General features: G+C 38.2%; 6 protein-coding genes across 6 annotated transcripts; 4 read left to right on the top strand and 2 right to left on the bottom strand.

The window, feature by feature from the left end:
• Nucleotides 1–2391: 2391 nt before the first annotated feature.
• Nucleotides 2392–4038, top strand: LOC135943718 (putative ankyrin repeat protein RF_0381). The gene has a single exon (XM_065490379.1). It carries the CDS (start codon nucleotides 2392–2394, stop codon nucleotides 4036–4038), a length of 1647 nt encoding a protein of 548 aa, XP_065346451.1.
• A 5516-nt stretch (nucleotides 4039–9554) lies between these two features.
• Nucleotides 9555–11327, top strand: LOC135943719 (putative ankyrin repeat protein RF_0381). Its single transcript, XM_065490380.1, has one exon. The coding sequence runs from the start codon at nucleotides 9555–9557 to the stop codon at nucleotides 11325–11327; it is 1773 nt and encodes a 590-aa protein (XP_065346452.1).
• Nucleotides 11328–16714: 5387 nt separating this feature from the next.
• Nucleotides 16715–18487, top strand: LOC135943720 (putative ankyrin repeat protein RF_0381). Its single transcript, XM_065490381.1, has one exon. The coding sequence runs from the start codon at nucleotides 16715–16717 to the stop codon at nucleotides 18485–18487; it is 1773 nt and encodes a 590-aa protein (XP_065346453.1).
• Nucleotides 18488–19298: 811 nt separating this feature from the next.
• LOC135943721 (putative ankyrin repeat protein RF_0381) lies at nucleotides 19299–23099 on the bottom strand. The gene is made up of 3 exons (XM_065490383.1): nucleotides 22385–23099; nucleotides 21617–21721; nucleotides 19299–21091 (listed from the first exon to the last, which is right to left on the bottom strand). The coding sequence occupies exons 1-3, from the start codon at nucleotides 23097–23099 to the stop codon at nucleotides 19299–19301; spliced, it is 2613 nt and encodes an 870-aa protein (XP_065346455.1).
• Nucleotides 23100–25075: 1976 nt separating this feature from the next.
• LOC135943722 (bromodomain-containing protein 4-like) lies at nucleotides 25076–29085 on the top strand. The gene is made up of 4 exons (XM_065490384.1): nucleotides 25076–25144; nucleotides 25241–25459; nucleotides 25615–26034; nucleotides 29002–29085. The coding sequence occupies exons 1-4, from the start codon at nucleotides 25076–25078 to the stop codon at nucleotides 29083–29085; spliced, it is 792 nt and encodes a 263-aa protein (XP_065346456.1).
• A 5011-nt stretch (nucleotides 29086–34096) lies between these two features.
• Nucleotides 34097–35836, bottom strand: LOC135943723 (putative ankyrin repeat protein RF_0381). The gene has a single exon (XM_065490385.1). It carries the CDS (start codon nucleotides 35834–35836, stop codon nucleotides 34097–34099), a length of 1740 nt encoding a protein of 579 aa, XP_065346457.1.
• Between the last annotated feature and the right edge of the window lie 36253 nt (nucleotides 35837–72089).

Consider the following 72089-nt stretch of genomic DNA (forward strand, 5'->3'; position numbering starts at 1 on the left):
TATATTGAAATTTGGCAACTATCGATATTATATGAACACACCAATGTTTTTATTTACTACATAGTCTATTCTTTTGATACTAATAATAAATCGGATATTTGCTCGAGAAAGACAAGAACAAATTACTTATTTAGGGACCTCTAGAGGCCTCAATTGGTTCGATTTTATTTTATTCGAAATCCGATTGAATATTATTCCCCACAAACATAGCATTTAGTGAGTTTAAACCATCAGCCAGCATTGGCTCATTGCGAACTATTTTTTGGCGTCGTCAAAGGCATCTGCGTTGGAGGGGAAGGTAAAAGCGGTGGCGAACAAGCGAGCAGGAACGCGACTCTGGATGTTGAATGCAGATGAGCGGCGAGAGGAAAATGAAAATTAATTAATGAAATTCCTGCGGCGCAGCGCTTGTGAAAGGGAAATTTATTTTAGGAGCAACTATTTCGTTTTTGACACATGTAGACATTATTTAACACTTTGTCGACCTTACTTATTGGAATTGATCAAGAAAAGACCAAAATCAAAACATTTGCCTTCACAACAAGCAAATTTAAAATTTATTAATTTTAAGCATCAGGGAACCAGTAGTTAAAAGTACTCATTATGGCGATTGCCAACAACAAGCAAATCAAAGAAACAACGCCCAATAGAAAAAAGAGCACGCTGACGCAAAAACATGGCATGGATATTTTTATGGGTTCTTTTCTGTGCAGGTCTTCTTCATCATCTTCCGAGTCATCGCTTCCCTCTTGCTGCAAAAAATAATTTTGAAAAGAGTGAATATAAAAAAAAGATAGACAAACCCACCGAAAGCGTTGAATCTGTGTCTGCATCGTTTCCATGTAATAGCCGTCTTTCATTTCTAATCACTCGCAAGAAACGTTTCTGCTCTCGTCTGAATAAGAAAAAAAGAGAAATCAATACGAATTTCATTCGAGTGAGGAGAGAATATAATCTCACCTATTACGTCGATTCATTCCATGTTCCCTAGTTGACCCGTCATTGATCACGCCACAGAAAATCAGCTCGAAGATTACAACTATGACGGCGATTGGGACGAACAAAATATAGCTGGCGATCCAGAGGGTGTCCAGAAGATCGTCAGAAAACATATTTGAAAAGGATTCGAGTAGTTTGCAGAGAAGATGGAAATCGAACTGCTCAGAGGCTCAAATGGAATTGAACTGCCTCACACAACTGATTGAGACGCTAAGATTATGTATATTAAACGCTGAGTGGGGACCAGTATTATTGTTAGACAAATAAAAACAATTGCACGGCCCCCAGTAATGCGCCAATGATAAATGGGGAACTGAAAAAAACCTTTCGTTCAATGGGAATTAAAAATTGATAGGAGGAGATTTCAATTATTTTTTATTGAATAAAAAATCTTTTATAGAGCTCTGTGTATTTAGTTGATTCCATTGGTTTTTCGTAGTCATTTATTGATTTTACCTTCGATTTTATACATATTTACAAGCTGCTGGAAATGTTTTAAATTTTTAATTGTGAATTATTTAATTCGCTAGCTACACTTTAAATATATCCGGCGCGTACTTTTATATCACTCCAATCACAAAGATATGCTACGCAAATATGCAACTATATATAAATCAAATAAGTATATGCTCTTTAAAATATAATAAAAATTATCTACATAACAGTTATTAATTTTATAAGATATTCATAAAAATTCAATAAGGTTTGCATAATATTTTAAAATTAAAAGAAATACGAAACAATCATTATAGTAAATAATGAATACCTAAAAAAATGTTATTATTTTTAATAAATATATATGTAATTTTTAAATTTGTTATGAATAAATTTAATTTAAATTAAAAAACCGAGCCGATAAACTGCCGCCTATTATGTATTTTTTGTCTTCCTTTTTGTGATCTCCATTATTTGCTACGCGCCAAACGGTAAAAAATCAGCCAACTGCCAAAAACGCCAGACACAACATAAAAACTAAAAATGAAACCGTCTGCTAGCCAAAGAGCCCACCGCTTCAAGCATTCGTGTTTTGCGACCAAGAGAAAGAATTTATTTTAATTAACTGGGATTGTCTGGTTTGTTTAAAAGAAGATAACATTTTTGTTCTCCTGACGATCACTGACTTTGATCGAGTTTAAGCTCAAAGTTGATGTTTTTGTTTGCCAAACATTGGAATCGTCACTGCATTTACACAAAACTACTGCTTATTCTTTTATTGTCATTCAACCGAGAGGGACCATAGAGTTAACGCTTTCCTAGCAATTGGTAGCATTTAAGTTGGAAGGAAGCAAAATGTCCAGACTCTTTGTAAGTAAAATATATCTTTCAATCGATAAAAGGTCACAGGATAAATTGATACATTTTTTTCAGCAGAGAATGAATTCATTCATCGCCATGAAAGATAACGAACGCTTCAACGAGAAGACAGAGTTGGGCGCCACTCCGTTGATGCTCGCGGCCAAAAACAAAGACCTGAAAAGCTGCGTGGCGCTCGTGGAAAAAGGCCAAGACCCCGAAGCGACCACAGATTTGGGCCTATCGCTTTTTCACTTCGCGGCCGTGAATAAGAGACACGGACTGGAAATTGTTTCGCACTTCCTTCGCCAAGGACTCGATTTATCAGAAGCAAAGGACGTAGATGGTGAGGAGCCAGTCCTTTACGCCATCAGGGCAGGAGACTTTAGCCTCGCCAGGAATATTTTGAAGCTTCAGAATGGGGAAACAAACCTGTTGCTCTTCTTTGTTGCCCAAAACAATTTAAAAATCGTCAAAATTATTCACGCAGACGACCCTGAATTGATCAAAAAGCAAGACGCAAAAGGCAATAGTGCCCTCCACCTTGCGGCCCAGTTTGCGGACCTGAAAATGTGTGAGTGTATCGTCAAACAAGGCGTCGACGTAAGATCTGTGAACGCACTCAAAATGACTGCACTGCACTGCGCTGTGCTGAACGTTAATTATGGGAGAGAAATTGTCAGGTACTTTGTCGTCCGCTTGAAATTGTCCGTTTACGCCAAAAACAGTTTGAGCGAGACGCCCCTGCACCTTGCCCTTTCGACTGGAAACTTTGAATTGGCGCAGCAGTTGTTGGAATTTGGAGTCAAAGTAAAGAGGTGCGGCAAGAACCTTTTGCACTACTGCGTCAAAAGAAATAAGCTAAAAAGCGCAAGGTTCGTGCAAAGTAGGAACAAATCTCTGATAAACCATCGTGACTCCAATGGCGAAAACGCTCTTCACATCGCAGCTGAGTCCGCGGACCTGGCAATGTGCCACTGGCTAATTGAAGAGGGCGTCGACGCCAAGACTTTGGTCCGAGTGAGGAAATCCTCGGCTCTCCATTACGTCGGCTGCAACATATTCTACGGAAAACAACTCGTCGCTTTCTTCGTAAGCTTGGGGTTGGATTTGAACAAAATGGACAAGTTTCTCTACACCCCTCTTCACGTCGCTCTGATTAACCAAAATATTGAGGTCGCTGAGGAGATGGTAAAATTCGGTGCCGACTTTAGAGTAAAATCTGGCCACTTCAATCTGCTGCACTATTCTGTAATTGGCAATGAATTAAAAAGCGTCCAATTTTTGCATTCCAAGGACCCAGAACTGGTGAAGGAGCTGACACTATTGAGGGAAAACGCTCTTCACTTGGCCGCGAAGCATGCGGACAGAGAAATGTGCAAATTTCTGTGCGAAGAGGCGGGCGTCAATCCTTTCAGCTCGAATGAGATGAACAACAATGTGTTGCACCTCGCCGCGGCCAACGAAAAACACGGGGCGGAACTCGTAGAGTACTTTGCCACCGAGAAAGGGGTGGACGTGCACCAGAGAAATGTATCTCTCGAGACCCCCCTACATCATGCTCTTGACCGAGAAAATCTGGCCGTCGCTGAGGCGTTGCTCCGGGCAGGCGCCAGCATTAATGTCTTATTGGCTCATGACAGCCTCCTGCACTTTTGCGTTAGTAGAAACAAATTGCAAAGCGTTAGATTTGTCCTCGAGAAGAATAAAGACATGATCAACGCAATTGCGGCAATTACGGAATGACCGCTTTGCACGTTGCGGCAAAGTTGGGTCACCTCGATTTATGCGAGTTTTTGGTCGAGCAGGGAATTGACTTGAACGCAGAAGATGCGTTTAACAACAAGGCGCTAACCTACGTTCCGTTTTATTAATTGTTATAAACTTAGGAAATACTTTTCTCTACTTCTGGTGTATGTGGAAATATTAAACAGACAAACCATTGTAATTGAGGGAAAATAAATAAATAAATTTAAAAATACAATTTCTTTTATTTTAAATTTAAACAAACAATAACACCAAGTAACAGGAAAACAGCTCTTTAAAATAAAAAATACGTGGCCAACTGGTTTTGATTATATTTAAATCCAAAACCACAATTCCTCGAATCAATTTTACTCTCACTACATCTGCCTCTGAAATTTCATTCATTTTTCATCATCTCGCTGCTCAGTTTCTGCTCCATTCAACATCCAAAGTCACATGACCGATTTTACCTTCCCCTCCAACGCTAAGGAGAGTAAAAAACCTTAACAAACAAAGCTCGCAAGGTTCCAGCGCTGGCTTACTGAACTTAACACGTTTGGGTAAAATATTCATTTTGGGAATTTCAGTCAAATTTTCGGGTAGAATAAATTGAGGCCTCCCAGCCCTTAGCTAACTAATGTTCATATCTTTCACGAGAAAATATTCGATTTATTTTTAGTAACCCTTTAAGATATGTCCTAAAATATATAAAAATGCAACACAATCGTTCAAAGAATATTCATGGATGCCAATTGCTTTATAAATAAATCTACTTTTGTTTGTGTATCAATTTTAAAATAAAAAAGCGGTTTATAATCTCAAGGCTTGTTTGCCATTTTATGCGAGTTTATGTATGCCATTAATTGGGGAAACTCTTGGTTTTGAAATTAAATCGGATTTCAAGTAAGGAGACAGCCATTACCATTTGAAAAGCACGGTAACTTTCCGGCTAATTTGCTTCTTAGGTCAATTTAGGCTTTAAATTCAAAGCGTCTATGCTAGCCACCGAGCCCACCGCATTCGTATTTTTTGCGACAAAGAGAAAGACAATTTTATGTAAAAAATTTGGGATTGTGCATATATGTTTTATTCGAGTTTTTTAGATAGCTAATGGTAACGCAGCCCTAAGTTATGATATTCCTGTTGATCTGTTCCGGAAAACAGAGAACAGAGATCGTTTAAACGAGAGTCAATCAAACAGCGCTGCTTTTGTGATCAAACGTCGCTTCTGGCGATATTGGTTGCTGCGTATATTAAAGGAGAGAGCAAGGGGCGGACGGCATGCAGCTGCTGGCGGAGAAAGCTGAGGGCCCTGAATGATCTGCGCTTAATAATAATAAAGAATGAAAATGAATCGCAATAGATGAATGAATGAAACATTTGTTGCGGCGACGTGGAAAATAAGTCAATTATATTGCGGCAGATATTTGTTAATTTTTTTTTAAATAAAAATTTATGATTGAAAATTAACTATGTTATTTTGTTTTTAATAACATAAAAATTAACATCAATAGGGTTTTTTTAAAATCTACGTGATGCCTCATTCCTTCCAACTGGATATTAAAAAAATTATTTTCCTTCACGAATTCAGAATTCAGAAAAATAGTTGTCTCCCATTCCCCATTGTTAAATTATCTCAGTTGTTTAATTGGCAAGTAAGAGCTGAAACATGTAAAAAAAAACAATAAAAATTTCAATCTTCAACTAACGAGAACAATTCCGGTATTTCATCATTCCTATGAGTACAAACTCATGAAAGTTTTCACATTTTTATCACCAATATATAAATTCTCTATAGGCGTAGATAAGAAAAAATATACATTTTGTTTAAACTTGTAACTATGTAAATGATCGACTAAAGTTTAAATTTAAGAATTTTGGGAAAAAAATAACGAAATTATTTATCTTTGGTAAATAAATACATAAACTGCTTTAGTTAAAACAACACAAATTTTTAAATATTTTTTCAGCAGTGTATTCCCCCGCTTGTACGTTATGAAGAGATCGCAAACTTTCCATTTCCACGAGGCCGGCCGCACAAGAAACTCTGCAGAACTCATTCTTCCAACACAGGAGAAACGCTTGTCACAGTTCTCTAAAGATATGGAGCCTTTGAAAATATTCAGCCGTTGTGAGTGGTGGCATCAGACGCGAACTGCATTTACGACATTCAACATGGAACCGTTAGTTATTTAAGGTGAGTTTTTCCTCATTAACACTACCTAATGAATCAGTGTTAAAATTTTATGATTAATTTTAAATCAAATAATCGTCTTATAAAAATTTAATAGCATCTAAAAAATTAACATTTGAGTTTTAAGTTGATTTATTTAAAAATTATTATAAATTTGAAAAAAATTAATGATGTTAAAAATTACATGGCATTAGTTTGTTATTACCATTATTATTTTTTTCAGAAGACAGCAGACTCGTACTATGTTGGAGATAACCTTTGTTCCATGTGCATGCGCGTTTTGCTTTTAAAAGTAGATACTCGGTTGGAAGTCGATTTAAATCTTCTACTAGAAAAGAACAAACAATTCGAACTTCAAAAATCATGTAAAGTTGTAGATTTGCACCATATGATGGCAATTATTTTATTTCTTGTTCTATAGGTTTTATGACAGATGTGACTCCCCATTCATGGACTTGGCCGACATAGACCGATTCATGCAGAAGACGATGAGCGAAAAAGCAGGCGCCACGGAAAAGAGCTCGTCCGGTTCTTCGCACTCCTAAACGTCGACGTGAACGGAGAAATGGAAAAAGGAGAGACGCCCCTGCACGGCGCCCTCTTCGCGGAAAACGTGGACGTCGCCAAAACTCTGCTTCTCGTCTTGGTGCAAAATTAAATAAAAGCAAAAATAACATTTTGATCTTCTGCGTCATGGCCAACAAATAGAAAGCGCCCAGTTTGTGCACATGAGGAACAAGAATCTGATTAAGTTCTCAAGTTTTGCTTGCTTCTCCGTCACCAGCATCGTGGAAAGTGAAATTCGCCTGGCTTTTGGATTGGAATCTGTATCGGAAAAAATATGATTTGTAACACTTTAAAATTTATGTTCAATAAAAAACTTACAAACACACCACGTCAAATATAAATATCATAGCTTTTTATTTTTGAAATGGAAATGGAAGTAGATTTTATTTATATTGAAATTTGGCAACTATCAATATTATACGAACACACCAATGTTTTTATTTACTACATAGTCTATTCTTTTGATACTAATAATAAATCGAATATATTTGCTCGTGAAAAACAAGAACAAATTACTTATTTGGGACCTCTAGAGGCCTCAATTGGCTCGAATTTATTTTATTCTCAATCCGATTGAATATTATTCACCATAAACATAGCGTTTAGTGAGTTTAAACCATCAGCCAGCGCTGGCTCATTGCGAACTATTTTTTTGGCGTCGTCAAAGGCATCTGCGTTGGAGGGGAAGGTAAAAGCGGCAGCTGGCAAACGAGCAGGCACGCGACTCTGGATGTTGAATGGAGATAAACGGCGAGAGGAAAATGAAAATTAAATAATGGAATTCCTGCGGTGCAGCGCTTGTGATAGGGAAATTTATTTTAGGAGCAACTATTTCGTTTTTGACACATGTAGACATTATTTAACACTTTGTCGACCTTACTTATTGGAATTGATCAAGAAAAGACCAAAATCAAAACATTTGCCTTCACAACAAGCAAATTTAAAATTTATTAATTTAAGCATCAGGGAACCAGTAGTTAAAAGTACTCATTATGGCGATTGCCAACAACAAGCAAATCAAAGAAACAACGCCCAATAGAAAAAAGAGCACGCTGACGCAGAAACATGGCATGGATATTTTTATGGGTTCTTTTCTGTGCAGGTCTTCTTCATCATCTTCCGAGTCATCGCTTTCCTCTTGCTGCAAAAAATAATTTTGAGAAGAGTGAATATAAAAAATTAGACAAACCCACCGAAAGTGTTGAATCTGTGTCTGAATCGTTTCCATGTAATAGCCGTCTTTCATTTCTAATCACTCGCAAGAAACGTTTCTGCTCTCGTCTGAATAAGAAAAGAGAAATCAATTTGAATTTCATTCGAGTGAGGAGAGAATATAATCTCACTTATTACGTCGATTCATTCCATGTTCCCTAGTTGACCCGTCATTGATCACGCCACGGAAAATCAGCTCGAAGATTACAACTATGAGGGCGATTGGGACGAACAATATATAACTGGCGATCCAGAGGTTATTTAGAAGATCGGCCGAAAACATCTTTGAATAATAATCGAGTAGTTTGCAGAGAATACGGAAATCGAACTGCTCAGAGGCACAAATGGAATCGAACTGCCTCACTAAACTGATTGAGAAGCTAAGATTATGTATAATAAACGCTAAGTGGGGACCAGTATTATTGTTAGACAAATAAAAACAATTGCACGGCCCCCAGTAATGCGCCAATGATCGATGGGGAACTGAAAAAATCCTTTCGTTCATTGGGAATTAAAAGTTGATAGGAGGAGATTTCATTTATTTTTTATTGAATAAAAATCTTTTATAGAGCTCTGTGTATTTATTTGATTCCATTGGTTTTTCTTAGTCATTTATTGATTTTACCTTCGATTTTATACATATTTACAAGCTGCTGTGATTTAAAATTTTTATTATGAATTATTTAATTCGCTAGCTACACTATAAATATATCCGGCGCGCACTTTCATATTATATTAATCAAACCACAGTGATGTGCTTTGCAAATATGCAACTATACATAAATAAAATTAAGTATAAATACTATTTTAAAATATAATAAAAATTATCTCCATAATAGTTATTAAATTTTTAAAAATTCAATAGGGTTTGCATAATAATTTAAAATTAAAAGAAATACGAAACAATTATTATAGTTAATAAATATCTAAATAATGTTATTATTTTTAATAATTATATTCACAATTTTTAATTTTGTCAGAAATAAAAATTTATTTAAATTAAAAATTCAAGCCAATGAACTGCCGCCTTTTATGTGTCTTCCTTTTTGTGATCTCCATATATGCTACGCGCCTAATGGTAAAAAATCAGCAAACTGCCAAACACGCCAGACACAACATGAACTAAAAATGAAACCGTCTGCTAGCCAAAGAGCCCACCGCTTCAAGCATTCGTGTTTTGCGACCAAGAGAAAGAATTTATTTAAATTAACTGGGATTGTCTAGTTTGTTTAAAAGAAGATAACATTTTTGTTCTCCTGACGATCACTGACTTTGATCGCGTTTAAGCTCAAAGTTGATGTTTTTGTTTGCCAAACATTCGTTTCTTCACTGCATTTACACAAAAACGACTGCTTATTCTTTTATAGTCATTCAACCGAGAGGGACCATAGAGTTAACGCTTTCCTAGCCATTGGTAGCATTTAAGTTGGAAGGAAGCAAAATGTCCAGACTCTTTGTAAGTAAAATATATCTTTCAATCGATAAAAGGTCACAGAATAAATTGATACATTTTTTTCAGCAGAGAATGAATTCATTCATCGCCATGAAAGATAACGAACGCTTCAACGAGAAGACAGAGTTGGGCGCCACTCCGTTGATGCTCGCGGCCAAAAACAAAGACCTGAAAAGCTGCGTGGCGCTCGTGGAAAAAGGCCAAGACCCGGAAGCGACCACAGATTTGGGCGTATCGCTTCTTCACTTCGCGGCCGTGAATAAGAGGCATGGACTGGAAATTATTTCGCACTTCCTGGGCCATGGACTCGATTTATCAGAAGCAAAGGACGTTGACGGCGAGGAGCCAGTCCTTTACGCCATCAGGACAGGAGACTTTAGCCTCGCCAGGAATATTTTGAAGCTTCATAATGGGGAAACAAACCTGTTGCTCTTCTTTGTTGCCCAAAACAATTTAAAAATCGTCAAAATTATTCACGCAGACGACCCTGAATTGATCAAACATCAAGATGCAAAAGGTAATAGTGCCCTCCACCTTGCGGCCGAGTTTGCGGACCTGAAAATGTGTGAGTGGATCGTCAAACAAGGCGTCGACGTAAGATCTGTGAACGCACTCAAAATGACTGCACTGCACTGCGCTATGCTGAACGTTAATTATGGGAGAGAAATTGTCAGGTACTTGGTCGTCCGTTTCAAATTGGCCATTTACGCCAAAAACAGTTTGAGCGAGACGCCCCTGCACCTGGCCCTTTCGACTGGAAACCTTGAATTGGCGCAGCAGTTACTGAACTTTGGAGTCAAAGTAAAGAGGTGCGGCAAGAACCTTTTGCACTACTGCGTCAAAAGAAATAAGCTAAAAGGCGCAAGGTTTGTGCAAAGTAGGAACAAATCTCTGATAAAACATCGCGACTCCAATGGCGAAAACGCTCTTCACATCGCAGCTGAGTCCGCGGACATGGCAATGTGCCACTGGCTAATTGAGCAGGGCGTCGACGCCAAGACTTTGGTCCGAGTGAGGAAATCCTCGGCTCTCCATTACGTCGGCTGCAACATATTCTACGGAAAACAACTCGTCGCTTTCTTCGTCGGCTTGGGGTTGGATTTGAACAAAATGGACAAGTTTCTCTACACCCCTCTTCACGTCGCTCTGATTAACCAAAATATTGAGGTCGCTGAGGAGATGGTCAAATTCGGTGCCGACTTTAGAGTAAAATCTGGCCACTTCAATCTGCTGCACTATTCTGTAATTGGCAATGAATTAAAAAGCGTCCAATTTTTGCATTCCAAGGACCCAGAACTGGTGAAGGAGCTGACACTATTGAGGGAAAACGCTCTTCACCTGGCCGCGAAGCACGCGGACAGAGAAATGTGCAAATTTCTGTGCGAAGAGGCGGGCGTCAATCCTTTCAGCTCGAATGAGATGAACAACAATGTGTTGCACCTCGCCGCGGCCAACGAAAAACACGGGGCGGAACTCGTAGAGTACTTTGCCACCGAGAAAGGGGTGGACGTGCATCAAAGAAATGTATCTCTCGAGACCCCTCTGCACCATGCTCTTGACCGAGAAAATCTGGGCGTCGCTGAGGCGTTGCTCCGGGCAGGCGCCAGCATTAATGCCTTATTGGCTCATGACAGCCTCCTGCACTTTTGCGTTAGTAGAAACAAATTGCAAAGCGTTAGGTTTGTCCTCGAGAAGAATAAAGACATGATCAACGCAATTGGCAATTACGGAATGACCGCTTTGCACGTTGCGGCAAAGTTGGGTCACCTCGATTTATGCGAGTTTTTGGTGGAGCAGGGAATTGACTTGAACGCAGAAGATGCGTTTAACAACATGGCGCTAACCTACGTCCCGTTTTATTAATAAGAAACTTAGGAACTACTTTTCTCTACTTCTGGTGTATGTGGAAATATGAAACAGACAAACCATTGTAATCGAGGGAAAATAAATAAATAAATTTAAAAATACAATTTATTTTATTTTAAATTTAAACAAACAATAACACCAAGTAACAGGAAAACAGCTCTTTAAAATAAAAAATACGTTGCCAACTGGTTTTGATTATATTTAAATCCAAAACCACAATTCCTCGAATCAATTTTACTCTCACTATATCTGCCCCTGAAATTTCATTCGTTTTTCATCATCTCGCTGCTCAGTTTCTGCTCCATTCAACATCCAAAGTCACATGACCGATTTTACCTTCCCCTCCAACGCTAAGGAGAGTAAAAAACCTTAACAAACAAAGCTCGCAAGGTTCCAGCGCTGGCTTACTGAACTTAACACGTTTGGGTAAAATATTCATTTTGGGAATTTCAGTCAAATTTTCGGGTAGAATAAATTGAGGCCTCCCAGCCCTTAGCTAACTAATGTTCATATCTTTTACGAGAAAATATTCGATTTATTTTTAGTAACCCTTTAAGATATGTCCTAAAATATATAAAAATGCAACACAATCGTTCAAAGAATATTCATGGATGCCAATTGCTATATAAATAAATCTACTTTTGTTTGTGTATCAATTTTAAAATAAAAAAGCGGTTTATAATCTCAAGGCTTGTTTGCCATTTTATGCGAGTTTATGTATGCCATTAATTGGGGAAACTCTTGGTTTTGAAATTAAATCGGATTTCAAGTAAGGAGACAGCCATTACCATTTGAAAAGCACGGTAACTTTCCGGCTAATTTGCTTCTTAGGTCAATTTAGCGGCTTTAAATTCAAAGCGTCTATGCTAGCCACCGAGCCCACCGCATTCGTATTTTTTGCGACAAGGAGAAAGACAATTTTATGTAAAATATTTGGGATGTGCATATATGTTTTATTCGAGTTTTTTAGATAGCTAATGGTAACGCAGCCCTAAGTTATGATATTCCTGTTGATCTGTTCCGGAAAACAGAGAACAGAGATCGTTTAAACGAGAGTCAATTAAACAGCGCTGCTTTTGTGATCAAACGTCGCTTCTGGCGATATTGGTTGCTGCGTATATTAAAGGAGAGAGCAAGGGGCGGACGGCATGCAGCTGCTGGCGGAGAGAGCTGAGGGCTTTGAATGATCTGCGCTTAATAATAATAAAGAATGAAAATGAATCGCAACAGATGAATGAATGAAACATTTGTTGCGGCGACGTGGAAAATAGGTCAATTGATATTGCGGCTGATATTTGTTATTTTTTTTTAAAAACAAAAATTTATGATTGAAAATTAACTATTTTATTTTGTTTTTAATAACATAAAAATTAACTTCAATAGGGTTTTTTTTAAATCTACGTGATGCCTCATTCCTTCCAACAGGATATTAAAAAAATTCTTTTCCTTCACGAATTCAGAATTCAGAAAAATAGTTGTGTCTCCCATTCCCCATTGTTAAATTGTCTCAGTTGTTTAATTGGCAAGTAAGAGCTGAAACATGTAAAAAAAAACAATAAAAATTTCAATCTTCAACTAACGAGAACAATTCCGGTATTTCATCATCCCTTCGAGTACAAACTAATGAAAGTTTTCACATTTTTTTATCACCAATATATAAATATTTCTCTATAGGCGTAGATAAGAAAAAATATACATTTTGTTTAAACTTGTAACTATGTAAATGATCGACTAAAGTTTAAATTTAAGAATTTTGGAAAAAAATAACGAAATTATTTATCTTTGGTAAATAAGTACATAAACTGCTTTAGTTGAAACAACACAAATTTTTAAATATTTTTTCAGCAGTGTATTCCCCCGCTTGTACGTTATGAAGAGATCGCAAACTTTCCATTTCCACGAGGCCGGCCGCACAAGAAACTCTGCAGAACTTATTCTTCCAACACAGGAGAAACGCTTACTACACTGTTCTATAAAGCCATGGAGCCTACAAAAATATTCAGTCGGTGTGAGTGGTGGCACCAGGCGCTGACTGCATTTACCACATTTAACAGGAAACCATTATTAGTTTAAGGTGAGTTTTTCCTCATTAACACTACCTAATGAATCAGTGATAAAATTTTATGATTAATTTTAAATCAAATAATCGTCTTATAAAAATTTAATAGCATCTAAAAAATTAACATTTGAGTTTTAAGTTGATTTTTTTAAAAATTATTATAAATTTGAAAAAAATTAATGATGTTAAAAATTACATGGCATTAGTTTTTATTACAATTATTATTTTTTCAGAAGACAGCAGAATCGCATGTTGGAGACCATAAAAACTAGAAAATATCAATGACGTGTGTGTGTGCTCAAAGTTTGCCTCTACATAACAAAGCAATGTGTTTGCGAACAGAACAGAACAGAATACAATTTGAACTTCAAAAAACATGTAAAGTTCTAAATTTGCACCATATGATGGCAATTATTTTATTTCTTGTTCTATAGGTCTTATGACAGGTGTGACTCTCCATTCATGGACTTGACCAAAATATACCGATTCATGCAGAAGACGATGAGCGAAAAAGCAGGCGCCACGGAAAAGAGCTCGTCCGGTTTTTCGCACTCCTAAACGTCGACGTGAACGGAGGAATGGAAAAAGGAGAGACGCCCCTGCACGGCGCCCTCTTCTCGGAAAACGTGGACGTCGCCAAAACTCTGCTTCGTCTCGGTGCCAAATTAAATAAAAGCAAAAATAACATTTTCGATCTTCTGCGTCATGGCCAACAAATAGAAAAGCGCCCAGTTTGTGCACAGCAAGAACAAGAATCTGGTTAAGTTCTCAATATTTGCTTGCTTCTCCGTCACCAGCATTATGGAAAGTGAAATTCGCCTGGCTTTTGGATTGGAATCTGTATCGGAAAAATATGATTTGTGGCACTTTAAAAATTATGTCCAACAAAAAACTTACAAACACACCATGTTAAATATAAACATCATAGCTTTTAATTTTTGAAATGGAAGTAGATTTTATTTATATTGAAATTTGGCAACTATCGATATTATATGAACACAAATGTTTTTATTTACTACATAGTCTATTCTTTTGATACTAATAATAAATCGAATATTTGCTCGAGAAAGACAAGAACAAATTACTTATTTAGGGACCTCTAGAGGCCTCAATTGGTTCGATTTTATTTTATTCGAAATCCGATTGAATAGTATTCCCCACAAACGTTAAGTTTAGTGAGTTACAGCCATCGGCCAGCGCTGGCTCATTGCGAACTATTTTTGTGGCGTCAGAGGCATCTGCGTTGGAGGGGAAGGTAAAAGCGGCAGCTGGCAAACGAGCAGGCACGCGACTCTGGATGTTGAATGCAGATGAGCGGCGAGAGGAAAATTAAAATTAATTAATGAAATTCCTGCGGCGCATCGCTTGTGAAAGGGAAATTTATTTTAGGAGCAACTATTTCGTTTTTGACACATGTAGACATTTTTTAACACTTTGTCGACCTTACTTATTGGAATTGATCAAGAAAAGACCAAAATCAAAACATTTGCCTTCACAACAAGCAAATTTAAAATTTATTAATTTAAGCATCAGGGAACCAGTAGTTAAAAGTACTCATTATGGCGATTGCCAACAACAAGCAAATCAAAGAAACAACGCCCAATAGAAAAAAGAGCACGCTGACGCAGAAACATGGCATGGATATTTTTATGGGTTCTTTTCTGTGCAGGTCTTCTTCATCATCTTCCGAGTCATCGCTTTCCTCTTGCTGCAAAAAATAATTTTGAAAATAGTGAATATAAAAAAAATAGACAAACCCCACCGAAAGTGTTGAATCTGTGTCTGAATCGTTTCCATGTAATAGCCGTCTTTCATTTCTAATCACTCGCAAGAAACGTTTCTGCTCTCTTCTGAATAAGAAAAAAAGAGAAATCAATACGAATTTCATTCTAGTGAGGAGTAACTTTAATCTCACCTATTACGTCGATTCATTCCATGTTCCCTAGTTGACCCGTCATTGATCACGCCACGGAAAATCAGCTCGAAGATTACAACTATGACGGCGATTGGGACGAACAAGATATAACTGGCGATCCAGAGGTTGTTTAGAAGATCGTCAGAAAACATCTTTGAAAAGGATTCAAGTAGTTTGCAGAGAATACGGAAATCGAACTACTCAGAGGCTCAAGTGGAATTGAAGTGGCTCACTAAACTGATTGAGAAGCTAAGAATATGTATACTAAACGCTAAGTGGGGACCAGTATTATTGTTACGCAAATAAAGACAATCGCTCGGCCCCCAGTAATGCGCCAATGATAAATGGGGAACTGAAAAAACCTTTTCGTTCATTGGGAATTAAAAATTGGTAGGAGTTTTCATTTATTTTTTATTAAATAAAAAATCTTTCATAGAGCTCTGTGTATTTATTTGATTCCATTGGTTTTTCATAGTCATTTATTGATTTTACCTTCGATTTTATACATATTTACAAGCTGCTGTGTTTTAAGTTGTTATTGTAAATTATTTAATTCGCTAGCTACACTTAAAATATATCCGGCGCGCACTTTTATATCAATCCAATCACAAAGATATGCTATGCAAATATGCAACTATATATAAATCAAATAAGTATATGCTATTTAAAATATAATAAAAATTATCTACATAACAGTTATTAATTTTATAAGATATTCATAAAAATTCAATAAGGTTTGCATAATAATTTAAAATTAAAAGAAATACGAAACAATCATTGTAGTAAATAAATATCTAAAAAATGTTATTATTTTAATAATTAATTATATTCGTAATTCTTAAATTTGTTTTAAATAAAAATTAAAAAACCGAGCCAATGAACTGCTGCCTATTATATATTTTTTGTCTTTCCTTTTGTGATCTCCATATATGCTAAGCGCCAAATGGTAAAAAATCAGCAAACTGCCAAAAACGCCAGACAGAACATATACTAAAAATGAAACCGTCTGCTAGCCAAAGAGCCCACCGCTTCAAGCATTCGTGTTTTGCGACCAAGAGAAAGAATTTATTAAAATTAACTGGGATTGTCTAGTTTGTTTCAAAGTAGATACTATTTTTGTTCTCCTGACGATCACTGACTTTGATCGCGTTTAAGCTCAAAGTTGATGTTTTTGTTTGCCAAACATTCGTTTCTTCACTGCATTTACACAAAATTACTGCTTATTCTTTTATTGTCATTCAAACGAGAGGTACCATAGAGTTAACGCTTTCCTAGCCATTGGTAGCATTTCAGTTGGAAGGAAGCAAAATGTCCAGACTAATTGTAAGTTAAAATATATCTTTCAATCGATAAAAGGTCACAGAATAAATCGAAATATTTTTTCAGCAGAAAATGAATTCATTCATCGCCATGAAAGAAAACGAACGCTTCAACGAGAAGACAGAGTTGGGCGCCACTCTGTTGATGCTCGCGGCCAAAAACAAAGACCTGAAAAGCTGCCTGACACTCGTGGAAAAAGGCCAAAATCCGGAAGCGACTACAGATTTTGGCGTATCGCTTCTTCACTTCGCGGCCGTGAATAAGAGACACGGACTGGAAATTATTTCGCACTTCCTGAGCCAAGGACTCGATTTATCGGAAGCAAAGGACGTTGACGGCGAGGAGCCAGTCCTTTACGCCATCAGGACAGGAGATTTTAGCCTCGCCAGGAATATTTTGAAGCTTCAAAATGGGGAAACTAACCTGTTGCTCTTCTTTGTTGCCCGAAACAATTTAAAAATCGTCAAAATTATTCACGCAGACAACCCTGAATTGATCAAAAAGCAAGACGCAAAAGGCAATAGTGCCCTCCACCTTGCGGCCGAGTTTGCGGACCTGAAAATGTGTGAGTGGATTATCAAGAAAGGCGTCGACGTAAGATCTGTGAACGCACTCAAAATGACTGCACTGCACTGCGCTGTGCTGAACGTTAATTATGGGAGAGAAATTGTCAGGTACTTGGTCGTCCGCTTGAAATTGTCCGTTTACGCCAAAAACAGTTCGAGCGAGACGCCCCTGCACCTGGCCCTTTCGACTGGAAACTTTGAATTGGCGCAGCAGTTGCTGGACTTTGGAGTCAAAGTAAAGAGGTGCAGCAAGAACCTTTTGCACTACTGCGTCAAAAGAAATAAGCTCAAAAGCGCAAGGTTTGTGCAAAGTAGGAACAAATCTCTGATAAAACATCGTGACTCCAATGGCGAAAACGCTCTTCACATCGCAGCTGAGTCCGCGGACATGGCAATGTGCCACTGGCTAATTGAAGAGGGCGTCGACGCCAAGACTTTGGTCCGAGTTAGGAAATCCTCGGCTCTCCATTACGTCGGCTGCAACATATTCTACGGAAAACAACTCGTCGCTTTCTTCGTAGGCTTGGGGTTGGATTTGAACAAAATGGACAAGTTTCTCTACACCCCTCTTCACGTCGCGCTGATTAACCAAAATATTGAGGTCGCTGAGGAGATGGTCAAATTCGGTGCCGACTTTAGAGTAAAATCTGGCCACTTCAACCTGCTGCACTATTCTGTAATTGGCAATGAATTAAAAAGCGTCCAATTTTTGCATTCCAAGGACCCAGAACTGGTCACGCAGTTAACGCTTTTGGGAGAAAACGCTCTTCACCTGGCAGCGAAGCACGCGGACAGAGAAATGTGCCAGTTTCTGTGCGAAGAGGCGGGCGTCAATCCTTTCAGCTCGAACGAGATGAACAACAATGTGTTGCACCTCGCCGCGGCCAACGAAAAACACGGGGCGGAACTCGTAGAGTACTTTGCCACCGAGAAAGGGGTGGACGTGCATCAAAGAAACGTATTTCTCGAGACCCCTCTGCACCATGCTCTTGACAGAGAAAATCTGGGCGTCGCTGAGGCGTTGCTCCGGGCAGGCTCCAGCATTAATGCCTTATTGGCTCATGACAGCCTCCTGCACTTTTGCGTTAGTAGAAACAAATTGCAAAGCGTTAGGTTTGTCCTCGAGAAGAATAAAGACATGATCAACGCAATTGGCAATTACGGAATGACCGCTTTGCACGTTGCGGCAAAGTTGGGTCACCTCGATTTATGCGAGTTTTTGGTCGAGCAGGGAATTGACTTGAACGCAGAAGATGCGTTTAACAACACGGCGCTAACCTACGTCCCGTTTTATTAATAAGAAACTTAGGAACTACTTTTCTCTACTTCTGGTGTATGTGGAAATATTAAACAGACAAACCATTGTAATTGAGGGAAAATAAATAAATTTAAAAATACAATTTCTTTTATTTTAAATTTAAACAAACAATAACACCAAGTAACAGGAAAACAGCTCTTTAAAATAAAAAATACGTGGCCAACTGGTTTTGATTATATTTAAATCCAAAACCACAATTCCTCGAATCAATTTTACTCTCACTACCTCTGCCTCTGAAATTTCATTCATTTTTCATCATCTCGCTGCTCAGTTTCTGCTCCATTCAACATCCAAAGTCACATGACCGATTTTACCTTCCCCTCCAACGCTAAGGAGAGTAAAAAACCTTAACAAACAAAGCTCGCAAGGTTCCAGCGCTGGCTTACTGAACTTAACACGTTTGGGTAAAATATTCATTTTGGGAATTTCAGTCAAATTTTCGGGTAGAATAAATTGAGGCCTCCCAGCCCTTAGCTAACTAATGTTCATATCTTTTACGAGAAAATATTCGATTTATTTTTAGTAACCTTTTAAGATATGTCCTAAAATAGATAAAAATGCAACACAATCGTTCAAAGAATATTCATGGATGCCAATTGCTATATAAATAAATCTCCTTTTGTTTGTGTATCAATTTTAAAATAAAAAAGTGGTTTATAATATCAAGGCTTGTTTGCCATTTTTTATTTCGCCTTATTATTAAAATGCTACGATATTTCATTTTTCATCCGATTAATTGAATATGGATGTAGATACTGATTCCAATCCAAGAGCCAGGAGAATTTCACTTTCAACGATGCTGGTGACGGAGCCTATATATTCCAGTGAGAAATGTGCAAAACTCGAGATCGGCGTGTTCCAAGGCCAGTTGGAGCGCGGTATCTCCTCCAGAGCATTTTTCCGTTACAAGTTCTGGCCTCTCTCCAAACACGAATTTGGCGCTGGCGAGTTTCTTTCTGCGGATGCAAAAGTGCAGAAGGTTGTCATTATCGATTTTGACATTTATATCAGCGCCGAATTTAAGAAGCTCCTCGGCGACTTTGATGTTTTCTTCGCGCAGAGCAGTGTGCAGGGGCGTTTCCTTATTCTTGTTGCGACCATTAATGTCCACACTCTTGGAAACAAAAAAGCTGACGAGGCATTGTCCGTGCTTTTCGTTGCAGGCGACGAAATGTAGAACGGAATTTTCCAATTCCTCGCTCAAGAATCGCGCATTAAAGTGGACATTGCAAAGCCACTGGCACATACTCAGATCGGCGTTGGCTGCCGCGAGGTGAAGAGCGTTTTCACCAGCACCTTTTCCCTTCACTTGCATCTGATTTCGGTCCTTTGAATGCACAAATATGGCACTGTACAGAAGGTTTCTTGAAATGCAGAACTGCAACATGTTCAATCCATAAAACTTAACATCTAAATCAGCGCCATTGCTAATCAATTCGTCGGCGACGTCCAGGTTTTCGTTTTGAAGCGCATATTGGAGAGGAGTTTCCCCTGATTTGTTCCTTTTATCGAGATCAACTTTCAAGCCGACGAAGTAACGGACGAGCTCCACCCCGTGCGCCTTGTTTTTTGCCACGTGGTGGAAGACGGTGGATCTCAATTCTGAGGCGCACAAATCCTTAGGCTTGATTTTATTTTTGCTGACGATCCACTTGCACATTTCCTTGTTCGAAAACTCTGCTGCAATGTGGAGTAAATTGCACCCTGCAAAATCGATCCTTTTCATAAGATGCGAATACCTGTTGGAAATAAATTTGGCACTTTCGATTTTGTTGATCTTCACGCAGTACATCAAAATATTCGGATCACACTTCTTAACCCTCACACCTGCATCCAACAAGTCACGAGCGACATTGACATTTTCCACGGAAAGTGCTGCGTGCATTGGTGTTTCTCCAGACTCATTTTTGGCGTACTTATTCAACTTTTTACTCAAGAAAAACTCAACCATTTCTCCTGCGTAGCTGTTTTGCGTATTTCGCGCAGCGAAGTGCAAAGCTGTCGACTTGTCTTTGCTCAAGGCCCTGACGTCGACTCCAGCCTCGCAAACAAGCCACTCGACCATTTCCGGACCCGCAAATTCGGCTGCGATGTGGAGGGCCAATCTACCCTTGGAGTCGAATTCCTTAACCAGCTCGCCGTCGTGTTGATGGACAATCTTGCTGAACTTCAAGTTATTTTTTGTGACGAAGTAATGGAGTATATTCGATAAGTTGTTTCTGAGAATCAGCAGTTCCTTTGCTCGCTCAAAGTCGGCCAGTCTAACCGCATAGTGGATCGGTTCTTCGCCATCAGCATCTTTTTTCTTCAAATCGAGCCCTGCTTCAAACGTGAAATAACGGATTATATCCATTCCATCAGATTTGTTCATTGCAGCAATGTGAAGCAGGGTTACTCCGAATTCTGTTGTTGCATCAGCCCTTTCGCCTGATTTTTCTACAAATTCAAGGAAGTACATGAAGTCACTGTCCCTTGCTGCAAGCATCAAAGGCGTCAGGCCGGTTGTCGTTTTTTCTAGGAAACGACTCGTTTCTTGGACGCTCATGAATGACGAAGACATTTTCCACCTCAAAATCTTGTACTCTGTGGGAAGAAGTTCATAAAATTCGTTAAAAAGATGTGTATATAAAAATCTCGATGTTTATAGTAACAATTGAAGAGTTAGGATTTTTTAAAGAAATAATTTACATACCTTTACTGTGGGAAAAGGAAGCTGAATTCCCTGAATATTCAGAATAAAAGAGTTATTTGTTCGTCCCAAGATTTGATCTGGAATTACAAATAAGAATTCAGTCAAATGCCAAACATTTAGAATGCAACAAAGAATTTGAGGAATTATGGAGAGTCATAAAATCATTAATTAACATATTAAAAAATTAGAATATTGCGGTTCATAATAAATTAAACATCTCAGCAAATAAATCAGTAAATTTCTTACCCCAAATTAATGGGAAGGACAATTTAACGAGACGAATGCAATATTTAATTTACTCCAGGAATTCTCACTGGCAAGGTCACCGTACTGGAATTAATGATCGATTTATTGATATTTTGAATAAGACTCACTGCGCGATAAGGTGAATTAAAATCTAATAATATTCTACTTACGTGTGTGCGAGAGCGAAGCACCAAATTTGACTGGCCTTGTGAGCGAGCACGATTGCTGCTTATCGTTCGGCTGGTAGACAAGGAATAATCGTTTTATCACTAAACCTGCAGTACGCATGGGCGCACAGGTTTACTCAGGGTAAAGGTTAACGTCGCCAGGTGGCAGGCACTAAAATACCGCCTGTTTCCGTGATAATTCAAAATTCAAAGAAAACGGACTCCGCTGCCTTTATAATCGAAGCAATAATACTTCTCAGCCGTTGAGGGGAATTCAAACGATTCAAAGTGCTCTTCAGTGTGGAATTTTCTCAACAAATAACATTTAACAAAATGACCTAATACCTTTTTAACAAAGATATGTGTATTGCCAAGTCAATCTTTATTTCTGAAAAGACAATGCAGAGCTGTTAAAAGTTGTTTAATAATTGGTTATGTCCTATCAGTCGTTTAATTTTGTGGTGTAATACGAATATTCCAAATTTATGAGTCTATTAGATGCTTTTTTGCTCGTAACAATTAATTTTTAGAAATGAAAATAAGGTCTATTGAACTCTTCTGATATCATTGAAAAAAATTCAAATAACATCGAAACTTCAACTTGCCAATAAAAACAGAAATAAAGCCCTTAATTTTAATGGTTCCTTGCATGATCTTATTTCTCGCATCGTGCAATTTACAAATAAGTCCCAAAGAAGACAAATGCTTCCTCATTTCTTTTTCGCTGTTTGGTGGCAAACACATGAGCGCCACTAGCATAGGATTACTGACCACTCCCTTTTTCTGGCCCTCCCTGATCAGAAAAAGTTGCGTTTCTTTGGTTAACGTCCACTCCTTTGTAGACGAAAAATGGGACGAGTGATTTTCCGAATTGCTTGTTGAGCGAGGCGAAGTGCAGAACGGAATTTCGGAAGTGAGAAGCTATATCTCGCACGTCGAATCCGAGTTTGCACAGCAAGCTGCACATTTCCAGGTCTCCAAAGGTGGCCGCCAGGTGCATGGCGTTCGTGCCTTGGGGCGACAAGATCTCTTTAACCATTTGTTTATTTTTCCTGTGCAAATATCGGACGGCCTTCATGTTGTTGCAAATCAAAAACAGGTGGACGAGGTTGAATCCGCCGACCTTGATCTCCAAATCGGCGCCGAGGTCCAGCATTGTCTCAGCCAAAGCCAGGTTTCCGGCCCTGAGGGCGTGCACGATGGGAGTTTTGCCTGATTCGTCCCTTTCGTTCAAATCTAAACCCATGTTGACGAAGAAGGGGGTGAGTTTGGAGCCATGTGCTGCGTTGTAGCCGACCTTGTGGAGCACCGTGGACTCCGGGCTCTCGGCGCTGACGCCCACACGCACCAGCCACGTGCACATTTTCTCGTCGGCGCACGCGGCAGCCACGTGAAGGGCGGTTTGCCCTTTAGAATCGACGTAGTTTTTAAGCAGATTCTTGTCCCTGCGATGCACAAACTGGGCGCTTTTCAATTTGTTGGTCATGACGCAGAATATCAAAATGTTATTTTGACTTTTATTTAATTTGGCGCCGAGACGAAGCAGAGAGTCTGCTCTATCGCTGCATGAATCGGTCTATGTCGGCCAAGCCCATGAACGGAGTGTTCCATCTGTCATAAAACCGATAGAACAAGAAATAAAATCAATATGGTACAGGATTAAAACTGTATACAGGATTTTAGGAGTTCAAATTATTTGTTGTTCTTTTCTACTAGAAGATCTGTGGTTTTTAAATCGACTTTCTCGCCAAGTGTCTAGAGAGTTATAATGAGTAAAAGCAAAACCACTATGCATTGAACAAAGGTTATCGACTTTGTTTGATTGTTCGTCGCAAATATTGACTCTTTAGAGGCTAATGTTTCACTGGAATATCAAAATCGGAAACATAATAGATACCGAAAGTAACGAACTGTGAACTTTCAATTAAAAATATAATTATTGGTTGTAAACCAGCACACTTAGTTTTGTTTTGTGGAGTCAAACCTTGAGCACCCACATCATTGATATATTTATTTTAGTTGACAATTTTTGTACATAATAGTGTAAATTCAAAAAATAGCCTAATGAATAAGAAATATTTTGTCCAGTTTTGTGTCTCAGAGAAATAAAAGTAGAGCTCTAAAATCAAAAGTAATCTTCGTCATTTAAATAATTACTTAATTAAGTAATCACTTAATTTTACTTGCTCAGATTTTAACATCAATCGTTGTCATGCCAAACATTTGCCTTCACAACCGGCAAATTTTTCTAGTAAAAAAATCTTAATTTAGACATCAGGGAACAAGTAGTTAAAAGTACTCATTATGGCGATAGCCAAAAACAAGCAAATCAAACCAAAAATACCCAATAGAAAAAGGACCGCGCTAAAGCAAAAACGTGGCTTCATTCCACATCGCTTAAATTAAAATTAATCTACAGAAAATAAAATTTTAGATAAGTTGTTAATTTTTTTACAATTTTAAATCTATTACTCACGCAGTTTTAATATTTTTAAATAACATCTAACTCTGATTAACATATTATTCTCAAGTCAGTTAGCAGGTAAAAACTAATTTATTTTGAAATTACTTCACGAGATGTAGCTGCACCTGCCGGCGCAAACCCTTCAAAAAAGGTGGGAGGAAAGTGTATTAACATCATGTTTGCGCCTTCAGAATATTCTCTTTCTCTCGACCCTCCGCATAGAAACATCCCTCCATCCGTGTTCTTCTCTGGTGTAAGTTTTATTTTTTGTTCTTTTAATATTTCCTTCGATTAAAAGTGTGTCACAGCCTTGAAATTTAAATTCCTAATTAGCCCAGCCGTATTTTACCCTGCGGAGCGGCTTGGAATTATGCTTTTATAACTACTGGCTGGCCTGAAGATCAATAAGCCAGTGCAATTCCCTTTATATTATTGTATTTTGGTTACTTTGAAAGAAGGCTGACGCGCGGACATATCTGAGTGAATACGAAAAAGATGGTTATGTGTCTATTATATGGTAATCTTGGTTTAAAAATGTATTCTACTCATTTACATTAGATCTTTATAAAATAATATGTCAGGATGAATTTTAGAATTGTAAATTATTCCAAAAACGTAACAGTTTGTTTTTCGTGGCTCACATTGTAGATGAAAATCTATTGGAACCTTTGTAGAAAAAGAGAAGGAATTTTAGGTATTCACAGTGGAAAGCATGAACAGCAGAGTTTCTTTTATTAAATTATTTATTTTTATCGAGGGAATTTAAGACTAAAATGTTTTTGTAAGAAGAAATTTTATACCGCCGTCATTCACGGAATATTCCTCTATAATAAAATTGCGTTCAATAATTATTTTTTGCTGCCAAGGGTGAAGTTTTTCCAATGGAAATTCTCTGAAAATGAAAATTAAATCAACAGGCGTAATTTTAAATCTCAAAATTTTATTTTAATTTAATTCTTAAATTGAGCAGAATTTCTAGTGCTGCCTGCTGATACACAATGTCTAAGCAGTCAGAGTCAAGTGGCCGGGCAAGAAAAACGCGCTCCTTTAAGCAGGAGAGCAAAGAGGTAAGCATTTAATAAAATAATTTAAAAACTCTTTCTCTAGTATTTCCTTAAAAAACACTATCAATTTAAGCGTTGCTAATTAATTATTTTTCTCAGCCGGCTGACACTGAGTTGAAAAGACCATCTCCCCCTATAAGCAGCCCGACTTATGAGGTTGAAGATGGACAGGTCAACCTGCCATATTTGCCAAAGCAAAAACCACTTTGTCGACCTTATGTGTTGGAATTGATCAAGAAAGAAATCGAAAAACGTTGGAATAAAGACTACATGGAGCCGTTCCAAGAGCCCGTGAATGAGATAACTCTCGATTTACCGGTTAGTTGCTATGATTTACTTTTTCAATCGCCCTCTTAAAACTTTTTTCCTTGTAAAACCTCATTATGATTTAAGGAGGAGCAAAATTTAATTTTAAAAATAAATCAAAAGTGATGATATTAACAAAAATTCCTCGATGTGCTGCTTTTTTGCAGGATTATTATTTTAAAATCAAGCACCCAATGGACATGGGCACTGTGTTGAAACGCCTGCAACACAAGTATTATGCAGATCCCAGCGAGTGCTACAACGACATGAAGCTGGTGGTCGAAAACTGCATGATTTTCAACGACCCGGATTCTTATGTAGTTGGCCAGGCAAAGATACTCTCTTCAGAGATTGAAGAAATAGAGCGAACGTTGCCACACCACCGTAAATACACAGCATGGGTTGATTCGGAAGGAAACATACTAAATGAAGGCTCTTCAAGGAGCAGGAAACGCTCCGAATCCGCGCCACCGCACGGCTCAGACAAAACTTCTCAATTGGAACCGGAGGAGGAAATGTCTGCCAGTCAATCGGATTTGTATTCGTGGGTCACGTTTGCTAAAGAAAGATGGGCTTCTTATGAACGGGTGTGGAGGTTAAAGCGCCTGAAGAAATTTGGAAAAGAAAAAGTTGAACAAATGGAACGAGAGGCTCGGGAGCAATGGAAACAAGAATCGGAGCTATTGGAGAAAATGAGGTAGCTCGCAGATTTCTTCTTAAAATTCAACTAAATCTCCATTATTTTCAGATTGGAATTCAATGCGAGACAGGCAGCTCAACAAAAGCCACCCACGCCAGATTACATGGATATTGAATAAATAATATACGACCCTAGCGCGAAGAGGAATTGCTTTTTAGAATTAAGATATCATTAATATAAAAATAACATATATGACGAACAAATAAAATTTTTCCAGAAGAGTTAATAAATTTACAATTTATTCTTTTACAAGGAAAACCTATTCTTTTCATTTAAATAATCCTTGTTGACATAGCTTTTTGAATCAGTTTAATAATAATTATTATTTTACAACTTCCACTGCCTCCAATACACATAGAGAGAGCAATACACACACGAAATTTCACTGTCAACAAAAGTCCAGCTTGACAAGTGCCTCTTATTGTTGCTGAAAAATAAAATATTTTGTAACAATTTCGAACCTTCGAAAAGGTAAAAAAATATTTTACCTTTTGTGTCTGTTCACATAACTTTGGAGATGTCTTTCTTTGTCAGTTTATATTTGCAGCTGATTGAGGCGATGAGGAGGATAATTACAGCAACCACTGGCAAAAATATGAAGAGCGAGGAATCGAAAAGGACGTAACGTACTTTGAACATTTTAAGCGAGTAATGCGTGCGGCTCTTCAGTGATGGAAATACTTTGATGTCCACTGATCGTGAGTGCGTAGGTGAATGAATTGATCGGTTGTCACTCTTTTAAGCTGATAAAGCTTTTGAAAACACTGAGAATAATAATAGTTTGTAGAACATTAGACTTTGATCTGTCTGCTCAAACAAATTTACAAGAAAAATCGATAAAGCTAATTTAGTTGGGTTTGATGTAATTATTTTGGATTTATGCATATTCGTTTTATTCGCGTTTATTAGATAGCTGCTGGCAAAGCAGCCCTAATTTATGAGATTCCTGTTGGTCTGTTACGGAAAACAGAGATCGCGTGTAAACGCATACATATTTTCCCCTTAAACACCACAAAGACATCCAAATGAAATCTTAGAGAAGAGGGAATCTCTCCCTCTAAAAAGATGAACCCCTAAAATAAACAGAAAAAATGAATTGAAAGCAATTCTAGGTAAGAGCAGGTTTTCTTTTATGCGCGTGCAAGAGGCGAAATCAATTTTGCATGCGATGGAAAAGAATAATTTTGTGTCGCGCCTCTCTCTTCAGTGCCTATAAATATGCTTGAGAAATTATTTTCCTTCGCAAGTGCCTATTTCACCGTTTTTATTTTATCCTTCTGTCCGATTTTATAACTATCCGACCCGGAAATTCCACTCTGCCGACACGCAAGAAGCAACGCCGTGTCAACAGAAACAGAGAAAATGGCACAAATAAAGGGTTACTTACAATTAGAACTTTAGTAAAATAAATATTTGGATTACGAAATAAAGTATACAAAATGATTTGGAGGAATATCGATGGAAAAATTCTGTAGCGGATGAGAGAGCATTAAAAATTATATTTTTATCGACAAGAAATTTAAAAAAAATCCAATTGCATGGTAATTGAAAAGAAATCATTCGCATTTATTTTATTTGGATGAAATTTCGCTGTTTAGTTTGATTTCTAGTTCCTGACAAGCATAATATATGGCTTTGATCCAGAAATTAAAAATTAAAAAAATCAGCCTTCGAAAATAATAATTATAAAAAAATAAACATAAAGAATATTGAACTAACTCTGAAACGCGTGTAAAATTTTAATTTCCACAAACCGCGCATATCGCATTAAAATAATCATAAAATTACCTTTGCTGCTGCGGGGAATTGCTGAATTTTTATTGCGACTTTAAAAATTATGATGCAACTTTTGAGTTCAAATTTAAGATTTTTGGAAAAAAATTAACAAAAAATTATTTATAAAAATACATAAACTGCTATTCTTGAACCAACACAAATTTGTAAATAATATTTCAGCACTAATATATTCTCCCGTTTATGTTATGTAGAGAACAAACTCCAAATGTTGAACTTTCCATTTCCATGTGGTTTACCACAGGCAGCTATAAAACAGAACGGAGAGCTAAAACAGAAGTCATTCACCAACAATCTCGCGACAGCTCTACCATGCTGGACACAATCCAACTTCGACTCGTTTACTGGACAACCTACTGGCATTATTCGTATTGCGCATTTACTTTATTCAAGAAAGCAAAATATTTATAATTATCCAGGTGAGTCCAACTCATTCCTTACTGTTAAAGTGGTCGTTGATTTCTTTAAAATTATTGCATAAAGTATTAATAATGTTAATGTAACATAAAGGCTTGCGGATTTCCCATAAAAATTCTTTGAACAATTTATTTAAAAATTTCATAAAATATTTATTAAAAAGAATCTAATATAAACATAAAATAAATATCTTTTAATCGCTTTATTTTAACATAAATTTAATTAAAACGCAGCTCGATTTCCGTCTTCTGTGCAACCACTCGATTATTATTCCTCTATGTCTTCTCACGAGCTTCTGAACACCCTCTGGATCGCCAGCTACATTTTGTTCGCCCCCATTGTCCTCATGGTCGTAATCATCTTGCTGATTTTCTTTGGCTTGATCAACGACGGGTCACCTAAGGAAGATGAAATGAATGAACGCTATAGGTGAGATTAATTAAATTCACTCCTTGCTCGAAGGAAATTTACATTGATTTCTCTTTTTCGTATTCATAGAATAGACCGGCAACGATTCTGCTGGCGGCCTTCAACAGTGAAAAACAGCTAGCACGTCGATTGGATCAGACGCAGATTCAACTCTTTCGGTAAGTTTGGCTTATTTCTTTATTTTGACTATTTTTTTTAAATTTGTTTTTCACAGCAAGATGACACCGATGACACGGAAGATGACGATGATCTGCACAGAAAGAAGACACAAATTTTTCCCATTCATGTGGTTGCCTGAGCCTGGCCTTTTTTGTTTACGGTTTTTTTGTTTCATTGTTTGGAATTGCTTTTTAGAATTAAGATATCATTATTAATATGAAAATTACATATGTCGAACAAATAAAACTTTTCCAGATGAGTTAGTAAATTTACACTTTATTCTTTTACAAGGAAAACCTTTTCTTTTCATTTGAAAAATTAATATTGACATAGCTTCTTGAATCAGTTTAACACAGGGATATTATAATTTTACAACTTCCACAGCCTCCAATACACATAAAGAGAGCAATACACACACAACTTTTCACTGTCAACAAAAGTCTAGCTAGACGAGTACCTCTAGTCATTAATATTGTTGTGTAATTCTAAACGGCAAAGCTTATCCTTATGGAAATGAAGCAGAAAAACCTCACAAATTTCAAAATTCTTATCTCCATTAATATCCTATATCGGAATGGGCTTGTAATAATTTCGGGCATTTTACCCTCTCGATTGTTTTTAAAATATATTTTTTTTACAATCCCAAGGAGCTGAAAGAATAATATCTCACTGTTTCTTTTCATCACAAGTTTTTATTCAACAGACTTAACGCAGAAATATTGTCATCACATATTCTACACTATTCCTTAAGATGGATGTGGGATTTAACTAGATCTTTGCTCCGAAAGTCAACGAACTGGAAACCTTGTAAATTCGGCGCTTTATGGCAGATGACTTCAAGAAAGCCACCCACCATCGCTTGCTTCTCCAAATCAAGAGGTTCTTGAATCTGAACTGCAAAGGAGTAAGCATGTTAAATAAATAAAAACTATACAAACATAAACAAAATATATTTACCAATCAAGGACTTTAGACTGCGAGCAACACATTTTCTTGATCTCAAAGCGTCCGTGACATCCTTCAGATTATATTTCTGCAGATTTCTAATGATTAAGTGGATGCTCGTCAAATCAGGCGCCCTCATCACGTTGACCATTCTTTTCATGTTTTTCGGCAAGTCGTAGAAGTGCAACTCCACGATCCCGTCCAAAGTTGCAGGAAGGGGATTAATTGTCATGAAAAGACGAATGTCTGGAGCGCGATGCTCTTTCACCAAATACATTTGCCAATTCCTATTCTTGTAATTGACGGAGGCTCGCAACCTTGGTATCATTTGTCTGGAGGGACAGCAGTTGATTGTGACAAGTTTCCTGATCTTCCTCAGCCGGCAGAGCGATTCCCATTCATAAAAGCCAGAAAGTCCGACAACAAATAGGGTTTCAGCGGAGTCGGAATGCCACTCTGCCTGTCGGGGGTGCATCTGACGCCGGACGAACAGGTGCTTGAGTCCACTCGCTCCGTTCAGCGCCTCAGCTTCGTTGTCATCCAAAACGTGGCAGATACTGGATTCCCACTCGTGATAGAACTGCGTACGGTCTCCAATCAAATCAGGATCGCAGCCGATTGCGGTTAAAAAAGGGAACTGCTGCACCAAGAGCCGGCTGTATGGGATGCACCGGCCGGGTTCCGCGGGATTATTCGAAGTCCAGTATTCCTCCCCGTCGGAAACAACGTCAAAGAGGAAGTTCCTCAGTTTTTTCAAACGCCGCAGCATCACCGCCATGGTTTCTTTGTTCAAGGAAAAGTGCAGGTTGCATTCGAGGATGGTCAAGTGTTGAAAGGCTGAGGTCACCTTGTCAAAATCGTCTGTTCGCATAACCAAACCAGGCATTCGCAGTTCCCGGAGGTTTCTGAACTTGAGAGTGGCGAATCCCTCGGGTCGAGACCAGAAACTAGGGCAGATCAGGTTCACCCTCAGCAATCTGATGCTGTGAGCGTTGCTCTCCGCCACTCCTTCGATCGCAGGCAGAAAAAACATGTCCGCTTGTCCAGGGTTTTTGGGCATGAACTCGATCCGTTCAATCGGATCCTTCACCAAAACCTTAAAAACTTCCAGCATCCGCGGATCTGGGATCTTGTGCCGCGGCTCCACATCGTCGTTGGCGAACGCGAGCAGCCTCAGAATATTTTCTCGCCTGGTCCGAGGCATTTTGGCGAAGCAAAGCGGTTCGTAAGGGCATTCGGAAGTGGGCCTCAGGCGGTCGATGCACCTGAACAGATAGTCCGTGTTGGATAAATTGACCGTCGTGGCTTCATCCTGCAGGGAGGTTGGATTTCCTGCGTGTTCGTTGGCCATGATATCTTCTTAAAGTAACACGAAATAAAAAAGTTAGGCTTAGGAGCTGCGTGTGTCTGGAGCCTTTCGATTCTCAAAGAGAACTGAAGTATCTAAATCCGAAAGAGAGAGGGGATTGCGTTCAAGTAGGGTCCAAACTTCAAAGTTCAAGATGACTCGAAAAACATACTATAGCAAGTAAACAAAAGTTGTTATAATGTCATTAAGTAAAGCTTTTAATAAATTAAATATAAGAAAAACGATTTAATTTATTTAAAAAAACTGCTCAAAAGTTTGCATACAAATATTGTCTATTTTTTGTGAAACTACGATTTATTTTCTAATTTAAGTAAATTTTTTCTCATCATTCACACAAAATATTGGATAGATCGCGACGGGAGGTATCCAATTCATTTAATGTTTCTATTAATTTGAATTTTTTCGATTCCTCGGTCCTCGTTTCAGTATCAATAATGCTCTCTTAGAGATAAATAAAACTCTTGCTATTTATTTCACAAATAATATATATTCAATGATGCAATTTAACTTATTGCTTTAAAAATTTAACTCTAATTAATCTTTGATTAAATATTTCCTATAAAATTGTAATTTTCTGAAGAATAGTTTTATTTGAAGCGATGATAAAGAAGCCTTTCAGACCAAAGTCGGAATTTATATTGTTAGTATATATACTTGTCTAACAACAATACTGGTCCCCTCTTAGAGTTTATTATACATATTCTTTGCTTCTCAATCAGTTTAGTGAAGCAGTTCAATTCCATTTGATCCTCTGAGCAGTTCTTCTCTGCAAACCACTCATCGATTCCTATATGATTTTGGACGAACATTTGAACAACCTCAGGATCGCCAGCTGTATATTGTTCGTATCCATAGCCGTCATAGTTGTAATTGTCTTCCTGATTTTCTATGGCTCGTTATACGAAAGGTTAACTAAGGAGGTTGACATGAATGAACGAAATAGGTGAGATTATAAATTCACTCCTCGCTCGAATGAAATTCAAATTGTTGTCGCTTTTTCGTATTCAGACGAGAGCGGAAACGTTTCTGGCGGGCCAAAAGAAAAGAAAAACGGCTATTACATGGAATGGATTCAGACACAGATTCAACTCTTTCGGTAAGTTTGTCTTAATATTTTTAATCTTTTTTTAAAAATTCTTTTTCACAGCAAGATGAAACCGATGACACGGAAGAAGACAAAGACATGAACAGGAAAGAAGAGATAAATTTATCCCCTACATGTGTTTGCCTGAGCCTGGCCTTATTTGTATACTTCGTTTTTTGTTTCATTTTCATGTTGATGGCATTTGCCTTAATAATTACTTTTAACTATTTTTTCCCTATTGCCTTAATTAATAATTCTTAATTGGACAAATTTGCGGGCTGTGAAGGCAAATTATTGTTTTGTTATGACGACGATTGATGTTATAGTCTGAGAAAGTATAATTGAGTTTTTTAAAAATAATTTATAATGACCAAAATTCTGCTTCTCTTTGTGACATTTGTTCAACTCTTTCTTTTCCAAATTTCGTCTCGCGCTTTAACCTCCACTCCCGCGTTCCTGAGACGCCAATCTTTCTAAAACTTTCTAAAAATGAAGCCCACGGATATAAATTAGATTCACTGGCAGATATTTGCTTCGACGTTTCCAATTTAGAAGCTTTAATGTGTGAGCCATGTGGAGGCGCAGATTCGCAGAGCATGTTCTTCTCCTACAATAGAAGTACATTCGAATAGTATGTTCCCTTCCGAATCAAGCCATGCAGTGTATTTACTGTGGTGTGGCGCTGTTCACTTTATTTCTTCAAAATGCGAAGAGAGTTTCTTAGCCTGGCCAACTGCATAATTATCCGGGTACTGAAAATCGTGCAGTTTTCGACCACCAGCTTCATGTCCTTGTAGCAGTCGCTGGGATCTGCATGATACTTTTGTGTTGCAGGCGTTTAAACACAGTGCCCATGTCCATTGGGTGCTTGATTTTCGAAAAATAATCCTGCAGAAAAGCAATGCAACAAGGAATTTTTGTTAATATCATCACTTTTGATTTATTTCTAATAAAAATTTCTTCCCCAAATCACAATAATGAGTAACTCGAGAGCAATCTCATTCACGAGCTCTTGGAACGGCTATTATTTATTCCAACGTTTTTCGATATCTTTCTTGACCAATTCCAATACGTAAATGGTCGACAAAGTGGTAAATGATTTCAACATTTGTTAAATCCGAAACAGCAGCTCCTCAATTAAATTTTCCGTTCACAAGCGCTGCGCCGCAGTAATTTCATTAATTAACTTTCATTTTCCTCTCGCCGCTCATCTCCATTCAACATCCTGAGTCGCGTGCCTGCTCGTTTGCCAGCTGCCGCTTTTACCTTCCCCTCCAACGCAGATGCCTCTGACGCCACAAAAACAGTTCGCAATGAGCCAGCGCTGGCTGATGGTTTAAACTCACTAAATGCTATGTTTGTGGGGAATAATATTAAATCGAATTGCGAATAAAATAAATTCGAGCCAATTGAGGCCTCTATAGAACCTTAAATAAATAATTTTTGTTCTTGTCTTTCAAGAGCAAATATTCGATTGATTTTTAGTACATAACAAAAAAGTAGAGTATGTAGTAAATAAAAACATTGGTGTGTTCATATAATATTGATAGTTGCCAAATTTTAATATAAATAAAATCTACTTCCATTTCCATTTCATAAATTAAAAGCTTTAATATTTATATTTTACTTGGTGTGTTTGTAAGTTTTTTATTGAACCTAAATTTTAAAATACCACAAATCATTTTTCTTCCTATACAGATTCCAATCCAAAAGCCAGGCGAATTTCACTTTCCACAATGCTGGTGACGGAGCCTATATTCCAGTGAGAAACGCGAAAAAATCGAGATCGGCGTGTTCCTTGGCCAGTTGAAGCGCGGTTTTTCCTCCAGTGCATTTTTCCTTTACAAGTTCTGGCTTGACTCCTACTATGAATTTGGCGCTGGCGAGTTTATTTCTGCGGATGCAAAAGTGCAGAAGGTTGTCATTATTGATTTTGACTTTAAATTTGGCGCCGAATTTAATCAGCTCCCCGGCGACTTTGATGTTTTCTTTGCACAGAGCAGCGTGCAGAGGCGTCTCCTTATTCTTGTTGCGACGATTAACGTCCACACCCTGAGAAACAAAAAAGCTGACGAGGCTTTGTCCGTGCTTTTCGTTGTAGGCGACGAAATGTAGAACGGAATTTTCCAATTCCTCGCTCAAGGATCGCGGATTAAATTGGGCATTGCAAAGCCACTGGCAAATACTCAGATCGGCGTTGGCTGCCGCGAGGTGAAGAGCGTGTTCACCTTCTTTTCCCTTCACTTGCATCTGACTTCGGTCCTTTGAATGCACGAATATGGCACTGTACAGAAGGTTTCTTGAAATGCAGAACTGCAACAAGTTCAATTCATCCAACTTAACTTTCAAATCAGCGCCGTCTTCTATCATCTCGTCGGCGACGTCCAGGTTTTTAACCCGAAGCGCATAGTGGAGGGGAGTTTCCCCTGATTGGTCCCTTTCATTGAGATCAACTCTCAAGTCGACGAAGTAACTGGCGAGTTCCACCCCGTGAGCCTTGTTTTTTGCCACGTGGTGGAAGACGGTGGATTTTAATTTTTTGGTGCACAAATCCTTAGGCTTGATTTTATTTTTGCTGACGATCCACTTGCACATTTCCTTGTTCGAATACTCTGCTGCAATGTGGAGTAAATTGCAACCTGCTGAATCGACCCCTTTCATAAGACGCGAATATCTTTCGAAAACAAATTTGGCACTTTTGATTTTGTTTTTCTTCACGCAGTACATCAAAATATTATCATCGCATTTCTCAAACTTCACACCTTCCTTCAAAAAATAGTAAGCGAGATCGACTCTTTCCATGGAAAGCGCCACGTGCATTGCTGTTTCTCCAGATCTATTTTTGGCGTGCTTCTCCAACTTTCTAGTCAGCAAAAACGAAAAATTATTTCTTGCGCACCACATGCGCCTATTTCGCGCTGCGAAGTGCAAAGCTGTCGACTTGTCTTTGCTCAGGGCCTCGACGTCGACTCCAGCCTCGCGAACAAGCCACTTGACCATTTCCGGACCCTGAAATTCGGCTGCGATGTGGAGGGGCAATCTACCCTTGGAGTCGAATTCCTTAATCAGCTCGCCGTCGAGTTGAAGGACAATCTGGCAGAACTTAAAGTTGTTTTTTAACACAAAGAAGTGCAGTATATACGGTAAGCAGTTTCTGAGAATCAGCAGTTCCTTTGCTCGCTCAAAGTCGGCCAGCCGAACCACATAGTGGATCGGTTCTTCGCCATCAGCATCTTTGTTATTCAAATCCACGCCTTCATTATTAATAAAATGACGGATTATATCCATTCCGTCATATTTGTTCATTGCAGCAAAGTGAAGCATAGACACTCCGAATTCTGTTGTTGCATCAGCCCTTTCGCCTGATTTTTCCACCAATTCAAGGCAGTGCCTCAGGTCACTGTCCCTGGCTGCAAGCATCAATGGAGTCAGGCCGGTTGTCGTTTTTTCTACGAAACGACTCGTTCCTGGGACTCTCACGAACGAGGTCATTTTCCTCCGCAAAATCTTGAACTCTGCGGGAAGAAGTTCATAAAGTTCACTAAAAAGATCTGTATATTAAAATCTCGATTTTTTCAGTAGCAATTGAAAAGAGTTAGGATTTTTTAAAGAAATAATTTACATACCTACGCTGTGGGGAAAAAGAAGCTGAATTTCCTGAATATTCGGAATAAAAGAGTTATTTGTTCATCCCAAGATTTGATCTGGAATTAAATACAAGAATTCAGTTAATAATGTCAAACATTTAGCATGCAACAAAGAATTTGAAGAATTATGGAAAGTCATAAAACCAAAAAAAAAACACTAAAATTTGAATATTAAGTTAAATAATTAATTTAACATCACAGCAAGTAAATAAATAAATTTCTTACCCCCAATTAACGGGATGGTCAACTGAACGAGACGAATGCGAATGCAATATTTAATTCACTCCTGGAATTCTCACGGGCAAGGTCAGCAAACTGGAATAAAATAGATCGATTTATTGATATTTTGAATAAGACTCACTGCGTTATTTAAAATCTAATTTAATATTCTACGTCCGAGTGTGCGAGCGATAAGCAAAACAAATAAGCGGCGAATGGCTAGACTGACTTTGGTTTCCAGCACGTCAAAAGAAATTATTCATTAAGTGAAGAAATGACCGTAGGCAGGATCAAGTCTGAAATCGCAGTAGAAGTGCGTTACAATTAAATTTATTACTAAAGGTGGCGCCATCTAGTGGTAGTTTTGAACTATAAGGGCTTAATACAACTGGTAAATTCATTTAATCAAATAACAGGTTTTGCAGAATTTTTGTGCAAAATATCTGTATGCCAAATATGCTAAAATATTAGAGATAATTGGCTAATCAGGCAGAAAATTCGCTGTCATCTAACTAAAAAATCCCGATTTATTTCACAATTTAAAGAATTTACCACAAAATTCGCACACCATGAATTAAATTGAGTTGAAATCGATCGAACGCCCGACATTTTGTCGTTAAAGTCGCTGGAAAAGTGTAAAAACCAGCAAGTGGTGAGTCGGCGCACGTCCGGCTCCCTGTCCGTTGAGAGCAGGGAACATGAGGTGTAAACGCTCTTCACCTCGCGGCAGCCAACGCCGATCTGAATTTGTGCCAGTGGCTCTGCAACGTCCACTATTACGCACTACCCTTGAGCGAGTTAATGCACAATTCGCACACCATGAAATAGATTGCGAAGGAATTGATCGAACGCCAGACATTTTTCCCCAAAGTCGCTGGACAGGTGTGAAGCCATGCAGCAATGTGGGGAGTCGGCGCCCATCCGGCTCCCTGTCCGTCGAACGATTCAAGAATAAGGGGTCGCTGAAATTTTGCTATTTCTGGTATTGGGCAGCCAGCTTTAGATTCCAGAATTGCTTAAATACCTCCCATTGCTTTGATTATCCAGAGAATGCCTTAAAAATGCGAGCCTACGGTCTGCATTTATTTTTAATCAGAAATTTGATAAATTACGAAATTTAATCGGCAGAGATAAACTGTTGCTAAATCTCCCAAATAATGAACCCAATGAGCTAACAATATGCATCATGTTCTTATTTGTTAGCCTGTGTAAAGCTCTACTTTTATTATTTAAATTAAAAATTATTTTTGTGGAATTTTTCGAGTCTGCCGTGACCTTAAACCGCCTCTATTCCCCCTTAAATTAGGTTTAAAAAAGTACTTTCCGTGGTTTAAAAAATTTTAAATACCCTCAACTCAACAAACCACAACTCAAGTGAGGATTTTAAAACAGTGCCAAATAAAAAAGCCAGCAATAAAATAAAAAAGGGTTTAAAATCATTCAAAATTATTTTACCTTGCAGTAATTCAATCCCCGTTTTTTTGTTTTGTTTTTTAGCAAACCGCTGGTACTCACTTGTGTTTTGTTTCGCTGCAAGGATTGGTTAGCGCCACAAATCAGGGGCTCTCCGCCGAGTTTAGGCCGAAATATTACCAATTTTTTCGGTGCCGAACAGCGCGCAACGTGCTCCTCCTGCACAAGTCAACACAAACATCTGTTTTGACTCGTCCGAGCAGGAGACTGACCGCGGCCGCCACGACGATACAAGCTTTTCCCCCACCGGCGAGAGGAGACGTGGGTTTTCAAGGGATGTTATTCTCCCTGTGAAAATATCATGGCCGGCGAAAAAGCCTCTGCGCATCTCCTCTCTCAGGTACCGAAAAGCAGCGGGGATGAAAAGCAGCGCCAAATTGAAACAAAATTTGAAATTGAGAAATAGAAATTAAATTTAAACTTAGTTACATACGTACTTGTGGGTAAAATTATTTACTTCGGACTGCAGCAAATGCCAAAATACAATATTTTTCATTCAAAATTTAATAAAAATATAATTAATGGATTAATTTTTTTTTACTTTTTTTACGCGTAAATTAGATTATTTTTTAATAATCTGCCTTTAATGAGCTTGCTAGAAGTTTATAATTATGCAATAATTTTGCTATTTGTAATTATAGTAATTATTCGGCAAAGAAAAATTAATTTCATGTTAATTAAAGCATAAATATTAATGAAGTAAATATAGTAAATTTGTGACAGAAACTCAATTGGTCTAAATAACGATGAAAGAAATAAATTAAAAAATTTTAATAATTACTTTTTCACAGATACTTAATAATTTTACTGGTGTATGCAAGCTGTTACTTTTTCTACAAACAACTATTTTAATTAATAAAATTATTAAATAATTGGAGATTTAAGCAAAAATATTGGGGACAATAGAAAAAAAAAACACAATTAAATGGTTAATTTCCAATAATTAAATATCTTTTAAAATAAATTGAAATAACAAATATCAGCCGCAATGTCGATTGACCTATTTTCCACGGCACCGCAACGCCGCAACAAATGTTTCATTCATTCACCTGCTCCGTTTCATTTTCATTCTTTATTATTTATTATTAAGCGCGGATCAGAGCCCTCAGCTCTCTCCGCCGGCAGCTGCATGCCGTCCGCCCCTTGCACTCTCCTTTTACGCAGCAACCAATATCGCAAGGAGCGGCACGTTTGAGCACAAAAGCAGTGTGTTTAAACGATCTCTGTTTTCCGGAACAGATCAACAGGAATCTCGGAAATTAGGGCTGCGTTACCAACAGCTATCTAATAAACGCGAGTAAAACAAATAGTTATGCATAATCCCAAAAATATTAAATCAAAAACAACAAATCGGCCCACCTGATCAGCGTTGAGCCGCCATAATTCTACAAATAATAAAAGTTACGCGGCACCGAATGACAACTAGCAAGCAGTTTGAGAAATTTGGCACAAAACAAGCGGAAAACAAAAGTAAAAAAGCTGCAGCGGAATTGCTGGCGGGCCAGGCGGCCGCGATTGATTGTTGAAAGCTATTTGCTCGTGCCGGCACTTTGCTTTGCGTTCAACTCACGCACGCAGGAATCCGCGCCCGAGTGACTTAAACGGCTCGTGCTCAGTATCCGCTTGGAAAATTTCGAAGTCTTTTTAAAAACGCGGCTGTGATTTTGAGCGCCAGTCATTTTGTGTTAATTTATTTTTGGGACATTTTATTGTGTGTGGTTTTACTCAACGAATGCGAATTAAAAGCAGTGCTTGAATTCTCCCGCCCCACAATAAATTTATTTTGACCACCGCAGTACCGATGCGTTGAGATTTACCCCACACCCCAAATCATGGCATCATCTCCATATATGTGCTTGGTATTATTTACATCTAAAAATCCTCGTTTATCGAACGCATCAATGTCTGAAATGGCGAATTAATGTAAGTATTTGTTTCTTTAGCTATTAATAGTTCAGTGTTTGGTGGAAATACCGTGTAAGATCTATTTAGTTTCCCTTTGTAAGGGTAGATTAATGGGGTTGTTCTTTAAACACTGTCTGAACTCACTTTTTCCTGCTCTGACTTAGAAGTTGCAAAAAGAATTAAAAATTATCAGGGTGCAGAAATAAGGGTGTGCATGGCAGGGGAATGCTTCGGCTCTCTGTCAAAATGCTCAAATTGCTCATCGGGCTGGGAGGCGCACCGGCGCCGACTCGCTACTTGCTGGTTTGCACCTTTCCAGCATGCGTGATTTGGCTTCACGGGACGAATGTCTAGCGTTTCAATGCAGTCCTCGATGCGGAGGCAAGTTGCCCTTAAGTGGGCTGGGTCCCTGTGCGGCCTGGTGCGCCCATTCAATTCGTTCGCGGTGTTATTGGGACCCAAGTTTCAGCATTCGTGCTAGTGCAGTGCGCGCACTTCTCGGTCCTCGAAGGGGGATAAAAAAGGGAAAAAAATTGTTACCGGAACAGATCAACAGGAATCTCGTAAATTAGGGCTGCTTTACTAGCAGCTTCTCTAATAAACGCGAGTAAAACAAAAAACTATGCATAATCCCAAAAATATTACATCAAAAGCAACAAAATCACCCAACAAATCTTTATTCATTTTTCGTGAAAATTTGTTTGAGCAGGCAGGTAAAAGTCTAAAGTTTTGTTTGTGTTTTACAAACTGTTATTATTCTCAGTGTTTTCAAAAGCTACATCAGCTCCAAGAAGTGGCAAACGATCAGTTCATTCGCCTGCGCACTCGCGATCACCAGACATCGAGATATTTTTCTCTCTCTGAAGAGCCGCACATTACTCGCTTAAAATGTTCACAGTACGTTTCGTCCTTTTCGATTCCTCGCTCTTCATATTTTTGCTAGTGGTTGCTGTAATTATCCTCCTCGTTGTCTCAACCAGCTCCAAATATAAACTGACGAAGAAAGACATCTCCGAAGTTATGTGAACAGACACAAAAGGTAAAATATTATTTTGGCTTTTCCAAGGTTCAAATTTTGTACATAATTTTTATATTTCCCAAAAACAAGAACCAAGCAGTAACACGCGAAGCAGTTTAAACCTCAAACGCGCTTCTGCCGATATTGGTTGCTGCGTAAAAGGAGAGAGCAAGGGGCATGCAGCTGCCGGCGGAGAGAGCTCACAATGAGGGCTCTGAATGATCCGCGCTTAATAATAATGAATGAAAGGGAAACGGAGAAGGTGAATGAATGAAAGGGAAACGGAGAAGGTGAATGAATGAAACATTTTATGTTTTGCTGCGTTGCAGCGCCGTGGAATAAGTCAATCGACATTGCGGCTGATATTTGTTATTTAAATTTATGTTAAAAGATATTTAATGATTGGAAATGAGCCATTTAATTGTGTTTTTTGCTACTGTCCCAATATTTTTGCTTAAACCTCCAATTATTTAATACTTTTATTAATTATAATAGTTGTTTGTAGAAAAAGTAACAGCTTGCATACACCAGTAAAATTAAGTATCTCTGTGAAAAAGTAATTAATAAAATTTTTTAATTTATTTCATCGTTATTTAGACCAATTGATTTTCTGTCACAAATTTATTATTTTCCCTTCATTAATATTATGCTTTAATTAAAATAAAATTATTTTTTCTTTGCCGAATAATTACTAATTAAAAATAGCAAAATTATTACAGTATTGTAAGCTTCTAGCAAGCTGATTAAAGGCAGATTATTAAAAACTAAACCAATAATTTACGCGTTTAAAAAGCAATAAAATGAAATTAATCCATTAATTATATTTTTTATTCAATTTTGAATGAAAAATATTTTATTTTGGCATTTGCTGCAGTACAAGTAAATAATTTGACCTAAAAGTAAGTATATAACTAAATTTAAATTTAATTTCTATTTCCATATTTCAAATTTTGTTTCAAGTTGGCGCTGCTTTTCGGTACCTGAGAGAGGAGATGCGCAGAGGCTGTCTTGCCGGCAATGATATTTTGAAAGGGAGAATAGCATCCCTTGAAAACACACGTCTCCCCTTGCCGGTTGGTGAAAAGCTTGTATCGTCGTGGCGGCCGCGGTCAGTCTCCTCATCTCCTGCTCGGACGAGTCAGCAAAACAGGAGTGTTTGTGTTGACTGCTGCAGAAGGAGCACGTTGCGCGCTGTTCGGCACCGAAAAAATTGTAATATTTCGGCCTAACCTCGGCGGAGAGCACCTGATTTGTGGCGCTAACCTTCGACCAATGAGTAATCAATCTTTGCAGCAAAACAAAACAAAAGTGAGTACCAGTGGTTTGCTTAAAAACAGAAAAATCGGGAGTTGAATTACTGCAAGGAAAAATAATTTTGAATGAGTTTAAACCCTTTTTTATTTTATCGCTGGCTAATGACGCATGGCACTGTTTTTAAATCCTCACTTGAGTTGTGGTTTGTTGAGTTGAGGGTATTTAAAATTTTTTAAACCACGGGAAGTACTTTTTTAAACCTAATTTAAGGGGGAATAGAGGCGGCTTAATGTCGCGGCAGACTCGAAAAATTCCACAAAAATAATTTTTAATTTAAATAATAAAAGTAGAGCTTTACACAGGCTAACAAATAAGAACATGATGCATATTGTTGGCTCATTAGGTTCATTATTTGGAAAATTTAGCAACAGTTTATCTCCGCCGATTAAATTTCTTAATTATCAAATTTCTCATAAAAATAAAAAAGCAGCCCGTTGGCTCGCATTTTTAAGGCATTCTCTGGATAATCAAAGCAATGGGAGATATTTTAGCAATTCAGGAATATAATGCTGGCTTCCAAATACCAGAAATAGCAAAATTTCTGTGACCCCTAATTCTCCAATCATTTAACGGACAGGGAGCCGGATGGGCGCTGACTCCCCATATTGCTAGCTTCACACCTTTACAGCGACTTTGGGGAAAAATGTCTGGCGTTCGATCAATTTCTTCGCAATCTATTTCATGGTGTGCAAATTGTGCATTTCCTCGCTCAAGGATCGCGCGTAATAGTGGACATTGCAAAGCCACTGGCACATATTCAGATCGGCGTTGGCTGCCGCGAGGTGAAGAGCGTTTTCACCTCATGTTCCCGGCTCTTAACGGACAGGGAGCCGGACGTGCGCCGACTCTCCACTTGCTGGTTTTCACACTTTTCCAGCGACTTTAGGGACAAATGTCTAGCGTTTGATTAATTTCAACTCAATTTATCTCATGGTGTGCGAATTTTGTGGTAAATTCCCTAAATTAAGAAATAAATCGTGATTTTATAGTTACACGACAGTGAATTTTCTGTCTGATTAGCCAATTATCTCAAATATTTTAGCATATAAATATTTTTCACATAAGTTCTGCATTTTTTAAATGAATTCACCAGTTGCATAAGCCCTTATAGTTCGAAGCCATCACCAGATGGCGCCACCGTTAGTATTAAATTTAATTTTAAGGCACTTCCGCTGCGATTTCAGACTTAATCCTGCCTACTGTCAATTCTTCACTTAATAAATAATTTCTTTTGGCGTGCTGGAAACCAAAATCAGTCCATTTTATATTTAGAAAAAATAGTTTTTCATGATTCTACGGCGATTGGCTTAAACGATTTTTGTTTTCAGCACGTCAAAAGAATGCATATTAATAGAAAAATACACGGTGGCAGGATTGAGTCTGGAATCGCAGCGGAAGTGCCTTCAAATTAAATTTATTCCTAAAGAACACGGTGGCGCCATCTGTTGGCAGCTTCGAACACTAAGGGCTTACATGCAACCGGTCTATTCGACTAATGAAAATGCTGTTAAGTATAAGAGAGATTATTTATTGCCTTACTCGTATAATTGTTTCTTTAGTTAATATATACCGTAAAATATCTAACTGTTGAAATGAATTTTTGTTTAGATGCCGGTGAAAACGCAGAATTGCACCTATCCATGCAGCTGCCCGACTTCCAGAGTTGAATATGGACAGGTCAACCTACCATATGAGCCTAGTAATAAGAGTAAGGATCCTCGCCGACCACGTGGACTGCAAATCATCGAGGAAGAACTCAAAAGTCGATGGGAGGAAGGGTACATCAAGCCGTTCAAATTGCCCGTGGATGAGGTCCGAGTGCCGGTATGGTGAAGCCTTTGCATTTACAAAAACCGTCTTTGACGAAGTTTCTGAGCACACCAATCGATTCTTGAGGGACGAATTAGGTAAAGTGAGTATTTTTCCCGCCAAAATTATATGAACGTATTTATATGCGAAAACTGCGCATGCGTCAGAGCTGGCACACGCCAACTGCAACTGACGTGACGCTTCTCGGCCACACCTGCTCTGACGCATGCGCAGTTCTCGCATATAAATACGGTCATTTAATTTTGGCGGGAAAAACGTTCGCACGTCGCCCTGGACTTTTTGGTCGGAAAAATATCCACTTTAGCTAATTCGACCCTCAAGAATCGATTAGTGTGCTCAGAAGCTTCGTCAACGACGGTCTTTAAGAAATAATTATTGTTATTATTGATACAATTCTAAGATTTTTTTATTTTGCAGAGATATTATGCGAAAATCAAGCACCCGATGGACATGGGCACCGTACTAAAACGCCTGGAACACAATTATTACGATAGCTATGAGGAGTGCTTTAGAGACATAGATCTGGTGGTTGAAAACTGCAAGCATTATTATCACCCGAACACAAACATCGTTTTTCTGGCGAAACAATTGGCTCGCGCGATCAACGATATTAATGAATTTGTGAAATGTAACGAAAAGATGTGTAAGGAATTAGTGCCAATGCAAAAAGTTCCGTTTGGCCCCAATAGAACTGGCTCGAAGGCAAGGTTGATGTCGACTTCGGAAGGAGCAAACAACTCACAATCAGCTAATACCTCAGCTACGAGGGCCACACGTTCTAATTCCTCGCCTGCATTATTTGGCACGGACGAGAGGAAGACACTGGTAATTTCATTAATTCATTTTGGTGTAGAACATAAAAGTGTTTAAAGCCACCGACAGATGACAGTTTGGTCAATTTTAAACTATTAATTTGCTGTTTTTACACGTTAAAGACCATCTTTGATGAAGTTTCTGAGCACACCAATCGATTCCTGAGGGTCGAATTAGGTAAAGTGGATATTTTTTCAAACCAACATGTCCAGCGCGACATGCGAACTTTTTTCCCGCCAAAACAATATGAATGCGAGAATTGCGCATGCGTCATAGCTGGCTGGATCTGACAAAGAAGTCATTCTCTGAAAGTGCTCGAACCAGCCGTTACGCATGCGCAGTTCACGCATATACGTTCATAATATTGTTTTGGCGGGAAAAAAGTTCGCTCGTCGCGTTGCGCTTTTTGGTCGGAAAAAATATCCACATTACTTAATTCGACCCTGAAGAATCGATTGGTGTGCTCAGAATCTTCTTCAAAGACGGTCCTTAAAAGATTTCTGATTCGATCAAAGAGGATCTGTCTTGGTTGGCTGGCCAATTAAAACCTTATTTTCAATTTGTCATTGCAAAATTTAAAACTGTCAAAATTTCGTTGCAGAGAACAAATGACTATCGTGTGTTACTGGCTGGAAAACAAAAGACAGTCGATCAAAATGTCCCTTTAGCAGGAAGTAAGTAGCTTTTTTTGTTCATTGCTTTTCAAGGCAAAAATTACTGTACTAAATTTTGTAATTTTTTACGTTTGAAGTTCACAAAACGCCTCAATTGTATTTGCCAGCGATTCGGGCACAACTTGCACATAGCCTATCGACACCAGATTTAGTTTCGCCAAAGTTGACTCCTGCCAAAGTACCAAGCGTAGCTGCAATGAAGCAGGAAAAGTTGCGCCAGGAGCGTGATGAGTGGATCAAGTACATGAGACAAAGGGCAACAGAGTGGATTGAGAAACTGAGACTAGAAGAAGAGAAGGAGAGGGAGGAAATGATCGCGGAATTCGAGCGATTGGAGTACCTAAGGTATATAACTCGGGAAAATTGCTAATGCCAGTTTTCCATCAGTATAAAATTATTCCCAGATTGATGTATAATGCGGGATATCTGCCAATCGTCGAGCCAAAGTTGGGATATGACAGAGTTATTATGGTCAATACCGGATACGATCCTTACACCTTGAGAAATTGCTTCGACGAATAAAAATGATCTCCATGAAATTTGGGTTTTATACTTTTCCTCCAATTCATATCTTAGACTGAAAATGTAAAAATTAAATGTATTTTGTTTTCTAATTTCAAGAGCAGTAATAATTGTTGAGTGAATTAATTTCTTTCACTAAATAAAATTTGTGAAATATAATTGAACAGAAGAAGTTCCCTCTCCAAATGTGCCGCTTCATCCTAAAAAATTGCAAGAATGTTGGGAGACGCAAAAAATATCCTGATTTAAGTTTGTGAAATGATGAAAGTTAAGTATTTCTAAATCGTCATTGTTCCCAAAATACAAATATCCCCGAGGAGAACTCTAGAGCGTACAAGATCATATAATTTCCGAATATTTTAAGGTTCAAAGTGCGCATTTTGATTATTAAACTGCCGGATTCTGTATATGTGATTATTCCGCTTGGATTTATTGTTCAATTCTGCTGCTGTTTTACTGAAATTTCTTTTTAATATATTTTTGGTCTTTCCCTTCAAGCAGAGAACAGTGCTAAATTTCTTGTGTTACCTCATATATTTAGTTCAAAGAGATAATTTTCATTCTGTCTGAATGTTTGGCATGCAGGTAGATGCGGATATCTCTCTTATTGTTAATTAATTTTTGTACATGAGATGAAGAGATGGAAGAAAAAACAGCAAGGAAACTGTGCCGCCGATTAATGCTTTGGGGCAGGTTGCATACCTCACCGTCGACTCTGCAAAATATGACTAGTGCGAATCGTGCTAATCGAACCAACCACAAATTTCCGCATACGTCTCGAAATGCATGAACTGAAGGGTTTGCAGACATTACAGCTCCTGTAAGATCAGTATACCAAATTTACGGCATTTTTAATATGACCTTTTTACGATACCACTAAATTAGAAACGAAATTTTCTTCATAAATTGTACAATTACGACGGGAGAATTCAAGCACTGCTTTTAAATCGTATTCGTTGAGTAAAACCACACACAATAAAATTTCCCCCAATAAATTAACACAAAATGACTGGCGCTCAAAAATCACAGCCGCGTTTTTAATAGAAAATAGTTCATAGAATTCTGTTCACTGTAGAGAGTTAAAAGACTTTCAAATTTTCCAAGCGGATGCTGAGCACGAGCCGTTTGAGTCACTCGGGCGCGTATTCCTGCGTGCGTGAAGTCGAGCGCAAAGCAAAGTGCCGGCCCGAGCAAATAGCTTTCAACAATCAATCGCGGCCGCTTGGCACGCCAGCAATTCCGCTGCAGCTTTTTGACTTTTGTCTTCCGCCTGTTTTGTGCCAAATTTTTCTAGCTGCGCGCCGGCTGTCATTAGGCCGCAGATAAATCACCAAGTTTTGGCTCCGATGCCGCGCAACTTTTATAATTGTAGAATAATTGCTGCTCAAAGCTGATCAGGTGGGTCGAAATAAAAGATAAATAGTGAGACGCGCTTTCTTTCTCCGAACTAATAAAACTTACGAGCTAATTCGCATCTAATAAGCACAACCGTTCAAACGGGCTTGAACTTAAATTGATATAAAAATGGCATCAGATAATTTTGAAAATAGACAAATTTTATGAATGTTTTATGCAAATTTTTTATTTATAAGTTTATTTGGTCTCATCAAGTTGATTTTTCAAACATACCGTTCGTCAAGAATCTGAACTATGCAAACCAAACCCGCATAATTATTTCCCTCATTAGCTAGCCTGCGGAGCTTGATTACTCATTCCATCAACTTTTAAACATTCTCTTCATTTTTAATTCTACGCACTCTGGCTGCTATATAACAGAATGCAGTGTTTAAATAGTCGCAGACAAAGGAGCGAGGCGATACTTTCATTTGTTGCACCTTGGAACAAAGGCAAAAACAATCGAATTTTTAATACGCTACGCGGTGTGAATTATATGTTATAAAAGATATATATACACTAAAAAAGCTTTGAAAGTTCCTAAAAATTATAGAAAAGTAGATATATTTTGTAGCCGCGTGTTATCTTTAAAAGCAATGACGTCATATTGGTGATTTTATCCATACCCTGAGTGGCGCGGCAGTCACTAAGCCACCTGCAACCTTCCATTCAGGTACAGGTAGTCTGCTCGAAATGTCGTATCAAAAGGCATTGTGCTTGATTTGCGACCTTCCAACGGCGGACGGCGCTGTCCTCGCTGTCCACGTGGACAAGGAAAAATTGAAGACTTGGTTTCTAAACGTCAGCGGACACGAGTTGGCCGAGGAAATCCAAGACGAAGACAAAATTTGCTACTTTTGCATCTGGCAAGCCGAGTAAGTTAGAAGGAATCCAGGAATTATTCGTTTTTATTTAATGAATTTTCCCCAAGGTTCCTTTGGAAATTCAACGGAATGTCAGAAGAAGCTTTGGTTTGGTGGAATTTGGATTTTGACGATGCGGCAAGAGAGCTGCGGAATCATTATTTTGGTAAAAGTGATATTTTTTAATTTTTTTAGTTTTTGTCTAATAATTGTGTTTTCAGAGGGAAATATAGAACAATGTTGGGTGCAATTGGAAGATATTGATCTCTCCGAAAGTGAAGAAGAAGATATTGAAAAGGATGAGGGAGAATTGGAATCTGAGACGAAATCGCTTATTTGTTCACAAAAGAAAAAATGTCTCTACTGTGGTAAACTATTCAAATTTTCTCAGCTTTTGTCACAGCATGTAAAGAAAACACACAAAGAAGCTATCAGATGTGGAAACCGTAATTGTGCCACTTATTTCCACACAATCGAGGAAAGGGAAAAACACAACGAAGAAGTGCATGAAAAACAGAAAGTGTTCAAATGTGAATTTTGTATCAAGAAATTCAAAGGAAACGATAGTTATTGTCATCATTTTCGTAATGTCCATCGTGAATTTCCAGTCAAGTGCGCTTTTCATGGCTGCGTCTCGTTTTTCAAAACTAAAATCGAAATGAGGACACACTTTGACTCTTTTCACAAAACTGATATTGCAAAAATGATTGATTGTGACTATTGTGATTACAAAACAAAAAAGAAATCTGATCTACAAAGACATGTTGCCAGAAAACACAGAACAGAAAAGCCATTCAAGTGTGACGAATGCGGTGAAATGTTCTCAACAAAGGATACTTTGGCAAGGCATATTAGTTTAAAGCATAAATGCAAACGCTGCAAAATTTGTAAATTAGATGTGTCGGTTGGTTATTTCGCTCAACACGTTAGAAAGATGGCATGTTCACGATGTAAAAACAAATTCCAGTGTTCAGGTTTGCTCCAATCACACCTGAAAAAATGCAAAGAAACTTTGTTCAAATGTGCCAAGTGTCCAAAGAGCTTCACACACCATTGTTTGCTTGTTTACCACATGAAAAGAAAACATGGAAATCGCGAATGGCGTGGTTTGGAGCACAAAGCTCTCGGATTCAAATGTGAACCCTGCAAAAGGTACTACAAAAGTGCAAATCGATTGAAACTACATTTTACCAGCATGCACAACCCAGCCAAATTGAAACACTGTGCCCACTGCCCAAAGAGTTTTTTCTACACTATTTATTTGAAAATCCATCTTGCGGAGAAAAAAATTTGTTAGAATTGAAAGTGGAATGTGATGCATGTAAAAAACGTTATTTCTCAAAATGCTCCCTTAGCCGTCATCTCAGGTCATCACATTTAAGACATAAAAAATTGTAAGGTTTGCAGTGCATGTGGAATCAAAAAATGTAAAAATTTGCGGAATCATAAACAATTAATCCATGGGAATTGAGTAACATTTCTGATTATTTTAATAGCTTCTGTATAACAACGTGTTTCCACATATTTGTTACAGATATGTTTTTCGATGGTAATTAAAAAATTGTTAAACGAGAAACCACTCTTTCATTTAAGTAGCTTCCTTTGAAATATTATATTAATCACGTCTGGAAGTAGGAATGGAGATGTGATTATGCACAATACTGGATTCCTTGAGAAATTGCTTTCACGAATAAATTATCTCAATGAATTTGGTTTTCAATTTCCTATCACTTGCTTGTTTCGTAAATCTCTAAATCTGAAAATTATTTAAATTTAATTTTTGAACTTTCAGAGGAGTTAATCACCTTCTTTCACCATTTATAAATTGTATAATTATATTGGACTCCCCACAAAAATGTGTTTTTCCTTCCATAATCTTGCTAGGATGATTGAAATGCTTAAAATCCGTTCTGATTAAAATTCTTGATATGATCACAGCAGAAATATCTATATTTGCGTTGCTCCCAATACACAATATTCCACGAGGAGAACTCAAGAGACTGCACATTGAATTGCTTATTTATTTTTTTAAAAAAAATGTATGCATTTCAATTTTTAAAATTCCGGATTTTAACAGCAAATAACAAGCTAATGAGCTTGCATCGTTGAGAAATTCGGCATTTCTTGTGAGTCGCAGCTGTGTGCGATATGCGAGGGTTTAGATAATCTGTTCCTGTTAACTGCCAATCGTCAGAGATGGAAAAAATGGTTCAGTTAGTGGCTATTTGACTCCAAATATCTCAAATATTTATCACTGTATCAGCGAGACTGGGAGGCGCACCGGCGCCGACTCGCCAATTAATTGCTGTTTTTTCCCCCAGCAAACTTTCAGGACAAATCAATGACTGGCGGTTCAATTGGTGGAACAATAAATAAGGGCCTTAAAACGGGCCCAAGCTCCTCTGCAGCCACTTTGGGCCCCATGTTATTATCTTGGCGATGTTTTTGGGACCCTATAGCCCACAATAAGTGCTGAGAAGAGGTTCTAAAATATTCGGTTGGTTTTATTGTTCTTTATTTAATGCTGCCGTTTTATTTTACTGAATTTTTTAAACTTTTATGCGTAATCTTATTACTTCAAGCAGAAGAGTAATAAAACAGAAATGTTTTAACTTTGCATCCGGTGACAAATCTCATTCCACCTTTTTTTGTTAGTTTTATTGCGGATTAAAAATATCTACGCGCTAGACTGAAAAATGTAACATTTTAACCGCAGACCACTGGCTCGCATTTTTAACAAATTCTCAGGAGTGTCAAAGCATTGGAAGATATTTGAGCAATTCAAAGATGAAATACTAGCTGTTGCATGTCAGATATGGAAAAGGGTGGTTAGTTAAGTGACTCGAATTGATCAAATTGCTCAACGAGCTGGGAGGCGCACCGGCGCCGTCTCGCCACTCGCTGCTTTTTTCGCCTTTCCGGTGGCTGTAGGGATAAAATGCGGGGAGGCGAAAAGATGGCCACGTTTAGCGCAAGCTCCTCTGGGGCAACTCGGGCTCATTTTATCCACTCGGCGGTGTTATTGGGACGGGTGGGCTAATAGTCCACGGGATGTGCCGAGCAGAGGATTTAGAATAAAATGCGGTTGGTTTTATTGTTCAATTTATTGATATTTTTTCTTAATGCTAGAATGCCCGTTGGCGCACGCGTAGCGCGAATCGCGTCAATCATTTGTTATTTTCCAATAATTACTTTCCATTCACATCATTTGATTCCCGCATGGCAACCCTGTGTCGCAGGCACAAGCGGAAGACACTTTATTGGGCCCGTTCGTCTGCTTTAATTAGCACGGAACGATGAAAACTCGGCGTTTTATGATGTTTAATGCTGCAGTAAGCAGCCATGGTTCGCAAAATCACACAATTTTTCAGAAAGACTTATTTTATTGCTAAAACCTTTTTGCGGGGTTTGTGCAATTTTTTTAATTGTTCCGAAACACACGCTTTTTTGTATATCAAAATTGGATGACCAAAATTAGAGATTTTTACCGAATCAGTACAAAAGGTACTAGTTTCACAAAAAAAAAGAAAAAATTTTATCACATTTTGTAAATATCCCACGTGCAAAATTTTACCACTTTCGGGGTTAAATTAGGAAAACAAATTGAAAAAAATCCAAAACATTTTTCCAGCTGGTTTATTTTTGCGCAAAATTGGCGAACCCTGTCAAGAACAGCATCTAGATTTTGTTCTTGCGCTAATATGTCGGCGAATATAGCGCGAGAGTTTTTGCTCAGGCCTCTCCCCGCGCCGCTTTGCGTGCCAATTCCCTCTTTTGAACGCACTCTGCCAGACCAGCTAATATCGTTTCTAGCATTGCGCGTGCAGCTCTAATCCACTTCTTATTCGCAAAAAAGCCACTTGTGTAACAAAACGCTACTTTGCCAAAGGCACGAACTACAATTAATACACAAATTAAAGTGCTCTGTTTAATTTCCATTGAGGAGAGGACAAATTTTAGTGTATCTCACAAAAAGACTTTTTAAGCCCGTTATAAAGTTAAAGCTTTCCCACCAAGCGAATTCAAGGGACTTAGTCTCCTGAGAGTGGTGCTGCAGTCGCTAAGCCATCTGGAACCTTCTTTCATTCAGGTTCAGGTAGTCAAATAGAAATGTCGATTCAAAAGGCGCTTTGCTGGATTTGCGAGCTTCCAACGGCGGACGGCGCTGTTCTCGCTGTCCACGTGGACAAGGACAAACTGCAGGAGTGGTTTCTCAATGTCTGCGGACACGAGTTGGTCGACAAAATCGAGGATGAGGACCTGATGTGTTACTTTTGCCTCTGGGACGCCGAGTAAGTTCTTAAAAGGAATTCAAGTATTGTTCATTTTTAAATGAGGAATTCTCCCTGATATAGGTTTCAATGGAAATTCGACGAGATGACGGACGAGAATTTGGTTTGGTGAAATTTGGATTTGGACGAAGCAGCAAAAGAGCTGCGGAAACATTACTTCGGTAAAAGTGATATTTTTATTTTTTTGTTTTTGTCTAATAATTGTGTTTTCAGAGGGAAATATAGAACAATGTTGGGTGCCATTAGAGGATATCGATCTGCCTGAAAGTGAAGAAGAAGATATCGAAGAGGATGAGGTGCATTCGGAATCTGAGACACAATCCAATATTTTTTCTCAAAAGAAAAAATGTCTGTACTGTGGTAAACTTTTTAAAACCTCCCAGATTTTGTCAAAGCATGTAAATAAATCACACAAAAATGCCATTAGATGTGAAAACCATAAATGTGCCACATATTTTCACACAATCGAGGAAAGGGAAAAACACAACGAGGAAGTGCATGAAAAACCGAAAGAACAGAGAACATTCAAATGTGATTTTTGTAGCAAGGAATTCATTGGAAATGGCAATATCAACAATCATGTTCGTCACATGCATCGTGAATTTCCAGTCAAGTGCGCTTTCAAAGGCTGCGTCTCGTTTTTCAAATCTGATATCGAAATGAGGGCTCACTTTGACTCTCTTCACAAAACTGATGATTCACAAAGGATTGATTGTGAATATTGTGAATACAAAACAAGTATTCGACCTAATTTACAAAGGCATGTTTCCAGAAAACACAGAACAGAAAAGCCATTCAAGTGTGACGAATGCGGTGCAATGTTCTCAACAAAGGATACTTTTGCAAGTCATTGTAGTTCAAAGCATAAATTCAAACGCTGCAAATATTGTAAATTAGATGTTGCATTCGGTTATTTCGCTAAACACGTTAGAAAGATGGCATGTGTTCGCTGCAAAAACGAGTTTCAGTGTTCAGGTTTGTACCAATCGCACATGAAAAAGTGCAGGGAAACTTTGTTCAAATGTTTCAAGTGTCCAACGGGCTTTCAATGGTCTTATTTGCTTGTTAACCACATGAAAAGAAAACATGGGAATCGCGAATGGGGTGGTTTGGAGCACAAAGCTCTCGGATTCAAGTGTGAACCCTGCAAAAGGTACTACAAAAGTGCGAATCGCTTGAAACTGCATATGAACAGGATGCACAACGAAGCCAAATTGAAGCATTGTGCCCACTGCCCAAAGAGTTTCTTCTTGAATTCTTATTTGAAAAACCATCTCGCGGTAAAGCACAATTTGTTGGAGCTTCAATTTGAATGTGATGGTTGCAAAAAACGGTTTATTTCAAAATATTTTCTTACCCGTCACCTCATGTCATCACATTTAAAAAACTAACTTTGTTAAGCTTGCAGTCTATATGGGGAAAATTCAAATCTGTAAAAAATATGAGGAATCATCAAGTATTTATCCATGAAATTGAGTAATGTTGCTCAAAAATTCAATTGTTTCTATATTAGATTGTGTCAATCATATTTGTTTAAGATGCAATTTCGTGGCAATAAAAATTGTAATGAGAAATCATGCTTCTTCAATATCCTTTTACCTTTTTAAGAATTCGTTGAATTCTGGTTGAAGAAATAGTAATGAATTAAAAAATAAAAATAAAGATTGGCGGAAAATTAGAAATTTTCAGTTTCAAATTTTCAAAATTTGTCCTCACAGATATGAATAAAAATATTCCATGTAAAACACCTACCAATATTTTTTCTGATGATAATAACACGTGAAAAAATTTATCACGGAGCAAATTTTTAAGATTTTTCAGCTGGTTAAATGTGTTATGTAGAGCGGAGATATCAACGCAAGAATTGGAATTGTTTCCACGTTCCCAAAAGAGGCATCAAAATGCTGACAGGAAAATACGGCCAACCGCTGCAAATTCCGCATTGTTGCCTCTAACACGAATTGTCCATTGAGCGTATTGTTTGTTAAGTACAGTTACATTTTATCTCTACGAAGTGAGAAAAGCAAATCAGCACAGAGGAAAAGTTCAGTTTCACAATTGCCGTATTTCTAGAAGAATTTTAATTATTTGTTCACTATATTTCGACTCCTCTCTCGTCGCGTTCTATCAACGAGCTAAATTTTCCTTCTGGCAAATAAATCGAAATTTCCGACATGGAGAGAGCGGTGTTTTTCTCATAAATATAATTAAAATATTTTCCCTCTCCCCAAACTGTAGAGAGTATAATGAAAGAAAATAATACTACTCTAGTGCATTTTACAAAACAGATCTTTAATATCAATAAATTAATCAGTTCATTCGCTTCCCATATACTAAAATACGCGTTTCTTTCGAGCTAAGAGATGCCGCTGGTAGCGACATCTGCCCATCTCGTGACCAAACCGCTTCCATATCTTACCGAGCAAAATAAAATTTCTAAAAACTAGAAATTCGCAGATTTTACTGGCTTTTAGAACGAATGGGTTGACTCATTCAATGCAGAAATTGACGACGAGTCTATCGAACGTTGGTTTTAGCGTCGAAAACCATTAGGCGCTGAGTCTTTTATTTTTAAAGGTGAAAAAACGTAGTATAAGTGACATTACAAAATAACAATTTTTGGAACCTGGCCGGGGCCTTAAGGGCCGCAGGACAATGAACCTGGCACCAGTCGATGCCCCTTATTGTCAAGTTTTTCTAGAATTGGACCATTTTTCGAATTACTTCGATTTTTTAAGTGCTGGTTTTTGGACATTGTTATAACCCTGAAAACCTTAATTCCGAAGGGGATGCATAAATTAAGGGTTCAAAATAATAAACGGGGCATCTGAAGAATTAAATTACGCGTCTTTTAACACGAAATTCTTCATTTTTCTTGAAAACTGAGGGCATTGCGCAAGACCAAACATGGTCTGAACATAAAAAAACGGTTTTTTGGGGAATTACTCAGGGTCACGCTATGACCCAGGGTTGCAAATGGTCACATGTGATAGGAATCATTGAGTATTGTTACGCGTCTTTTGACACTAAATTTTTCGAAACAATTTTCTTTGAAAGCAGGCGAGATATAATTAAGGGTTTCAATTCCGAAAATTAGCCTATTCGTCAATCCGCCATATGGTTAACACAGATCGAGAATATTTTTAAATGTGCAGCTTCCGCTTAGAATTTTCCGGTTTTTACGATCTCGATCGACTCAAAATGACACCCAATGGAAATAAATCAAGTTTTAAGTTGGCCGGTGCCATAGAAAAATCAAAAAAATCATTTTTCAATTTTGAACTATTTGCGTCTCGACACGAATGCAGGGGGCAAAATCAAGGGGTGCGCGTTGACTTTTGGGGATTTTATTGTTGGTGCTTTACATTCTACTACTTGATAGCATCAGACCAAAAGTTTTACCAACGGGCCCCAACTAACGGCCGGGATTTAAGGGTCTGAACCTTGCAGAAAATGCTTTTGGCCACTCTTCCGTTTGGTTAGCATTGGCGACGCGTAATGTGCTTAGGAGAGAAGAGTTTTTCTTTTCTTAAAATTCGACCACTCATCGTATCATCAACCACGACTCCTCATCGAATTAGTCTTTTTTCGACTTTTACCTGAGATACCAACACGACCTTTTCCAGGATACCCTGACCTAAGATCATGTCCGCGGTTTTAATGCTTTTTTCAGCGTTTCGAGTACATTTGGCCAAACAAAGCATAAATAAATCGACCACCCTGAAGACCTCTTTCAGGATAGCGCACCCTGAGATCGATACTCGATACCATAGCAACTATTCGCGATTTTTCCAACGCCGCTCCGACTACTTTTTCGAGATTGTAATCATCCGGTCGGGTTTTTTCAACATGAATCACACCAAATGCCAGAAAACAAAGCACAAACGCGTGTGGCGCAATTGTCTCGACGGTGAGTTGTCTGCAGGGCGGGAATGTCCAGAAGGACCGTAGGTTCGAGGGCGCGGGAAGTTGACAATAAATGTCGAGTCAGCTCGCGCGCGCAGCGTTGCAAGCACGTCAAGCTTTTGTTGATTAATGCTAATATTGGAATTTAGCAGGATTAAAGATTAAAAACGGTTGAATTGTTTACGCTAATCAAGTTCAATATAAATAAGTGGTAAAGAGACAAAGAGACACACACACCATTCATATAATTTTTGAAAGTTACTGAAATGTTGCAAAAAATTATACATTTGTTGCCGCGTGTTATCTTTAAAAGCAATGACGTCATTTTTTTTGTTTATTCCTTATACCCTGAGAGTGGCGCTGCAGTCGCTAAGCCACCTGGAACCTACCACCTTTCATTTAAGTTCAGGTGGTTTTGCTGACATGTCGTTTCAAAAAGAGCTTTGCTTGATCTGTGAGCGTCCGACGGCGGACGGCGCTTTGCTCGCTGTCCACGTGGACAAGGAGAAACTGCAGACTTGGTTTCTCAACGTCTGCGAGTACGAGTTGGCAAAGGAAATCGAGGATAACGACGTGATTTGTTACTTTTGCATCTGGCAAGCCGAGTGAGTTTGAAGGAATTCAGGAAATGTTTCATTTTTATTTGAGGAATTTTCCCAAAGATTTCTTTGGGAATCTAATAGAATGTCAGACGAGTCTTTCATTTGGTGGAATTTGGATTTGGACGATGCGGCAATAGAGCTGCGGAAACATTACTTCGGTAAGACTGATATTTTGATTTTTTGATTTTTTGTCTAATAATTGTGTTTTCAGAGGGAAATATAGAACAATGTTGGGTGCCATTGGAGGAGATCGATCTGCCCGAAAGTGAAGAAGAAGATATCGAAGATGAGGTGGATTCGGAATCTGAGACACAATCCAATATTTGTTCTCAAAAGAAAAAATGTCTGTACTGTCGTAAACTGTTTAAAACCTCCAAGATTTTGTCAAAGCATGTAAAGAAATCACACAAAAACGCCATTAGATGTGAAAACCATCAATGTGCCACATATTTTCACACAATCGAGGAAAGGGATCAACACAATGAGGAAGTGCATGAAAAACCGAAAGAACAGAAAACATTCAAATGTGAATTTTGTAGCAAGGAATTCATTGGAAATAATAGCATACACCATCATGTTCGTAATGTCCATCGTGAATTTCCAGTCAAGTGCGCTATTAGAGGCTGCGTCTCGTTTTTCAAATCTGATATCGAAATGAGGGCTCACTTTGGATCTCTTCACAAAACTGATGATTCACAAATGATTGATTGTGAATATTGTGAATACAAAACAAGTATTAGTCTTAATTTACAAATGCATGTTTCCAGAAAACACAGAACAGAAAAGCCATTCAAGTGTGACGAATGCGGTGAAATGTTCTCAACAAAGGATACTTTGGCAAGTCATTGTAGTTCAAAGCATAAATTCAAACGCTGCAAAATTTGTAAATTAGATGTGTCGGTCGGTTATTTCGCAAAACACGTTAGAAAGATGGCATGTTCACGGTGTAAAAACAAATTCCAGTGTTCAGGTTTGCTCCAATCACACCTGAAAAAATGCAAAGAAACTTTGTTCAAATGTTCCAAGTGTCCAAAGAGCTTCACACACCATTATTTGCTTGTTTACCACATGAAAAGGAAACATGGAAATCGCGAATGGCGTGGTTTGGAGCACAAAGCTCTCGGATTCAAGTGTGAACCCTGCAAAAGGTACTACAAAAGTGCAAATCGATTGAAAGTACATTTTACCAGCATGCACAACCCAGCCAAATTGAAACACTGTGCCCACTGTCCAAAGAGTTTTTTCTACACTGATTATTTGAAAATCCATCTCGCGGAGAAACACGATTTGTTAGAATTGAAAGTGGAATGTGATGCATGCAAAAAACGGTTTTTCTCAAAATGCTCGCTTAGCCGTCATCTCAGGTCATCACATTTAAGACATAAAAAATTGTAAGGTTTGCAGTGCATGTGGAATCAAAAAATGTAAAAATTTGCGGAATCATCAACAATTAATCCATTGGAATTGAGTAACATTTCTGATTATTTTAATAGCTTCTGTATAACAACGCGTTCCCTCATATTTGTTACAGAAATGTTTTTCGATGGTAATTAAAGAATCGTTAAGCGAGAATCCACTCTTTCATTTAATTAGCTTCCTTTGAAATATTATATTAATCACGGCTGGGTGTAGGAATGGAAGAGTGATCATGGTCAATACTGGATGCCCCTTGAGAAATGGCTTTCACTAATAAATTACGTCGATGAATTTGGTTTTCAATTTCCTATCACTTGGTTATTTCGTAAATCTCTAAATCTGAAAATAAATTCAAATTTAACCATTCGCCATTTATAAATTGTATAATTATATTGAACTTCCACAAAAATGTGTTTTTCCATCCATAAACTTGATAGGAATGCTTAAAATCCGTTCTGATTAAAATTCGTGATATGATCACAGCAGAAATATTTAAATTTTCGCTGCTCCCAATACGCAATATTCCGTGAGGAGAACTCAAGAGACTGCATATTGAATTGCTTATTCATTTTTAAAAAAAAATTTAGACATTTCAATTTTTAAAATTCCAGATTTTAACAGCAATTAACAAGCTCATGATCTTGCATCGTTGAGAAATTCGGCATTCCTTGTGAGTCGCAGCTGTGTGACATATGCGAGGGTTTAGATAATCTGTTTCTGTTAACGGCCAATCGTCAGAGATGGAAAAAATGGTACAGTTAGTGCGGCTATTTGACTGCAAATATCTCAAATATTTATCACTGTATCAGCGAGACTGGGAGGCGCACCGGCGCTGACTCGCAAATTAATTGCTGGTTATTGCCTTTTTTCCAGCAAACTCTCTCAGGATAAATAAATGACTTGCGGTTCAATTGGTTGAACAATTAAAAAGGGCCTTAAAATGGGCCCATGCTCCTCTGCGGCCACTTTGGGCCCCATGTTATTATCTTGGCGATGTGTTTGGGACCCTATAGCCCACAATAAGTGCTGAGAAGAGGTTCTAAAATATTCGGTTGGTTTTATTGTTCTATATTGAATGCTGCCGTTTTATTTTACTGATTTGTTTAACTTTTATTTAATCTTATTGCTTCAAGCAGAAGAGTAATAAAATATAAATGTTTAAACTTTTCATCCGGTGACCAATCTCATTCCACCTTTTGTTAGTTTTAATGCGGATCAAAAATATATACGCGCTAGACTGAAAAATATAAAAAATAAACCAGCCAATTGGCTCGCATTTTTAAGACATTCTCAGAAGTGTCCAAGCATTGGAAGATATTTGAGCAATTCAAAGATGTAATACTAGCTTTTGCATGTCAGATATATGGAAAAGGGTGGTTGGTTAAGTGACTCGAATTGATCAAATTGCTCAACGAGCTGGGAGGCGCACCGGCGCCGTCTCGCCACTCGCTGCTTTTCACGCCTTTCCGGTGGCTTTAGGGATAAAATGCGGGGAGGCGAAAAGATGGCCACGTTTAGCGCAAGCTCCTCTGGGGCCACTCGGGCCCATGTTATCCACTCGGCGGTGTTATTGGGACGGGTGGGCTAATAGTCCACGGGATGTGCCGAGCAGAGGATTTAGAATAAAATGCGGTTTGTTTTATTGTTCAATTTATTGATATTTTTTCTTAATGCTAGAATGCCCGTTGGCGCACGCGTAGCGCGAATCGCGACAAACATTTGTTATTTTCCAAAAATTACTTTCCATTCACATCATTTGATTCCCGTATGGCAACCCTGTAGCGCAATGCGGTGTCGCAGGCACAAGCGGAAGACATTTTATTGTGCCCGTTCGTCTGCTTTAATTAGCACGGAACGATGAAAACTCGGCGTTTTATGATGTTTAATGCTGCAGTAAGCAGTCAGGGTTCGCAAAATCCCACAATTTTTCAGAAAGACTTATTTTATTGCTAAACTCTTTTTGCGGGATTTGTGCAATTTTTTAATTTTTCCGAAACACTCGCTTTTTTATTGTATATCAAAATTGGATGACCAAAATTAGAGATTTTTACCAAGTCAGCACAAAAGCTACTAGTTTCACACAAAGAAAAAATTTAATCACTTTTTGTAAATATCCCACATGCAAAATTTTACCATTTTCGGTGTTAAATTAGGAAAACAAATTGAAAAAAATCCAAAACATTTTTCCAGCTGGTTTATTTTTGCGCAAAATTCAAGAACAATATCTAGATTTTGTTCTTGCGCTTATATGTCGGCGAATATTGCGCGAGAGTTTTTGCTCAGGCCTCTCCCGGCGCCGCTTTGCGTGCCAATTCCCTCTTTTGAACGCACTCTGCCAGACCAGCTAATATCGTTTCTAGCATTGCGCGTGCAGCTCTAATCCACTTCTTATTCGCAAAAGAGCCACTTGTGTAACAAAACGCTACTTTGCCAAAGGCACGAACTACAATTAATACACAAATTAAAGTGCTCTGTTTAATTTCCATTGAGAAGACGACAAATTTTAGTGTATCTCACAAAAAGACTTTTTAAGCCCGTTATAAATTTAAAACTTTCCCACCAAGTAGATTTAAGGGACTGTTGAGTCACCGGAGAGTAGCGCTGCTGTCGCTAAGTCACCTGGAACCTTCCATCTTTCATACAGGTTCAGGTAGTCGGTCTGAGATGTCGATTCAAAGAGCGTTGTGCTTGATTTGCGAGCTTCCAACGGCGGACGGTGCTGTTCTCGCTGTCCACGTGGACAAGGAGAAACTGCAGACTTGGTTTCTTAACGTCTGCGGACACGAGTTGGCAGAGGAAATCGAGGACGATGACCTGATTTGCTACTTTTGCGCCTGGCACGCCGAGTGAGTTCTAAAGGAAGTCAGGAATTATTCAATTTTATATGAGGAATTTTTCCAAAAGGATTCTATGGGAATCTAACGGAATGTCAGATGAGTCTTTGATTTGGTGGAATTTGGATTTGGACGATGCAGCAAAAGAGCTGCGGACACATTACTTCGGTAAAAGTGATATTTTTTATTTTTTTTTTTTAGTTTTTGTCTAATAATTGTGTTTTCAGAGGGAAATATAGAACAATGTTGGGTGCCATTGGAGGAGATCGATGTGCCCGAAAGTGAAGAAGAAGAAATCGAGGAGGATGAGGTGGATTCGGAGTCTGAGACAAAAAACAATCTTTGTTCACAAAAGAAAAAATGTCTCTACTGTGGTAAACAATATTCGTCATCACACAATTTGTCACAGCATGTAAAGAAAGCACACAAAGAAGCTATCAGATGTGAAAACCATAATTGTGCCACATATTTTCACAAAATCGAGGAAAGGGAAAAACACAACGAAGAAGTTCATGAAAAATCAAGAGAACAGAAAATATTCAAATGTGATTTTTGTAGCAAGGAATTTATTGGAAATGATAAGCACGTCAAACATGTTCGTAATGTCCATCGTGAATTTCCAGTCAAGTGCGCTTTTCAAGGCTGCGTCTCGTTCTTCAAAACTAAAATTGAAATGAGAGCCCACTTTGACTCTCTTCATATATTAATTAATGGCGATAAAATGATCGATTGTGAATATTGCGATTACAAAACAAAATATAATCGTAATCTACAAAAACATGTTACCAGAAAACACAGAACAGAAAGGCCATTCAAGTGTGACGAATGCGGTGCAATGTTCTCAACAAAGGATACTTTGGCAAGGCATAGTAGTTTAAAGCATAAATGCAAACGCTGCAAATATTGTAAATTAGATGTTTCTTTTGGTTATTACATTGCACACATTAGAAATCTGGCTTGTGTTCGCTGCAAAAACAAATTCCATTGTTCAGGCTTGTACCAATCCCACCTGGAAAAGTGCAGAGAAACTTTGTTCAAATGTGCCAAGTGTCCAAAGAGCTTTCAAAAGCCTTAATTACTTGTTTACCACATGAAAAGAAAACATGGAAATCGCGAATGGCGTGGTTTGGAGCACAAAGCTCTCGGATTCAAATGTGAACCCTGCAAAAGGTACTACAAAAGTGCAAATCGATTGAAACTACATTTTACCAGCATGCACAACCCAGCCAAATTGAAACACTGTGCCCACTGTCCAAAGAGTTTTTTCTTCACTTCCTATTTGAAAATCCATCTTGCGGAGAAACACAATTTGTTAGAATTGAAAGTGGAATGTGATGCATGTAAAAAACGTCATTTCTCAAAATACTCCCATAGCCGTCATCTCAGGTCATCACATTTAAGACATAAAAAATTGTAAGGTTTGCAGTCCATGTGGAATACAAAACAGTCAAAAATTGCGGAATCATAAACAATTAATTCATGGAATTGAGTAACATTTCTGATTATTTTAATAGCTTCTGTATAACAACGCGTTCCCTCATATTTGTTACAGATATGTTTTTCGATGGTAATTAAAGAAATTGTCAAACGAGAATCCACTCTTTCATTTAATTAGCTTCCTTTGAAACATTATATTAATCCCGTCTGGGAGTAGGAATGGAGGTGTGATTATGGTCAATACTGGAGGCCTTGAGAAATTGCTTTCACGAATAAATTATATCGATGAATTTGGTTTTCAATTTCCTATCACTTGCTTATTTCTAAATCTGAAAAAATTTCAAATGTAACCATTCACCATTTATAAATTGTATAATTATATCGAACTCCCTACAAAAATGTGTTTTTCTATGTATAAACTTGCTAGGATGATTGAAATGCTTAAACACAATATTCCGTGAGGAGAACTGAAGAGACTGCACATTGAATTGCTTATTCATTTAAAAAATGTAGGCATTTCAATTTTTAAAATTCCGGATTTTAACAGCAAATAACAAGCTAATGAGCTTGCATCGTTGAGAAATTCGGCATTCCTTGTGAGTCGCAGCTGTGTGAGATATGCGAGGGTTTAGATAATCGGTTCCTGTTAACTGCCAATCGTCAGAGATGGAAAAAATGGTATAGTTAGTGGCTATTTGACTCAAAATATCTCAAATATTTATCACTGTATCAGCGAGACTGGGAGGCGCACCGGCGCCGACTCGCAAATTAATTGCTGGTTATTGCCTTTTTTCCAGCAAACTTTCAGGACAAATAAATGACTGGTGGTTTAATTGGTGGAACAAAAAAAAGGGCCTTAAAACGGGCCCAAGCTCCTCTGCGACCACTTTGGGCCCCATGTTATTATCTTGGCGATGTGTTTGGGACCCTATAGCCCACAATAAGTGCTGAGAAGAGGTTCTAAAATATTCGGTTGGTTTTATTGTTCAATATTTAATGCTGCCGTTTTATTTTACTGAATTTTTTTAAACTTTTATTTAATCTTATTACTTCAAGCAGAAGAGTAATAAAACATAAATGTTTTAACTTTGCATCCGGTGACCAATCTCATCCACCTTTTGTTAGTTTTAATGCGGATCAAAAATATATACGCGCTAGACTGAAAAATAAAAAAAATAAACCAGCCAATTGGCTCGCATTGTTAAGAAATTCGCAGAAGTGTCAAAGCATTGGGAAATATTTGAGCAATTCAAAGATGTAATACTAGCTGTTGCATGTCAGATATGGAAAAGGGTGGTTAGTTAAGTGACTCGAATTGATCAAATTGCTCAACGAGCTGGGAGGCGCACCGGCGCCGTCTCGCCACTCGCTGCTTTTCACGCCTTTCCGGTGGCTTTAGGGATAAAATGCGGGGAGGCGAAAAGATGGCCACATTTAGCGCAAGCTCTTCTGAGGCCACTCGGGCCCATGTTATCCACTCGGCGGTGTTATTGGGACGGGTGGGCTAATAGTCCACGGGATGTGCCGAGCAGAGGATTTAGAATAAAATGCGGTTGGTTTTATTGTTCAATTTATTGATATTTTTTCTTAATGCTAGAATGCCCGTTGGCGCACGCGTAGCGCGAATCGCGTCAAACATTTGTTATTTTCCAAAAATTACTTTCCATTCACATCATTTGATTCCCGTATGGCAACCCTGTAGCGCCATGCGGTGTCGCGGGCACAAGCGGAAGACATTTTATTGGGCCCGTTCGTCTGCTTTAATTAGCACGGAAAGATGAAAACTCTGCGTTGTATGATGTTTAATGCTGCAGTAAGCAGCCAAGGTTCACAAAATCCCACAATTTTTCAGAAAGACTTATTTTATTGCTAAAACCTTTTTGCGGGGTTTCTGCAATTTTTTTCTATTGTTCCGGAACACGTGCATTTTTATTGTTTATCAAAACTGGATGACTAAAATTAGAGATTTTTACCAAGTCAGCAAAAAAGCAACTAGTTTCACACAAAGAAAAAATTTAATCACTTTTTGTAAATATCCCACATGCAAAATGTTACCATTTTCGGGGTTGAATTAGGAAAACTAATTAAAAAAATTCAAACCCTTTTTCCAGCTGGTTTATTTTTGCGCAAAATTGGTGAACTCTGTCAAAAACAGTATCTAGATTTTGTTCTTGCGCGAATATGTCGGCGAATAGCGCGAAAGTTATTGCCCAGACTCTTTGCTTGGGCCTCTCGCCGCGCTGCTTTGCGAGCAATTTCCCTCTTCTTCACGCACTCTTACGAATCGAATGGTAGAACAGCTTATTCGTTTCTAGCATTGCGTGCAGCTCTAATCCACTTCTTATTCCCAAAAAAGTAACTGTGTGTAAAAAACGCTACTTTGCAACAGGCGCGAAATACAATTAATACACAAATTAAAGTGCTCTGTTTAGTTTCCATTGAGGAGACGACAAATTTTAGATTATATCAGAAAATGTTTTTTAGCCCGTTATAAATTTAAAGCTTTCCCACCAAGCGAATTCAAGGGTCTGTGGAGTAACCTGAGAGTGGCGCAACAGTCGCTAAGCCACCTGGAACCTACAATCTTTCATTTAGGTTCAGGTGGTCTGGCTGACATGTCCATTCAAAAGACGCTCTGCTTGATCTGCGAGCGTCCCAGTGCGGACGGCGCTGTCCTCGCTGTCAACGTGGACAAAGAAAAACTGCAGGAGTGGTTTCTCAACGTCTGCGAATACGAATTGGTCGAGGAAATCCAAGACGAGGACAAAATTTGCTACTTTTGCCTCTTTCATGCCGAGTAAGTTCTTCAAAGGAATTCGGGAATCTTCGTTACAAATTCAGGGAATTTCTTATCAGATTTGTCAGGAAATTCAATGGAATGTCAGACGAGGCTTTGGTTTGGTGGAATTTGGATCTGGACGAAGCAGCAAAAGAGCTGCGGAAGCATTACTTTGGTAATAAAGGTATTTATTTACTCATTTTATTCTAATAACTTATGTTTTCAGAGGGAACTATAGAGCAATGTTGGGTTCAATTGGAGGAGGTTGATCTGCCCGAAAGCGAAGAAGAGGAAATTGAAGAGGATAAGGTGGAATTGGAATCTGAGACACGACCCAATATTTCTTCACAAAAGAAAAAATGTCTCTATTGTGGTAAACTATTCAAATTGTCCCAGCATTTGTCAGAGCATGTGAAGAAAACACACAAAGATGCTATTAGATGTGAAAACCATCAATGTGCCACATATTTTCACACAATCGAGGAAAGGAAAAAACACAACGAAGAAGTGCATGAAAAGCCGAGAGAACTAAACATTTTCCAATGTGAATTTTGTAGCAAGGAATTCATTGGAAATATTCATATCAACATTCATGTTCGTCGGGTCCATCGTGAATTTGCAGTCAAGTGCGCTTTCAAAGGCTGCGTCTCGTATTTTAAAACTGATATTGAAATGAGGGCTCACTTTGACTCTCTTCACAAAACCAATGATGCAAAAATGATTGATTGTGAATATTGTGAATACAAAACAAGCATTAGACTTAATTTACAAAGGCATGTTTCCAGAAAACACCAAACAGAAAAGCCATTCAAGTGTGACAAATGCGGTGAAATGTTCTCAACGAAGAGTAGTGTGTCAAATCATGTGAGCTTAAAGCATAAATTCAAACGCTGCAAATATTGTAAATTAGATGTTGCAATCGGTTATTATACTAGACACATTATATTGCTTTCATGTTCACGCTGTAAAAACAAATTCCATTGTTCAGGTTTGTACCAATCGCACCTGAAAAACTGCAGAGAAACTTTGTTGAAATGCTCCAAGTGTCCAAAGAGCTTTCAAAGGCCTTCTTTGCTTGTTTACCACATGAAAAGAAAACATGGAAATCGCGAGTGGGGTGGTTTGGAGCACAAAGCTCTCGGATTCAAGTGCGAACCCTGCAAAAGGTACTACAAAAGTTTGACACTCTTGAAAGAGCATTTGAGCAGGATGCACAACCAAGCCAAATTTTAGCGCTGTGCCCATTGTGCCAAAAGAGTTTCTTCTTGAATTCTCATTTGAAAAACCATCTCGCTAAAAAACACTATTTGTTCGAGCTTGAATTTGAATGTGACAAATGCAAAAAACGGTTCATTTCCAAAAGGGTTCTTTGCTCACATTTGAATCAACCCATTTCAAAGACAAAATAAAAGAAAGTTGTAGAATATGTAGAAAATTAATGTTCAAACTTCACATGAGAGCACACCTGCTACAAATTCACGGTGTTCAGTAATGATTTTCTTTTTATTCTTTATCATCTGCAATTAAGATTCTCCATTGTACTATATGTTTGCAGCATTAAATTTAGGGAAATAAAGTTATTTTTTCAAATGATGCATTGTTTTACATACCTAGCTTTCGTCTCTGACTTAAAAATCAATTTAATTAATAATAATTTTACAGCCAGCCAATGAAAGGGTCAGGCGGCACTAATAATATTTTCTGGTTTCGCTCCATTGCAGAGAGATGCCCCGATGTGATGTTACAAAGTTTTGGTTTTCGGGGCCCAGCTACGGTCCTAATGGGCCTCAGGGCAATGATTCTGGCACCCGTCAATGCCCATTGGAGCAGATTTAAAGAATTGGACTTTTTTCAAAATTACTACAATTTTTTAAAACGCCGGTTTTTGGATAGATTCAAATCCCTGACAACCTTCCGAAGGGGTTGAAAATATTAAGGGTCAAAATTCAAATTCCTTTCCTTCTGCGTAATTTAAGTGTGCGTGTTTTGACAACAACTCCGCCTATTTATCTTAAATATTTATATAGGGGCGAGCATGATTTTGCGCGAAACCAAACATGTTAAAAAATGTCTTTCGGGAATAAATCCGGGTTACATTATGGCCCAGGGTTGCGAATGGTACCATATGTTAGGAGTTAGGACTCATAATTTCTTTTGACACATAATTGTCCAAAATATCGTTGAAATCAGACGAGGGGTTAGTTAGCTTTTTTCCCAACCCCCCATATGATTAAAACACGTGGAATCAAGAATATTTTGACATTTTCCACTTGTCTTCCACTTTGAATTCATCGGTTTAAAGCTTTGGACTGATCCAAAATCATACCAAATGAAAAGAAATCGGGTTACCAGTCCGTCGCTGCAATACAAGTTAAATTTTGAATGACTTACGTCTCGGCACGAACGCGGAGGGTAAAATCAAGGGGTGCGCGTTGTCTTTTGGGGCTTTTGTTGTTGGTGCTTTCCATTCGACTACTTGATAGCTCCGGACCGGAAGTTTGACGGACGGGCTCCACCTAATGGCCGGGATTTAATACAAGGGACTGAACTTTGCAAAAAATGCGTTTTGCGAATCACCCGTTTGGTTTGCGTTGGCGACGCGTTATTTGCAAACGCGAAAAGATTTTTCTTTTTCTCAAAATTCAACCACTCATCGCATTTTCGACCACGATCCTTCATCGGATATTTTCTACTTTTAATTATTGTCATACCAAAATGACCTTTTTCAGGGTAACCCGACCTCAGTTCCTGTCCGCCGCGCGTTTATAATGCTCTTTCAGCATATTTGGTGATACTATTCCACAATTATTCACCCTCGCCTGTCACCGACCTTCCTCAGGTCGGTGATCAGGGCTGATTTTTCATTCCATCGCTTCTTTTCGGCTCCTTTTAGTTTCTCAATGCTCTTATCATACGATTATGCACTCGCCAGAGCTGCAACAAGCGCAAAAGCGAGGTGGGCATCCTCTTTGGCTAATTTCTCTCCGGACCCATCATGGAAATCGCTTTAATCTGGCATCCCCTGACGACCTTTTTTCAGGGTAACCCCACCTCTCAGATCCTCTCTGCGGCCGGTTTTTAACGCCATTAAAGCGATTTCCAAACACACATCATTTCAATCCTGAATTTCAAAATGGAATGGCAACCCTAAAAAGCAATGGTGCCGCTGCCACAAGCGGAAGTCACACAAACCCATTCGTCTACTAATTAATTGCACGGAGCGATGAAGACTCTGCATTTTATGATGTTTGCTGCCGCAGCAAGCAGCCAGGATTCGCAAAATCCAACAATTTTTTTCGGAAATACCAATTTTATTGCAAAAACCTTTTTGCGGGGTTTCTGCGAATTTTATAATTGTTCCGTAACAAATGCATTTTTAATCAAGATCAAATATTCTCATGATGGATGGCTAAAATTTGAAATTTTTACCAAATCAGTTTAAAAGAATCTAGTGTAAGCATCATTGTAAATATAAAAAATATCAGATATTTTTTCCGCGAAACATCGTCCTTTTCTGGGGTTTATGCGGAAAAATTGTAAAAAACGAAAGATGTTTTTTTCAGCTGGTTTATTTTTGCGCAAAATTGGTGAACCCTAGGAAAAGCACGTAAGCAACTAGCTTTTATGTCAGAGTTTGCTCGGGCCTCTCCGCACGCTGCTTTGCAAGCCAATTCCCTCTTTTGCACGCACTCTGACGACGAGCATGGCAGAGCAGCTAATATCGTTTCTAGCATTGCGAAGCTCTAATCCACTTCTTAATCCGAGAAACAGCCCCTGTGTGTAACAAAGCACTAGGTATTTTGCCACAGGCGCGAACTACAATTCATACACAAATTAAAGTGCTCTGTTCATTTTCAATTGAGGAGTCGACAAATTTTAGATTGTATCAGAAAAGGTTTTTTAGCCCGTTATAAATTTAAAGCATTCCCACCAAGCGAATTCAAGGGTCTGTATAGTCACCTGAGAGTGGCGCTACAGTCGCTAAGCCACCTGGAACCTTCCATCTTTCATTTAAGTTCAGGTGGTCTGGCTGACATGTCGTTTCAAAAAGAGCTTTGCTTGATCTGCGAGACTCCGACGGCGGACGGCGCTGTCCTAGCTGTCCACGTGGACAAGGAAAAACTGCAGACTTGGTTTCTCAACGTCTGCGAGTACGAGTTGGTCGAGGAAATCCAAGACGAGGACAAAATTTGTTACTTTTGTGTCTGGCAAGCCGAGTGAGTTTTAAGGTATTCAGGAAATGTTTCATTTTTATTTATGGAATTTTCCAAAAGATTTCTCTGGGAATTCAATGGAATGTCAGACGAGGCTATGGTTTGGAGGAATTTGGATTTGGACGATGCAGCAAAAGAGCTGCGGAAACATTACTTCGGTAAAAGTGATATTTTTATTTTTTAGTTTTTGTCTAATAATTGTGTTTTCAGAGGGAAATATAGAACAATGTTGGGTGCCATTGGAGGAGATCGATCTGCCAGAAAGTGAAGAAGAAGAAATCGAAGAGGATGGGGAAGAATTGGAATCTGAGACACAATCCAATATTAGTTCAGAAAAGAGAAAATGTCTCTACTGTGGTAAACTATTTACAACCTCCCAGATTTTGTCAAAGCATGTAAAGAAATCACACAAAAATGCTGTCAGGTGTGAAAACCATAAATGTGCCACATATTTTCACACAATAGAGGAAAGGGAACAACACATTGAAGAAGTGCATGAAAAACCGAAAGAACAGAAAACATTCAAATGCAATTTTTGTAGCAAGGAATTCATTGGAAATGGCAATATCAACAACCATGTTAGACGAATCCATCGTGAATTTGCAGTCAAGTGCGCTTTTCAAGGCTGCGTCTCGTTTTTCGAAACTGATATCGAAATGAGGGCTCACTTTGACTCTCTTCACAAAACTGATGATTCAAAAATGATTGATTGTGAATATTGTGAATACAAAACAAGTATTAGACAAAATTTACAAAGGCATGTTTCCAGAAAACACAGATCAGAAAAGCCATTCAAGTGTGACAAATGCGGTGAAATGTTCTCAACGAAGAGTAGTTTGTCAAATCATATGAGCTTAAAGCATAAATTCAAACGCTGCAAATATTGTAAATTAGATGTTGCAATCGGTTATTACACTAAACACATTATATTGCTGTCATGTTCACGCTGTAAAAACAAATTCCATTGTTCAGGTTTGTACCAATCGCACGTGAAAAAGTGCAAAGAAACTTTGTTGAAATGTTCCAAGTGTCCAAAGAGCTTCACACACCATTGTTTGCTTGTTTACCACATGAAAAGAAAACATGGGAATCGCGAATGGCGTGGTTTAGAGCACAAATCTCTCGGATTCAAGTGTGATCCCTGCAAGAGGTACTACAAAAGTGTGAATCGTTTGAAACTGCATATGAACAGGATGCACAACGAAGCCAAATTGAAGCACTGTGCCCACTGCCCAAAGAGTTTCTTCTTGAATTATCATTTGAAAAACCATCTTGCTAAAAAACACTATTTGTTCGAGCTTGAATTTGAATGTGACGCATGCAAAAAACGGTTCATTTCCAAATGGTGTCTTCGCTCGCATTTGCTATCAACTCATTTAATATTGAGAATGAAATAAAGTTGTAAAATTTGTAGACAAATAATGTTCAAACATAGCATTCATGGTGTTCAAAAACTGTGCTATTTTATATGCGTTCAAATCTGTAATTTAAATTTGCAATTGTGCTGTTTGTTTACGGCCTGAAATTTATGGAATAAAGTTTTTTATAAATAAAATAGTGATGCATTGTTTTATTTCTGCTTATAACTGAAATCCATCTCCGACCTAAATATAAATAAATTAATACATTTAAGAAATTGCATAAAGTGATGAGCCAGCTTTTAATTAAGCTTGTTACACTTGCCACACATTTAACCCCATAAAATATTGTCCACTCTTTATCGGATTAAAAAAGAGCCTTAAAAGTGAATGTTAAAGTATCCTTAACAACAAAGTGCTGGTAAAAAATCATTCAGGAATTGTAATTTATTGGTGGTCAGGGTATGAAAAAATTGAGTAAGGAGAGTTTTAAGAATTAAAAAGACTGTGACAATTTCTGTGCGGAAGAGCAAGAGCCGCTTGGTCATTTGGCCGTTGATTCCTGTGCGTGAGCTGCAGTCGAACGCAAAGCAAAGTGCCAGCCAGAGAAAATAGCTTAATGAACAAACGCGGCCACCAGCAACTCTGCTGCATCCTTTTGTCATTATTTGTCTTTTGCTATGGTGTTAGAAATTTTTCAAATCAGGCAAATGCTACGAAACATCCTTTTACAATTTTTTAGATTTTAAATAAATTCAGTCTCGCGTCAAGTGGATTTTTCAAACACGCACTATTCGACCAAAAACTTAAAAAAAGCAATAAATTTAATTTTCTTTTTCAACTACCTTGCGAAGCTGTATTACATATTCCAACAACTTTTATACATTCTCCTCATTTGTATTTCACCGCAATGCTGGGTGTTTATTTATTTATGTGTTTAATTTGCGGCAGACAACGACTTGGCAGTCGAGGATGAAGAGACGTCGTTTCTTTCGGAGTTTAACAGGAAAAACAAAATTGATTCAGCAGCAGCAACAGGCCGCGGATAAACAATTTAGGGCGTGCAGCACGGTGGCATCATAAAAGCCATTCGTCCAGCCGACATTGAGACTGAGAGCAGCAAAAGCGAGCCAGCATATTATGCGTTCGTTTGTTGGAAACAAGTTCTGCACGTGAACACTCACAGAAAAAACGCAGGGTCGATTTGATTTGCGTAGCAGCGCCTTTTCAGCTC

The sequence above is a fragment of the Cloeon dipterum genome, chromosome 4 (assembly GCF_949628265.1).
Source record: "Cloeon dipterum chromosome 4, ieCloDipt1.1, whole genome shotgun sequence".
Classification (NCBI taxonomy): Eukaryota; Metazoa; Arthropoda; class Insecta; order Ephemeroptera; family Baetidae; genus Cloeon; species Cloeon dipterum.

Bases quoted from the DNA above. Each gene is read 5' to 3' on its own strand.
- LOC135943718 (XM_065490379.1), top strand. From the start codon at position 2,392: ATGAAAGATAACGAACGCTTCAACGAGAAGACAGAGTTGGGCGCCACT.
- LOC135943719 (XM_065490380.1), top strand. From the start codon at position 9,555: ATGAAAGATAACGAACGCTTCAACGAGAAGACAGAGTTGGGCGCCACT.
- LOC135943722 (XM_065490384.1), top strand. From the start codon at position 25,076: ATGTCTAAGCAGTCAGAGTCAAGTGGCCGGGCAAGAAAAACGCGCTCC. The intron at 25,460-25,614 runs GTTAGTTGCTAT...GCTTTTTTGCAG, and splicing joins AGATAACTCTCGATTTACCG to GATTATTATTTTAAAATCAA. The intron at 26,035-29,001 runs GTGTGGAGGTTA...TGTTTTTCACAG, and splicing joins GATGGGCTTCTTATGAACGG to CAAGATGACACCGATGACAC.
- LOC135943720 (XM_065490381.1), top strand. From the start codon at position 16,715: ATGAAAGAAAACGAACGCTTCAACGAGAAGACAGAGTTGGGCGCCACT.
- LOC135943723 (XM_065490385.1), bottom strand. From the start codon at position 35,836: ATGACCTCGTTCGTGAGAGTCCCAGGAACGAGTCGTTTCGTAGAAAAA.
- LOC135943721 (XM_065490383.1), bottom strand. From the start codon at position 23,099: ATGACCAACAAATTGAAAAGCGCCCAGTTTGTGCATCGCAGGGACAAG. The intron at 21,722-22,384 runs GTCAGTAATCCT...TGCGTACTGCAG, and splicing joins AGGGCCAGAAAAAGGGAGTG to GTTTAGTGATAAAACGATTA. The intron at 21,092-21,616 runs GTAAGTAGAATA...TTCTTCCCACAG, and splicing joins TGCTTCGCTCTCGCACACAC to AGTACAAGATTTTGAGGTGG.